Source organism: Megalobrama amblycephala, linkage group LG8 (assembly GCF_018812025.1).
Source record: "Megalobrama amblycephala isolate DHTTF-2021 linkage group LG8, ASM1881202v1, whole genome shotgun sequence".
In the NCBI taxonomy this organism is placed as follows: domain Eukaryota; kingdom Metazoa; phylum Chordata; class Actinopteri; order Cypriniformes; family Xenocyprididae; genus Megalobrama; species Megalobrama amblycephala.
Genome location: NC_063051.1, coordinates 9,320,945 through 9,380,047, shown reverse-complemented (window position 1 = coordinate 9,380,047; position 59,103 = coordinate 9,320,945). Strand labels below are relative to the sequence as shown.

Below are 59,103 nucleotides of genomic sequence, written 5' to 3'. Positions count from 1 at the left end.
TGCTAATTTAAAAGGACAACAGAATATATTTTATTTAATTCATTAATTCAGCATAATAATTTTTTTATTATGCTATAAAATGAAATAAAGTATAGCAAAAGTGACTTGTTAAAGCCATCAAGTATTTGTAGTATTTGTAAATTCCTTCTTTTTCTTTTTTTCTTATTTTTTTGTTAATGTAATTAATTCCTTATTTTAAAATATTTATTTTCAATTTATTTTGATCATATATTGTATAATGCTATTATATAATTATTATAAAAGCAAAAAATACACATATACCAACACTAACAATTTAAAAAAGCAATTCAAATTCATTCATTTTACAAGGTATTATATGTGATTCTTATGGCTTTATTCATTTTATTATCTTCTTTTCGTTTGTGTATTGCAATATTATTATTATTTTATTATTATTATTAAAAATAAGACCTCACAACCTCGTCGTCATGTACATAGGGATATAAATGCTGTGTCTAATTCAATACAAAAAGCCTTTTTATATTACAAATATAAATCCTTTGTTGTTCAAGGAATAAAGATCTAACTTGAGAATCAAAACAAAGGCAGCAGTGTTTCTCATGACATGGGCTATCACGTACCGTAACGCGTTGACGTCACGTCAGCACGTCAGAGCGTCAGGGAAGTGAAGTGAACACGTGGTTTAGAGCTTTCCACGTTTCTCCACAGAGTGACAATCGGTAAATATAAGATTACTGTTGCAATTGTCATGAATTTTACTGTAGAATCATTACATTTAGGATGTAATATGTATTGTTAACCTGCGTTGACATTTGAGGTCACAGAATTGGTAGCGTTTAATGCCTGGAGAAGTTTAAATAACTAATTTTAGCCGACTGCTAACTACCTCGACTAGCGCTGTTTTAATTAAAGTTACGTACAAAGTGTTTAACCTGCAGGTTTTGCTGAGAATTACCTTATTTAATATTGGTACCCCAGAGACCTATATGCTTAAAAAAAAGTACGATTTAAAAAAATCTATATCTATAAAAAAAAGCTTTATCCTCTGTTGAGCCTAAAATAGCCTTGTGCTGTTTAGAATTATGATAATTCATTATAATAATTTTCTGTTGATATATGAAATATGTTTATGTTTCTATTATAGATCAAAAACTCGTTGTAGAGAAATACAATGAATGAAAGAAATCCAAATAAACATCTGGCATGTGTAGAACTTCCCAATGTCAACTTACAATACAATCTCAGATGTGTGTGTGTCAACTAATTTATATATTACTGTATATGTTACAGATGTTTGTTTTATAATCATGTTTTTGGAGTTTTCAGTAATATTTAGGATGTGATAATAAGAAAATTAATAAGAATAATTATTATTATCTCAATATAAATGTTGTTTCTCATCAGTTTCAGACAGCTTTGATCAGTTCTATAGCAGAAGAATGGCAGTCCGTGCGTCATTTGAAAAGAATAATGAGATTGGATGCTTCGCCAAGCTCACAAACACATATTGCTTGGTAGCGATTGGCGGTTCAGAAAACTTTTACAGGTAAGTACTGATTATATCCACATGCCCAAACATCTGCCCTTACTATATACAGCTCTGGGGGAAAAAATTAAGAGACTACTGAAAAATTTGCTGTTTCTCTGGATTTACTATTTATATGTATGTGTTTTAGTAAAATGCACATTTTTGTTCTATTCTATAAACAACATTTCTTACAAATTTTAAATATAAATTTAGAGCATTTATTTGCAGAAAATGACAACTGGGGTGGGTGTGAGAGACTGTGGGTTGTAGGCCTCTCCAGGCCTCTGCCTAACCATTAGAGGACCAGGTGTTGGGCAAAGCTGAAAACTGGACTCATCAGATCAGAATCAGGCAGATCTGTCTTTGTGAAAGACGCGTGACTCAGCAGTACAATACGATTCCCACAGGACAATGCTCCATGCCATACAGCCAGACCAATCAAGGTGTTGATGGAGGACCACTAGATCAAGACCAGCCGAATCTCGAAGTGGCATAAAGTCACCCAACACCAATGTGAAAGACTTATAGGGAGCATGTCAAGACACATGAAAGCTGTGATTGGAAATAAGGGTTATTCCAGCAATTATTGATTTCTGAACTCTTTCTAAGTTAAAACATTAGTGTCTTGTTGTTTAAAAATAAATATAAACTTGTTTTCTTTACATTATTCGAGCTCTGAAAACATGGAATCTTTTTTATTGTTTTGACCAGTAGTAATTTTCTGCAAATAAATGCTCTAAATGACGTTTTTACTTGACATTTGGAAGAAATGTTGTTAGTAGTTTGTAGAATAAAACAAAAATGTTAATTTGACTTAAACACATACATATAAATGGTAAATTCAGAGAAACTGCTAATTTTGCGATGGTCTCTTAATTTTTTTTTTTTTTCGAAATGCTTTTTGTTTTTTCCCCACAGTGTCTTTGAAGGTGAACTGTCAGAAACAATACCAGTTGTTCATGCTTCTATAGCAGGATGTCGAATCATTGGCAGAATGTGTGTGGGTAAGAGCATTTATCTAATCCAGTTTATTTTATGTTTGTATACATTTGTGCAGGATTAACACTATTTACTTTATGTTGATTAAAGTACAAGAACGTTTCAGTAAATAATGTAACCTTTTGTGAATATCAAGCTAGGTCAGATTAGGTCTTGCTACCTTTTTCTGTCCTCATACTTGATGTATAATAGATGTTGCGTGTGTCTGTCTGGGGATCCAGGAAATCGTCATGGTCTCTTGGTGCCTAACAACACAACAGATCAAGAGTTACAGCACATCAGGAACAGCCTGCCAGAATCCGTGCGGATTCAGAGAGTAGAAGAGCGTCTTTCTGCGCTGGGCAACGTCGTCGCTTGTAACGACTATGTTGCTCTTGTTCATCCTGACCTTGACAGAGTAAGAACATCCCTAATGGAAGACTGTCTGAAATCAGCACTTTCTCCAAACTGTAAATGGTCTTAATGGGTCTAAATGATTTCTCAACACTTTATATTTCTCTAAAAAGCCTGTAAAATGTGCTCCGTGAAACAATCAGACAGTTTTGGTTTGCATGTTTTTTGTATTAAGTTTAGGGCATTATTGTCCCCAGGAAACGGAAGAGATTCTTGCAGACACTCTAAAGGTGGAAGTGTTCCGGCAGACGATTGCAGAGCAGGTGCTTGTGGGTAGTTACTGCACCTTCAGTAACCAGGGAGGCCTCGTCCACCCCAAAACCTCCATAGAAGATCAAGATGAACTCTCATCACTCCTGCAAGTGCCTTTAGTGGTGGGTGACTGTTCTGTCATATCTGAGAATCAGTTGAAGAGCAAAAATCATATTGTCTTGATGAAATTCTACTGCACAACTGTTATATATTATACTCAAAATATATATACAAAAATATGGGGTCGATAAGAATATTTAACAAAGATGCATTAAATTGATCAAAAGTTACAAAGTATTTATATTTCAAACAAAGGCTGTTCTTTTGAACTTTCCATTCACACAGAACCACGGTTTTCACAAAAATATGAAGCAGCACAATTGTTTTCAACATTAAAGGGGAACTATTATGCAAAATTTGCTGATGTGTGTCCGCAGTGTGAGAGAACAACCAGCCTATAATGGTAAAAGTCCACTCACTCATTTTCACTCATTTTATAGTTCCCATAATTCAAAAGCCGTCTCTTCAAATGAGCTGACTCAGATTCCCCCCTACGCTGACGTCATTGTAGGGAGAAGCCCCGCCCATAGCCAGAGATGATCTGCCCTATTGGCATAGACACAACCCTGAGTGAGATGCACAGAGTCTGTCATTTCTGTATCCTCGCTGTAGCAGCTGGAGGTGTACTATGTCTGTGCCAAAGAGGCGTTGCCAAAGAAGTGTTGTATTTTAGGATGTACAAATGCACATAAGAGTCTCCATAGACTCCTGCCATCTGAGTCACTGAGGAGATCATGGTTAAATTTCATTTTCCGAGGAAAGAAAATCAGTAAAGTCTATACATTTGCACTTACACTTATACCAATCATTTTGCACCGGAATGCTTTACAAACGAGGGTATTTTCACAGAGGTTGATTCTAAAATATATAAGGCTGAACACCACTACTGACAGTTTCTGACATTTTCAGTGTGTGAGATTGTCCTGTTTTGTTGATGTCGATATGCCGAAGCATGAGCTCTTGAAGCTCCGCCCTCTTCTTGAAATGATCTGTGGGGTATTTTGAGCTAAAACTTCATACACACTCTTGGGACATCAGAGACTTATTTTACTTGTAAAAAGGGGCATAAAAGGTCCCCTTTAAAGGTGCCCTTGATTATGTTTTTAAAAGATGTAATATAAGTCTAAGGTGTCCCCTGAATCTGTCTGTGAAGTTTCAGCTCAAAATACCCCATAGATTTTTTTAATTAATTTTTTTAACTGCCTATTTTGGGGCATCATTATAAACGCGCAGATTTTATGCTGCGGCCCCTTTAAATCCCGTGCTCTCCGCCCACAGAGCTCGCGCTTGCCTTAAACAGTGCCTTAACAAAGTTTACACAGCTAATATAACCCTCAAAATGGATCTTTACAAAGTGTTCGTCATGCATGCGTCGGATTATGTGAGTATTGTATACTGTTATATTGTTTACTTCTGATTTTGAATGAGTTTGATAGTGCTCCGTGGCTAACAGGTAATGCTACACTGTTGGAGAGATTTATAAAGAATGAAGTTGTGTTTATGCATTATACAGACTGCAAGTGTTTAAAAATGAAAACAGCGACGGCTCTTGTCTCCGTGAATACAGTAATAACCGATGGTAACTTTAACCACATTTAACAGTACATTAGCAACATGCTAACGAAACATTTAGAAAGACAGTTTACAAATATCACTAAAAATATCATGTTATCATGGATCATGTCAGTTATTATTGCTCCATCTGCCATTTTTCGCTATTGTTCTTGCTTGCTTACCTAGTCTGATGATTTGGTTGTGCACATCCAGACGTTAATACTGGCTGCCCTTGTCTAATGCCTTTTATAATGTTGGAAACGTGGGCTGGCATATGCAAATATTGGGGGCGTACATAATGATCCCGACTGTTACGTAACAGTCGGCGTTATGTTGAGATTCGCCTGTTCTTCAGAGGTCTTTTAAACAAATGAGATTTACATAAGAAGGAGGAAACAATGGTGTTTGAGACTCACTGTATGTCATTTCCATGTACTGAACTCTAGTTATTCAACTATGCCAAGATAAATTCAATTTTTCATTCGAGGGCACCTTTAATAATAATAAGTAATGTGTCTTGAGCAGCAAATCAACCTATTAGAATGATTTCTAAAGGATCATGTGACACTGAAGACTGGAGTTGTGATGCTGAAAATTCAAATTACGTTTTAAAATGTATTAAAATAGAAAAGTTAAAATTGTAATGTTTCACAATATTACTGTTTTTATTGTATTTTTGATCAAATAAATGTATCCTTGGTGAGCAAAAGAGACTTCTTTCAAAAACATTTTTAAAAATCTTACCGACCCCAAACTTTTGAACAGTAGTGTAATTAATGGTGTTTGCTAAGACAAGCATCAGTATTATTTCTTATACTTAGTGTTAGTATATCAGTGTTTGTCTATAAATGTATGTGAAATTACTTAATTTTTGTAGACTAATAGGGACACAATTATTCACTATATAATCAAACCCTAGTCTGAAGTGGCTGTTGTGTTTTGGTGGAAACCCACATGTATGTTTGCAAGAAATTTAGTTCCTTTACACTGATGCTGGCTAATTGATAAACGTGTTGTTTCCTGTCTGAAGGCTGGAACGATCAATCGTGGTAGTGAGGTGATCGCTGCTGGTATGGTGGTGAACGACTGGTGTGCTTTCTGTGGACTAGACACCACGAGCACTGAGCTGTCCGTCATCGAGAGCGTCTTCAGACTGAGCGAAACGCAGCCCAGCGCCATCGCAACTACTATGAGAGACTCGCTCATCGACAGGTATGTAATGACAACTTCACATGAGACATCTCAGTCCAGAGGGCAGTACATATAATATATTTAAGTAAAAAATATTTATAAACCGAGGTGATTTTAAGCTAAAGACTAATATCTCAAAGTTTGAGGCATTAGGTCAAGGCAGACTAAACCTTGTTATTTCTTCTTTTTTTCAGTCTCACTTAAAACTGAAATGGTTTGGAAGTCTTTGGATATTTGCAGGAAGATGCCTGAATGGACCTGGAAGTCAATATGAAATGGTTTGAAGGCTGATTATGTCTCCCTTCAGTGAGAAACGCACTCTTGCCTTCATGCCATGAGGAAACGTGTTGTCATTGTAATATTCATGTATGAACTGCCTGTCACACTCTTTTTGTAAAATACCAAGATAAAAAAAACCTTGTTGATCAGCTGCTTTTATCTAAGTCAATCACTTCACAGACCACTTCAAATAAAATAAGATCACGTTCTTTAAATGGTGAAAAATGTAGAATTTGGTTCCTTGCAGCATCAATAAAGCTGTGCATGATCAACACAGACTGATTTATTAAGCAAAAATCATTTAACTTACGTAGTAGGTCTTATTAGTGATTCTTATGTAGTAATGGTTATACAGTTTGATGAACAATAAAACAAATGGAATGCAGCCAATTATGAACTCAAAGTAAAACATGAACTACATTGTTTTATAATGTTTCCTGGGTGCACTTATAATGTTAGTATGATTTTTACATAAAAAAATCAATTTATAAATAAAAGGCATTTTTCCTTCACTGTTACAAAAACACAAACTGACACAAAGAAGCAAACCCCCCAACTAAGAGAAATACTGCTCAACCACAACAACTAAACCTGTTAATTCTCAAAAAGAACAGTAAACAAATGACAGAAATGAAGTCAGTGTTGTTAGAGATGAGAGATGTAATGTCTTTTCAGTTGATTTTATCTGAGGCGGTGGCTGAAGTCTGTTTCAGTTCTTGTGTTTCTCTTTCCTTCAGTGAATCTGCTTATCATCAGGGGCCTCGTGTATAAAACTTTCTGTAGATTTCATCCTAAAAGTGTGCGTATGTATGCATAAAAGCCAGATTTTCCATACGCACCAAAGTTTTCAGATTTATAAAACCATGCATACACCAGAACCTGTGCAAAATTATCTAAAAACCAGTCGGCAGAAGATTGTGCGTACATGAACCTCCACCCTGTCTCCTCCCCGAAATCACCATATATGGAGCTTACAATGCCTAGTTTTACTATGCATTACATCATCTGCATATCATTTCCATGCATATTCCCATCCACCTGACACTGTTTAACTGGACAAGACATTAGGAAAATATGACAATAAATGCCGTCACATTACATTGCCTTGTAATGCCTCTCGTTGTCTTATTTTAGAAAAAAAAATGTGTTTGTGTGTGTGTGTATATATATATATATATATATATATATATATATATATATATATATATAATACTGTTCTTTCAATGAAGAGTTTTTTTTCTTGAAGAGTTTTTTTTTCTTTTTCAAAATCAAATTTATGCAATTTTGCCTATAAAACTATAAAAAGCAATTTGCTAGCAACCGCTGTTTTTAAAGGTGCCCTAGAATTTAAAATAGAATTTACCATGGCATAGTTGAATAATTAGAGTTCTGTACATAAAAATGACATACAGTGAGTCTCAAACACCACTGTTTCCTCCTTATGTAAATTTGATTTGTGCAAAAGACCTCCGAAGAACAGACGAATCTCAACATAACACCAAGCCATGTTGTTATTTTCATTTTAATCACTTGCAGTCTGTATAATTCATAAACACAACTTTATTCTTTATAAATCTCTCCAACAGTGTGTAATGTTAGCTTTAGCCCCATTAGCCGCCATTCTGCCGATGGAAGATGAAATCATGGCGCTGATACTTGTAGTTCTTTGAAGTGTGTACTTTGGGTTGTGGTCTCAATATAGGGATAATTTCTCTCAGCATAGCAATGTGGTATTGTTAACTGAATGTATTAATAGCATAATAATAAAAGCTTTGCAACACGAATTGCTTTTTAATAGGGGTTTAAAGATAGACCAACTATGATTCCTGCTGCTGATGTGGAACCAATGACAACGCAGTTCAAAAGAGGCGCCATGTATGGGGTGCGTTTGTAATAAAATGTCAGAAAAACTGGTCGAATTCTGTTGGATTTAGCTACAAAAATATACATTTTGCAATATTTACCTAAATAAGCTTAATGCAATTAAATTACTTAAAATATATAAATAAATAAAATATCAAAGTTAAATCTAAGTGTTTTATGTAAATCTAAACCTATTCTAAATGTTATGTAAATATTAAATATAAATGTTTTATGTAAATGTTAAATCCAAATTCTACATATATATATATATATATATATATATATATATATATATATATATATATGTAAATCGTACATGTAGTAAGTATGTATATTATATATCTCAGTGGTGTGCGGTGGTGTTTTCAATTGAGGAGGCAAAGTCCTCATGTATTTTCCTTTTACACAATTTTAAGTTAACATTACATAAAAAGAGAGAACAAATACAATTCTATTTCGTTATTTTTACACTATGTAATGTTCTATTTATTAAAACCAAGTATAAATTTCAACAAGTTGGTGTTTTTATTCATTTTATTCATTCAGGGATTTCACACAGACATATCTAGGTACAGTTGGTACAGGGATACAGTTGAAACACCTTAAATAACTTGCGTATACGCAACAAGTCTGATCTGTGATATTTACATCGCACATGCGTATTAGCGCCCTCTTCGATCGTGGGAAATTTGAAGTACATGCGCTTCTCCAGTCAGAAGGTAATTTTTTTTCACTTCACCACGTCCATTCCACACTGAATAGCTTCTCATCCTTACACGACTGTTAAAGTTAACTTACATTTTCGTAAACCGTTGTGTGGCTTTGTGTCATGCAAGGTCATTGTAAAATCTAGAGAAATGTTCGAGGTGGTCAGCAGGGTACAGTTGAGACACAATGTACCAGTTTATTTGCACGATGTAAGATCACAAGTTAATAGATTCCATCTGTTTTATTATTGCTGTTTGCAATTTTTCCTCAACTTTTTACTCAACTTTTCAACTGTTAGCCTAATATTAAAATGATGAACTGAAATTACATATTTTTCATATGACATTTCCTTTAATTGTCTACTAAAATATAAATAATTATTAGCATCCATAAGTAGGTCATGTTTGCCAAAATTAGCTCATAAACACAAGAAGATTTTTTGTTCCAACTGTACCCGAACAGTACAGTTAAGACACTCATCCGGAATGCTGTAAAGCTGCCTAACCAATTCAATGCAAATGTAAAATACCTTTAAAAGTGAGAATTCAACAGTTTTTATTTCCATTTAGTATTTTATTTGATTATTTGTTTAGTTAAAAGTAGGCTAGTAATGGCAAACAGCGATAAAATCACTTATTTTTAGTCCCTAGTTTTGGTGTGGTAACGGAAAAAACAAAAAGTGTACCACCTGTACCTGGTTTGCCTATCTACTGCAAGAAGGAAAAGGAGTGCCAGAAGGGTAAAGGTTGTGAGGTGGGAGCTTTCGTTTTCTCGGGCTTACTTATTGATCATCTGAACCAACCCAGAACACTTCATCCGAAGAAAAAATGGTCTTCTGGAATTTTGGCATTTCTGTCTCATTGTTGACAGTTGGGATTTTGGTTATCTTAGGATTTATAGTAAACTTAGGTATATTTATAGTATACTTAGGATGTAAACGACCTCGCTATGCGAAGACGAGGCCGAGGCCGAGGTCCACTATCAAAGATGAGCAAGACAAAATAATTAGAAGAAGAAACGCGCATACGGTAAGACTGCACAAAGTGCGTCTTTATTGTTGAATAAAATACTCTTCTGTTATTTGTCCATGCATAGCCTACTAAGAGAGAAGTACCCCCCACCCCACCCCCAGTTTTTATAGCACCAAGTGTCGATTTTAAGTAATTTCGTTATGTGCTTGATGCAAAAACTTGAGAAAATGAGATCCAGGCAGTTGATGACGTTGAAGAAAAATTATTTATTCATTTCAATTAAATTTAGCCTCACACGCAACCTTTAATCGATAATGAAAATATTTAATAAAACCAAAAGGTAAAATAACAATCAGAAAATGAACATCTATGATAATAACATTCTGAAATCTGAGTATTGTATCTAGATCAGAATATACAGAAAGAAAGAACAATGATTAAGACATTTGCAGGTAGGAGAGAAGCAGAAGAGGAAGGGAGAGCAAAGGAAAGGAAAAAGACTGACTCATTTTAAAACAAGCTTATAGGGAAATTTACATCCCACTCAAACTGATGTTTTGTTCTAATAAGAAAAGGTTAAATGGTTTTACCCATTATATCATAGACTGGTCCAGTGTCAAAACAGATGGAAATAGATAAAGGGAATGTTTTTAACCTTAAGGGAATTTTGCAGATCAGCAGAAAATATTTAATGATTTTATAACTTTTCCCGATAGTTTTAGTTTAGTTTTTATTTATTTCAAGTTAATCATTTCACTGCTTTAACTTATTTAGCCTATTTCAATTTCAGCTCATTAGGGATGCTAACCACTACAACTACATGTACATGTACTACTCTGCTGGAGAGTCTCCGTTTCTCAGTATGCGCTCTTGTCTGTAGCCTACTTGTGTTCTGGTGGACTTGTGAACCGTAATTAGTAGCCTAGCCGACCAAGCACTGTTCCAATTCAAAGTTCACGGCCACATTCAAGCTCAAACAGGTGCGTGACGTTTTGCGGGTTTAACGACATGTTTCCTGGAAACGGTGTTCAACGGGTTTGCGGCTCTGCGTTTCCGCCATTTGGGGTGAAAGCGACTCGGCAGTCCACTAGTTTCTATAGCAATATCAGTTGCTTTGTTAAAAAAAAAAAAAAAAAAAAACTTAAATTAAAGCTGAAATCCAACCTGAATAAAATACTATCACTAGTGATCATCAAATCATTTAAAAAGTTTATTTTACAGACTTTGTATAAACTTTCCACTTTTTTCACAAAACCTTTTTGCTCTCCGAAAACCCAGTCAGTTTGGGTTAAAATTCTTTAAAAGATCTAGTAGGCTTATAAACACTGAATTAATACCAACATATGAAATTAAATTAAAGGGTTAGTTCACCCAAAAATGAAAATTATGTCATTAATGACTCACCCTCATGTCGTTCCAAACCTGTAAGACCTCCGTTCATCTTCGGAACACAGTTTAAGATATGAGCTTTCTGTCCCTCCATTGAAAATGTATGTATGGTATACTGTCCATGTCCAGAAAGGTAATAAAAACATTATCAAAGCAGTCCATGTGATATCAGTGGGTTAGTTAGAAGTTTTTGAAGCATCGAAAATACATTTTGGTCCAAAAATAACAAAAACTACAACTTTATTCAGCATTGTCTTCTCTTCCGGGTCTGTTGAATATATCCGCTTTCACTCCACAATGACGCCAAAGCCACTGGAAGGCAAGCCTGCAACCTTTAGCCAAAAAAGCGTAACGGCTAAAGCTAACGCTCCGCCCCCCGCGGTACGCAGGGAACGATACCAGAGGCTGTTTTTTTGAATGGAAGTCAATGGACGAGAGGCTTCACTGTGCTGATTAAACAGCTTTTGTGGGGAAATAGCTAAACATTTTATTAATCCACAGCCTGTTTGCCAATCTTCAGAATGTTTTACACTAAACAATACTTTCGTTCGGAACTGTATGTAGAATTTAGCTTGATAAAAATGTATTTTTTTAAGAGAAGGCAGACTAGGGAATGTTGCGATTGACATCACTGCCATTACACGGTAGGCTGAGAGGTGCCGCTTTCTCCAATGGTAAGAGATACAGACCCTTTTATCTCCCCATTAAGTACAATCTCTGGTGATGCTGCTTCTTCTTCTTTCCTGTTTTACGGCGGCTGACATCCAGCTTATTGGTGCATTACCGCCCCCTTCTGCTCCGGACAGTGACACGATTAGGACATCCGCAACATGCACACCTACGCACCATTTAAAAAAATATAGCAATACCAAAATACAATGTAGAAAAGCTTGAATACATCGTGCGTCTCCCTCAGACTGTAAACGAAGCTCGGGCGCACTACATAACACGTCATCAGCGTCACTGTCCGGAGCAGAAGGGGGCGGTAATGCACCAATAAGCTGCATGCCAACCGCCATAAAACAGGAAAGAAGAAGAAGAAGCAGCGTCACTGTGGAGTGAAAGCGGATATATACAACAGACCCGGAAGAGAAGACAATGCTGAATAAAGTCATAGTTTTTGTTATTTTTGGACCAAAATGTATTTTCGATGCTTCAAAAACTTCTAACTAACCCACTGATGTCACATGGACTACTTTGATGATGTTTTTATTACCTTTCTGGACATGGACAGTATACCGTACATACATTTTCAATGGAGGGACAGAAAGCTCTCGGACTAAATCTAAAATATCTTAAACCGTGTTCCCAAGATGAACGGAGGTCTTACGGGTGTGGAACGACATGAGGGTGAGTCATTAATGACATAATTTTTTGGGTGAACTAACCCTTTAAGGACATGCATCAGAAAAATTGGGAAAGTTAGAGAATAAATAAATGAATGAATATAACAGCTTGATTTTGCAGTGTTGTCTAATGTCCATTAAAGAAAAGTGTCCAAAAGTGGGAATTATGCAATAACGGACACAACAATGCATCATGTATTATAAGATCATTATGTTTGTTGTGTGATCCATTAAAACGTACAATATTTTAATTCAGACCTAGTGGAGTGATACTATTAGTAGGCCTACTGTTACTCCACTAGATCTGAAATATATTGTTCGCTGCAAACGTGATGATCTTAAATATATTAATTATTAATTTACTGTTAATAAATGTGTAAAGCTGCTTGTTATTAATGGGGGAAAATACATTAAAATAAAAAGTATGTAAATAAATTAAATTGTATTCATTAAGCCTATTTTAATGGAGATATTTTATTCAGGAGAAATCAAATTCTACACTGCATATAGTATGTTATTTAAGAAATAAATTATGAAAACAGAGGGGGAAAAAAAACATTTGTGATTGACTGAGGTGGTTGTATGTACTGGTTTTTCATCTTTATACCCACATCCTTTGTTGAAATTTGTTGTACAGCCACTTTAAAGCTCTAAGCTTAGAGAGTCTTTGCACCTAGAAGTCTGTTATTGTTTTTTCTTTATAATTTCAGGTCAAGTCACAAGCTATGGTGAAGTCTGAATGGCTAAAGACGGTAATACCCAAGGTAATTCAGCAAGCATTTTCGTTTTACATCTGTTTATAGAGATCAAGCCTGTAATGTCATGTATTCCTGATCCATGCCTGTCCACCACACCCATCCGAATGAATGTGAAATTAAATTACATTTCTGTTCTTTTTCATTACGGTTTTTTTAATCACATGTAATTTAAAACGTGATTTGTGTGATTTAATTATTTCATAGCTATTAATATTAAAATAAACATACTGTAGTATAATCCTGATAAAATAAACAAGTTATAATCTTCCCTTCCCTATTGTGATGTATATCCAGGAAAAGCGGCTTCTAAATGACAAAACAAATGATGGGACTTGATTTTGTCCATGGGGAATTGATTGGATGGTAGTGGTTTGCAATTGGTGGATCTCATGTGAGTGACAGGTTGCCCCGCCCTCGCATCAGTAAACGTCATCAGAGAAGAGAAGAAATATTGCTGCAAGCGTATGGAGCTAGAAATATGACAAAAAGATCTGAATTTGAGTTGTGTAAATTTGAATTATTGACCAGTGTCATTTAACAGAATTGAATATTAAAGGGATAGTTCACCCAAAAATGAAATTTTGATGTTTATCTGCTTACCCCTAGCGCATCCAAGATGTAGGTGACTTTTTTTCTTCAGTAAAACACAAATGAGGATTTTTAACTCAAAACGCTGCTGTCTGTCAGCTAAATAATGGGAGTAGATTGGGACTTCGGCTAAAAGAGTAAAAAAAGCTTGCTTAGACAAATCCAAATTAAACCCTGCGGCTCGTGACGACACGTTGATGTCCTAAGACACGAAACGATCGGTTTGTGTGAGAAACCGAACAGTATTTATATCATTTTTTACCTCTAATACACCACCATGTCCAACTCCGTTCAGCATCGGTTAGTGATGTCTGATCGCGCTCTGACAACGGAAGTGATGTCTCACACTCATTAAAGTATATGCGCGAGACATCACTGCCGTTGTCAGAGCGCGATCAGACATCACTAACCGATGCTGAACGGAGATGCTTAAAGCAGAACTAAGTAACTTTTTACCTTCTAAAATAGTTTTCTAAGTCCTTACGATGGTTAATTGACTTGTAGTGGTGTGTTTGAGGCGTGCACTAACCCCCTCTGGCACGTCTACGCCAGAAAACAGCACTTGCAAGTTGAGCTGCGCCGACCCGACACAATCTCGCCTCATGTTCACGTTCACGCGAGAGTGACAAAATGCTTTACGGTAATTCAATATACACATAGGGACATCACACAGTATGTATATATTATGACTTTATAAGACAGTTTAGAAAATTACCCACCTCTATCAAGATTTCTTGTACTGTATTTGCAAAACTACTGCTCTGGTGAGCGTTGTAGTCGTTGTAGTCCAGAGCTGCGCTTGGAGTTTTTACGACAGTGTGATTCACTGAAGGAACCTGTAGGGGGAGCTTCGCAAATCTTACTGAGTTCTGCTTTAAAGTCACTTTAAAGCTCATAGCCATAGAAATTCTTTGCACTTAGAAGTCTGTTATTGTTTTTTCTTTATATTTTCAGGTCAATTTACAAGATATGGAGAAGGCTGAATGGCTAAATGAGGTAATTTAGCAAGCATTTTCGGTAAACATATGTTTATTGAGATCAAGCCTGCAATGTCATGTATTCCTGATCCAAATTACATTAAATTTCTTTTTCATTGCAGAAAAATTCAGGAGGATTTTTTTTATTATTATTATGCAATTTAAAAAGTGATTTAATTATTTCATAGCTATTAATATTAAAAAAAAAAAAACATAGTATAATCCTGATAAAATAAACCTATGTCAGAATAGGTTTGCGGATATAAAGTCGGCATGAAACAGAAGTTATAATCTTTCCTTCCCTATTGTGATATATATCCAAGAGAAACGGCTTGTCAAAATAAATGTAGGATGGGACTTGATTTTGTCCATGGGGAATTGATTGGATGGTAGTGGTTTGGTATTGGTGGATCTCATGTGAGTGACAGGTTGCCCCGCCCTCGCATCTGTAAACGCATCATCAGAGAAGAGATGTCGCTGCAAGAGGGAGGGGGATTTATTTTGATTGAAGATTATGAGGCTATATGAATGAAAAAAAGATAATGATGTGCATGGATAAATCACTTAGGCCTATAATAACTGCTACAATGTGGCGGCTCGTCAGGGGAGGCACAGTATACCCAAAATTTTGAGAAGAAAATGGGAGAAAGGATGATTTAATGTTAATAAAATTCTGTTATTCGTTTTGTTTCATGTCCCAGAATGTTTAATTTTTTGTTTGTAATTTCATGGCTATAACACCATAACATGATACTGAAACCGACAGCGACACTTATCAATTTGTGTAATTCATTCAAGTGTTTTGGGTTTATAACGGGTCTGGTTTTCATCTTATTGATGAACAGGAATTGTAGTTTGCAAGTAAAGCTGCAAAATACCTCCATCAACGTCAGCTGCCTTCGTAGTTCGCAATAATCCTCTGATACGTGCAAGTGAAAATCGTTGTGCGGCATAAATGATAAATATAGCTGAAACATTCTAAGACTAAACTCAACACTATATGATTTTAAATGCTGACTATAAACACAGACTCACAGTCGGGTTCAAGGTATTCATGTTTTATGTCATAGATTAAAACGTGAAAATATTTAGAGGCTTTGTTAACCACAGACTTTATTTCAGGCGATTTAGCAAAAACCCATAGACTTTAGTGCGATGGAACCAGAAGTCCTAAAATGCTAACTCGGTTACGGGTTTTGCCTACAAAAACACGTCATCCCTGAGGTACTCTATATAAGGAGGGATGGATGTTTGCTTCAAGTGATAGGCTAGGTGAGAGAAATTATATTTGTATTATCTTGCTGTATATGTCATTTTCTTGAGATTTTCTGTCTAAAATTTAAAACAGTTAAGATAATAATAGGCTAATGATAATAATAATCGGCAGGGGATCCCCATACCACTAATGTTAGAATTTAGTGTGCCTCCTCTATTTTAAAACCCACAAGCTTTTTCCATAAAAAATAAGAATTGTCAATTTTTATTAATGGTGACTTAATGTAAACTAAAAAAAAACAAAAAACAAAAAAATTTGCCTGATAAAATGTGATGTGCTCTTTCTCTTCTTGTCTATTTTTCAAGGCTATCCAGCAGGCCTGGCCAACTATTTCTCAGTATGTGAAGAAGCAGCTCCTTAATAAAACCATTGCTCCATACATCAACATCACCAAGATAAACTTTGATGGCCAGGTCATACATGGAAACACACATGCAAACACACACACACACACACACTGCTCCATTACACAATGAATAATATTCCAATAACATTTCTGCACAACTTATTCCACTGTAGAGGAATTTACAGTTAAAGAACCAAAGACCAGATACACTACTCACAAGTTAGGGATATTCGACTTTCGGGTGAAATTTATGGAAAATGTAAAAAGTTCATGCTACAGTAAAATAATATCATGAAAGTAGGGCATTTAAGTAGAAGCATGCAATGGTAATTTCTTAATCTCAAACAAAAAAGCTAAGCTGAAGCTGAAACAAAAGCTAACAACAGTGGTGGGAATACCACAACAAAAAAATGCTAATGTCTCAATAAAATAACATGTGTCACTCAAAAGATATATTGAAGCGGCAGTGGATTTCAGAATCCACCCCCTTCACCACTACAGTAAGAGATTAAAAGAAGTTCCTCTGCCACTGAAACATATCTGAACAAGCATTCTGTTAGACTGAACTCTTGAGAACATCTGATCTCTCATGGCAAACATTCTGTTTAATGCAGTTTTGACTTTATTGACTTTATATTTAATTTAAAAAACAAAAGGCTGTTAAAATCTTCTTTAACATAGTTATAGACTTCTGTTTAAAAATAGTTATTGACTTATTACTGCAGGGGATTTATGAGCTGATGAAAAGCTAATAAATAATGAAATCATAAAAATGTCAATTAAAATATATAAATATATATTTTACACTAAATAGATTAAATATTTGATTTATTTACCTGCATGTCATGTGACCAACAACATGCAAATGTGTTGTTAAATTATTTTAATATTACCTAAAGTCTTTGGGGGTATTGACAAAAATTACTATTATGGTGCAATGGAATAAGATGCATAAAGAAAAAACTGATTTACCCTATATTACAGTCTTGCCTGCACATTTTTATCTTCTACAACAGAAAGTTTCTTTATTTTACAGCCGGTGAAGTTGCATGGAGTGAAGACTCATAAAGGAAATGAAAAAGGTCAAATTCTGTTTTACGTTGACATCAGGTGATGCATATATCTTTTCACTAATTTAAGATTATAGATACATTTGAGATTCTCTGCAAATATGAGGCCTATAATGAGTGAATTTTCTCTCTGGGAGTGATTTAAAAGTCTTGTGCAATTGAAAAATTCTGTGTCTGTATTTCACAAGCTGACAAAACAAGACTGTCAAACTGCAGCCAACTCAGGGGCCGTTTACACGACATATGCGTTTTGGCTGTTCATTTACACAACCATGGCATTCTGGGGGCAAGAAAACAAACTTAAAATGGGTTTCAATGTGCAAGTTTTTGAAAACGATACCATTATCATCTCTGTGTTAACTACAGAAACACAAATATGTGCATGCATTTTATGTGTTCAGTCTATAGGCGTGTATTTTTTTTTACAAAATGATGTTGCCAACTACTGGCCTGGCAGCAGAATACAGCTTAGCGTTTTTAGTTGTTTTCGCAGATCTGTGTGAACGGGGATCGTTTTGACAACATTGTCGTCTGTATTCAAAAAGCACAATGGAAACACTTTTTTTCGTGCACTGTTGTTACGTACAGTGGGTACGGAAAGTATTCAGACCCCCTTAAATTTTTCACTCTTTGTTATATTGCAGCCATTTGCTAAAATCATTTAAGTTCTTTTTTTTCCTCATTAATGTACACACAGCACCCCATATTGACAGAAAAACACAGAATTGTTGACATTTTTGTAGATTTATTAAAAAAGAAAAACTGAAATATCACATGGTCCTAAGTATTCAGACCCTTTGCTCAGTATTTAGTAGAAGCACCCTTTTGATCTAATACAGCCATGAGTCTTTTTGGGAAAGATGCTACAAGTTTGTCACACCTGGATTTGGGGATCCTCTGCCATTCCTCCTTGCAGATCCTCTCCAGTTCTGTCAGGTTGGATGGTAAACGTTGGTGGACAGCCATTTTTAGGTCTCTCCAGAGATGCTCAATTGGGTTTAAGTCAGGGCTCTGGCTGGGCCATTCAAGAACAGTCACGGAGTTGTTGTGAAGCCACTCCTTCGTTATTTTAGCTGTGTGCTTAGGGTCATTATCTTGTTGGAAGGTAAACCTTCGCCCCAGTCTGAGGTCCTGAGCACTCTGGAGAAGGTTTTCGTCCAGGATATCCATGTACTTGACCGCATTCATCTTTCCCTCGATTGCAACCAGTCGTCCTGTCCCTGCAGCTGAAAAACACCCCCACAGCATGATGCTGCCACCACCATGCTTCACTGTTGGGACTGTGTTGGACAGGTGATGAGCAGTGCCTGGTTTTCTCCACACATACCGCTTAGAATTAAGGCCAAAAAGTTCTATCTTGGTCTAATCAGACCAGAGAATCTTATTTCTCACCATCTTGGAGTCCTTCAGGTGTTTTTTAGCAAACTCCATGCGGGCTTTCATGTGTCTTGCACTGAGGAGAGGCTTCAGTCGGGCCACTCTGCCATAAAGCCCCGACTGGTGGAGGGCTGCAGTGATGGTTGACTTTCTACAACTTTCTCCCATCTCCCGACTGCATCTCTGGAGCTCAGCCACAGTGATCTCTGGGTTCCTCTTTACGTCTCTCACCAAGGCTCTTCTCCCCCGATAGCTCAGTTTGGCCGGACGGCCAGCTCTAGGAAGGGTTCTGGTTGTCCCAAACGTCTTCCATTTAAGGATTATGGAGGCCACTGTGCTATTAGGAACCTTAAGTGCAGCAGAATTTTTTTGTAACCTTGGCCAGATCTGTGCCTTGCCACAATTCTGTCTCTGAGCTCTTCAGGCACTTCCTTTGACCTCATGATTCTCATTTGCTCTGACATGCACTGTGAGCTGTAAGGTCTTATATAGACAGGTGTGTGGCTTTCCTAATCGAGCCCAATCAGTATAATTAAACACAGCTGGACTCAAATGAAGGTGTAGAACCATCTCAAGGATGATCAGAAGAAATGGACAGCACCTGAGTTAAATATATGAGTGTCACAGCAAAGGGTCTGAATACTTAGGACCATGTGATATTTCAGTTTTTCTTTTTTAATAAATCTGCAAAAATGTCAACAATTCTGTGTTTTTCTGTCAATATGGGGTGCTGTGTGTACATTAATGAGGAAAAAAATTAACTTCTGAATTTATTCTGAGAATAAAGTGAGTGTATATCCTATTTAAAGACTTTTTATTTAGTTTAGCTACATCAAGTTTTAGTAAAATATTTAGTTGTTTGGAACAAATTCAGCAGATTCGTTACATTTATTTGTAAAAACAATGCAATGTTTCCTTTCCATCATCTTTTTTCCAGTTACGATGGGGATGTGGAGATAAACGTGGCATATTTATTTGGTGTGAAGAGAATACAGGTGAGATTATGTGTTGTGACTGTACATTTGATACACAGTCCTACTGTAGAAATAAAACCTTGAAGGTTTATTCCATTTGCAATCTTTTTCAGCTTCGTGGAATCATAGGTGTGATTTTGGGGCCACTGATTGATGACGTCCCAATCGTGGGTGCTGTGACCATGTTCTTCGTTGAAAGACCCGTGAGTGTCTCTAAACACGTACTTCACTACACTATTAAAAAATAAAGGTTTTAAAAGAGGTTTTTACAGCAATGCAACAGAAGAACCATTTTGGTTCCCCAAAGAACCTTTCAGTAAACTTTTCTTTTTTGTAAGAGAACTATTTTTGTCTTAGTGTGAAGGACGTTTCAATAAACTAAAGAACCTTTTTCCACTATAAAAGAAGTTCTATTGAACTTTAAAATGATTAGTATTAATCTTTTTGCAAGTGTGTACTGATCCTTACTGTTGTTATTCTTTCATTGCTTGAACTAGAAGGTTAGTTTTGATAGAATCATGCAATCTTCTCCTTTTCCCTCTTTGTTGTTAGAAACTGACCATTACCTGGATCCGTTTGGCCCGCGTGCTGAACATGGGGATCCGGTGAGTTGCAGTGATTATGCATACACAATAACATTTTATCCAGTTCAGTAAAATCTCTGTACTGATTGACATCCGTTTTTGGTGTGTTTCTATTTTTTGAATCTGTTTCACGCTTTCTGTCCCTATCTCTTTTTCTCAGATATTTGGACACTGAGGCCATGAACAATATTGAATCGTACCTGGTATGGCCCAAATATCAAACTTTTCCTCAAGCGGCAGACCTGTTGCGTAGCCCCACAGACTAGGGTAAAACACACATACAGACCTTATACACATTTGAAACAACATATTATGATGAAGGCAAATACTAGGGCTGTCAATTTAACACTATAATTTAATTAGATATGGCAAAAAAATAACACGTTAAAATTATTGACACATTTAACGCACCTGCCACAGACCTACTAGTTCTTAAAATACATTACATCTTACATTTCACACAGATGATGGAGCCTATAGAACGCAGTTAGAATGACCCTAAAATGAAAGAAATCAGGGCAAAAATGCCCCTGCATGAGCTTTTGTCTCATATTTGTATCATGATACAGTTAAAGGGGAGTATAATGCTATTTCACAGGACTGCACGAAATCAACAATATCACCAAAGAAGTGTGTTTTCTGGTTGCGAGGGAAAGATAACCTTGCTTCCCAAAGAACCCAGCATTAAGTGGAGCTGAGAGTTTTGTGCTCACGCAATACATTGATGCGCTCTCGGCATTTGTTATTAAAATAAAATTAGAAAGTGATAGTTGCAATCACTATTTTTATTGGTTGAAATAAATGGAGAGTATCTCGTGTTTTTCCGTGGCTGCTCGAGCCCTCAGGATCGGCGCTTATTGTTTTATAAACAAGGCCCAGTTCTACACTGGATTTACAGATCGTTTGAAACTGAGAGATGGAGCGGTCACAGCGGTAATGATCCCGGTCATGAGTTGGAACCGCATATGGTGAGTAAAACTGCTTCAAATGTCTGTTTTGTTGCCAATAGGCGCCTATGTGCTTATAATGTAAACAACACGAACGTAGTGAATTCATAAATTAATTATTCATCATTCATACGCTATATTCATTATAGTGATTCAAAAGTTATCCAGGGATAATGCGATGGTGTATACAGTTGTTTAGCTGACCAATAAGCTTGTAGACGGTCTCTACACAAAAGCTGCGCGTACTCATGACTCAATCTCTGCTCACAGGACACGCCTCCAGGCGCTCGGCTGTTTTCAGGAAATACTTGGTACAGCGTATGTATCTTTTATAAATATGATTAAAACTAAAGACATTTTTGGAAATATGAAGGATTCACTACTACTCTATAGGTACTCAAGATTAACACGAGATTGGCAGAAACTGTGTGTGATACACCCCCTTTAAGCAATATCACACAATTAACGAGCGCAATATCGCACAAGTGATGTTTTTGTCTTGAATGGCATGAGTGTAAATGTGATATTAATTTTATACAAGTTAATATCGTGTTATATTTTAGATACAATATTGTCTTCTTTTGTGCAATTTTGCCAATGAAAATATTACCTGACACTGTACACTGTCCTAATTTTACAGAAAATAACTGATTTTTTTCAGGTTGTTTTTTAAGTTTTTGTAGTCAAAACTGCAAAATTCTCTAAATTAACAACTCGGCTGTTATTTTATGTATTACGACATTAAGACAAATTACACTGCAAAAAGTACTATTCTTAGAATTTTTGTCTTGTTTCCAGTTCAAATATCTAAAAATTCTTAGATCAAGAAGCATTTCTTTCAAGAAGCAAAAAACCATTAATTTAAATTTCCTGATGCTTCCAGGGTTTTTTGTTTTGTTTTTGTTTTTAAATTATCTTGCTTTATCAGTGAAGTGAAACTTGAGAAGTTAGTTTAGTTGATAATATATAGTGAAAGAGACTTAAACATGTAAGGTCACATGTAGTCATTTTTAAAGAGTTATATCTTAAAATATGTCAGTGCCATTGTTTTGTCTCAAGATGCACACCAATAATGTTTTTTTTTTTTTCTAGTGTACATTTATAAAAGATACTTAAATAACAGAACTAAGACCTAATCCTGGCTTAGTCTAAACCCTGTCTGTGAAACCGGGCCTTAGTATCTAAGGCAAAGCAAGGCAATTTTATTTGTGAATGCACATTTCATACACAATGGTAATTCAAAGTGCTTTACATAAAGAAGAACCAAACATATAATAATAAAAATGGAATGCATAAGAAATAAAAATAACAGTAAATACAGAGAATTCCGCTATCTGGATGGAAGAGTTAGGAAGTTTCAGGGAGTTTTTTTGTTGTCCGTCAGGACCGCTGTCTAGCGCTACCTGTTAAGGCACTTCGAACTGATACACAAAGTTTCAATCTCCCTTTTTGCCAAGACACCTCAAACTGCGCCACACAGCCCCAATCCCCCTTTCGGAGATATCTTAACTATGCAACGCAGTTCAAATTTCCCCTTTGGAAAGTGCCCCAACCAATTTTATAAATATTTAAGGGAAAATATTTATAAAATGAGCTGATCTTAAGCTAAAGATTAATATCTCAAAGTTCGATCTTGTTTCAAGGCAGACTAAACCTTGTTATTTCTTCTTTTCCAGTCTCACATAAAACTTAAAAGATTTGGAAGTCTTCGGATATTTGCAGGAAGATGCCTGAATGGACCTGGAAGTCAATATGAAATGGTTTGAAGGCTGATTATGTCTCCCTTCAGTGAGAAACGCACTCTTGCCTTCATGCCATGAGGAAACGTGTTGTCATTGTAATATTCATGTATGAACTGCCTGTCACACTCTTTTTGTAAAATACCAAGATAAAAAAAAAAACCTTGTTGGTCAGCTGCTTTTATCTAAATCAATCACTTCACAGACCACTTCAAATAAAATAAGATCACGTTCTTTAAATGGTGACAAATGTAGAATTTGGTTCATTGCAGCATCAATAAAGCTGTGCATGCTCAACACAGACTGGTTTATTAAAAAAAAAAATCATGTAACTTCCACAGTAGGTCTTATTAGTGATTCTTATGTATTAATGCTTACACAGTTTGATGAACAATAAAAAGCTTTTGACAAAATACTGATGCTATAACTTTTATTGAGAGCTGTGAATGTGAGATTATACAGAAATGTGGCAGTATGGATAGTGCAGTTCAGCTGAACATGGTTGTCTTTACCACGGTTTGATTCTTTGGTATTTACTGATTTGTATATATAAATCTTAACACATTAAAGCTTGTTTAATGTAGAATACAAAATTGTGGTAATAAAAGTAACATGAACACAGTAAAACAAAACAAATGGAATGCAGCCAATAATGAACTCAAAACAAATAAGTTTAAGAAATATACACTACTGTTCAAATGATTGGAGCTGGTAAAATGTTTCTTACTCTCACCAAACTGCATTCATTTGATCATGATTTGAATATATTTTAAAATGCTGAATAAAAGTATTTAAAAAAAAACAAAAAAAAAACTTGTCTCCAAACTTTTGAAAGGTAGTGTTCGTAGATGAAACTTTTTAAATGTGAAACAAATCATGGAAAGCCCATAAGACATTTGCTTTTGGTCTATTTACAATCGGTATATGTTCATGATGTTAACATTTTGTGTTCCATGACTTTTGCAGGCCTGGAAATTAATTTAAATTCCCTGATTCTTCCAGGTTTTTTTTTTTTTTTTATAACCGTGGGAACCCCATGTATAGACCGGCTGTTTTTGGCAACATACAAAAAAAAAAAAATGAAAATAAGAATCATTAAAAATGAGCAAAAAATAACTAAGCCTAAAATCTAACAAAATGTAACAAGCAACCTTCAATAACATATTTTGGCTAAAAAAAAAATGTTTATGGCTATTGGGCATCACAATGGACTACAGAAGCCTCTCAAGCCACATCGATGTGTAAACAGCAGCTATTTGCAACACTACAGTGGTGAAGATCTGCAATGGGAACACCATAAAAGTAATCTTCAATAGTTTTAGTTGGTGACGTGTAGACTTTCTTACAGGCTGTCTGAATAAAACCACTTTATAGTTTTGATGCACAAAGTTCTGTCAATTATATTCTATCATTAATGTGTACATTTAAACAATACCCACTATCGTATTCACTTTCAATAAAAGAAAAACAAAAATATTACATTTGAAACCCATTCCTTTTCCTTCTAAAATTAAACAAATGCAATGTCCTGCAACCTGCACAGGAAGACGAGACCCTTTTCTGACACCTGCTCAACATTCATCTCTGTATATACGTACGGTCAACATTCAATTATCTGATACTGACTTGTACAGATATGACTGATAATACTCTAACCTTGATTTGTCAATGCAACACTGATATGTTCAAACCACAAGGATCATTCATATTCTTCATATGAGCTAGTCACTCAGAAATCATCTCATGATAGATAGATGGAGGAAATGTGTAGTTGGTGAAGTTATTTAAAAAAAAAAAAAAAAAAAAAGAGGACAGGGAAGCATTGGCAGCGATACACAGCAGTGGTGTTGACCTGATGAACTTAGGAGGAGGTTTAAGGTTGCTGTGAAATGCTCAGGTCAAGAGCAGTGTGTTCAGTTAGTTCTGCTCTTCTTTCAGATCAAACCTGACAGAGGAAGAAGACAATAGAATGTTTATTTTTGGATTAACTGTTTCTTTATTGAAGAAGTTAATCAAAGATATCATAACTAAAATCATACATGTACACAATATAATTCAATGAGGAATTGTTGCTTATTGAAAATATTAGCATGTTTGTGTATTAACTGTCCCAAAACTCACCATTCTGTGACTCCAGAGAGTAAGTCCACTTGTCCCAGGTCTATCTGCACCTACAACAATAAATCAACAACACATTAAACACTACAATATTTATTTGAACAAATTAAATACATTAAATACATTTTAATACATTAAATAAATATCATTAATATTATGAAATCAATCATGAAAAGCATATATATATATATATATATATATATATATATATATATATATATTTAATTTGATATTATTATTTTTCAATGATATCAAAATAATATACATTTTATTTATTTAATATATTTTTAAATAAATTTATATAAATTAAAATAAATTATATGAAATAAAATTATTTATTAGTGGAACCAAGTCATTGGACATGAATGAATAAATCAACAATGCATTAAACACTGAAATATTTATTTGATAAAATTAAATATTATTACATTAAATAAATATTACTTTTTAAAATACATTTATATAAATTAAATAAATTATATGAAATTAAATTCTGCAGTCATAGGACACATTGAAAAACTAATTTTTTGTCTTGTTTTCCAGTGAAAATATCTAAAAATATCTAAAAAACAAAGTTTAAATTTTGTTAGATTTAAAAAAAAAAAAAAAAGTACTAGAAAAGATCTATTTTCTGAAAGTCTTCTTACCTTGTCTGGCTATCACCAGACCAAGCTCAATTTAAAATTGAACATTGGTCTGGGGACTCTAAAATACTGTATGTATTTTCTACTGCACAAGAGGCGTGATCAACGAGCATTATTCACGCAATTGGATAGTCCTTCAACCAATCAGATCAACGATCCGGGTGACGTACTTTGCAGAGCGACGCGAAAACTCCAGACAGGTTTAGTTTGTATTGGTTTGTAGCATTGATCAGCGGTTTGCAGAAGCAGCAATGGCATCGAGCGATTTTTGCAGGTTGTGCAAAAAAAAAAAAAAAAAAAAACATGAAAATGAGTGGTATTTACACCCACTTGAGTGATTTGTTTGCTAAACTAAAGAAGTCATTCAGCATTGTCGAGAGGTTTAAAGGAATTGGATTGACGGCCGTGCTTGCCGTCGCTTCTCTATCGTCATCGTGTTATACCCGCCAATAGCAAGCAAGGTGGATAAGCCAGTCTGTGATTGGTTCCCGCAAATGTGTAACAGACGCAGTATAAATGAATGTACGGGTTTCCAGACTGAGTTGCCGGGCGAAATCAAATCGCGGGCAGATCAGGCTGGGTTTACACAGTCTACTTCTTACCCAATTTTGTGCAAATTTATTTTGTTGTTAGAATGTTTAGATATATTAAATGGACAATAAGACAAAAATATTGAGTATGAAAATGATCTGTTTGCAGTATATTCCTGTACAGCTGAAGTGAACCAGTGCAGACTGACCTGGCCGATCACATCTTTGTCTCGATGCATGAAGGACGAGGATGCGTTTTTCACACAAACGCTGAGCTCTCGTCTCTGAGCGTCCTCTGCACTCATATCAAACTCAAACCTACGGACATTCAAACATTCCAGATTATGACACACACTGGGTCAAGGACTTATAAAACCCACTTTAAACCACTTCCCATCTAAGATATAAAATGCAAACACATTTGAGAACATTAAATCAAAAGACTTACACAACACAATGTTTAAAAATTAATCAGACACACCATCCTTATAGTATTCTAATGTATGGAACTAAAGAGTTATCTTATTCATACACCACAGTATTTAAATGGTACTCCAAAGCAAAACTAATCTATTACCATGATACACACACAGTGTGCAGAACTGATTAGAATTCACTTAAATGCCATTCTTTCTTACTTATGAACAACACACACACACACACGCGCGTCTCCAAACCTTTCATTGAACTCTGGGTTCAGGTTTTTCTTCTTCACACTCGTCTTTCTTTTCGTGGCCTTGCTTTTATCCGGCAGCAGAATGAGGGAGACGTAGGTGTCTACACTGTCCTTAGATGATGTAACCAGACCCCTGAAAACACACAAACACAAAGCGTCCTCACTTCACTGCAAACTTTACACTTACGCAGACAACTTACAAACTTGAAAAAACATTTCTTGGTTGCTCAAACAGGTTAATAATCATGCCAGCATTATACACTATACAATAGAAGCACGAATACAACCCACAAGTGACCAGACCTGCATGCGTGGATGACCACTGTGAGCTGTTTCTGGAAGGAAAGCGAGAGTTTGATCTGTCCAGTGGTGGCCGTCAGCTTATTACTCAAAACGGGACCTGAACCCATGGCTACTAAGGCTGCCATTTTTGAATCCAAGATCTGGATAGAACAGAACATGTGGGTTATAGTTAGAGAACTTAAGAGTATTATTTCAAAACATCTTGTGCTCAAAGCCACTGAAGATAATGTTGTCTAACCTTCAGCTGTGCCCTGAGTAGAATCTGGCTCTGTGGTAAAGCTCCATCCAGATCGAGCCATTGGTCCATCAGTAGATCTGGTTTTGAAAGCAGCTCTCTGATTGGTAGAACCAATGAGCCAATGGGTTGATCCCAGGCACTTGAGAACTGCACAGAATGACAATAAATCAAAAGTGAGTTATGGTGTGAAACAAAAAGCAAACACCTTTTGTAATTAAAATCACTATTTACTTCGTAATGCAACACAAATGCTTGTTGCTATCTCATTGCTGCCACAAGGGGCGCTAGAGCGGAATTAACAAAAAATGTCTTCTAAAATCAGATTTCTTTTTCATGTCAACTACTGTCTTGCTGAGCAAGTTAGTTATTGTATAGTTTATAACTGACCTGTCACTCGCATGAGATCCACCAATAGTAAACCACAACCATCCAATTCCTCATGGACAAAAATCAAGTCCCGCCTTACTTTTTTTTTCTCATTTGAAAAGACGTTTCACTTGAATATACATCACAATAGGGAAGAAAAGACAATCACAACTTCCATTTCATGCCGACTTTAACAAGACAGACACTAAGGTCCTGCACTGTGCATACAATAATGACAATTTTAAATACATATGATCTTATTTTGCAGTTGCTGAATGTTGTTTAGTGCATGATTTTATTGGATGTAATCTTCACAAAATAGTTTTTAACTCTTTCCCAGCCATTGACGGAATTAATGATGACGCTTCCCTGCCATCGACTGACATTTTCGGTCAGTCTTTTTTTTCATTGTTTTCACTGTTATACGATAGGGGGCGCTATTACACATCTTCTGAAAGAATACAGAATCTCCAGATCAAAACACAGGCGAAAAAGAAGCAGAAACAAATGATAAAAGCATTGATTATGCACATGTAAAATAAAGCGATCATCAAACATTAAGCAGAATATATATCAAAACTGCCTAATGTTACCAAATGACATGTTGATCCAGAAAGAGGTTTATGACTGTGAAGTTTTAGGAGTGTTGATGGACGTGACCTACTCTAGGGTCTATGTTTTGATCATCATTCTGAATCTGATCCGGATGTAGTCTTTAACAAAAAACATGATTTTCTAAGCTTTTTGTTCAAAATGTTTTTTTTTTTTTTTTTTTGTTTTTTTTAAACTTACCCACAAAATTAGAGTTTTGTTAAAGAAGGCATGAAGCTTTTATTTGTTTAAAAAGCATAGGCTCTGTTCTTTCTGTTTTCATATTGCATGTTCAGATATTCATATCACAAAATAGTCTGGGGGTCATGAAAATTTTTGTGAAAATGATCAAAAATGCTGGTAACTTAAAAACAAATGCTGGCAGGGAAAGGGTTAAATGCATTTCTGACTATAATACCCTCACCTTAATGATAAGTATGTCCTTTTTGGGATCATGAACCAGAAAGTCAAAAGCTTCATTCCAGTGAGGAGAGGTTGAACGATCACACACCTTTATAGAACAGAAATAGGAATTTAAATATATTAAAATATATTTGAATATTACAAAATATATGCCATAGAACTTTTACAGTACTCTGCATGATTGTTATTAATGGTAAAAAATCTCCTGCCTTGGTTTTATAAGATGTTCCTCCAAGTACAAGTTCAGCAGCAGCTTTGGGTTCCTTTCCGCTTTTCTTCAACTAGACACAAATATAACCATTATTAATTACAAAGATTAATTAACAGGTTCTGATTATTATTAACAGAACAGTTACTCTTCCAGTCAAAAAATGTCATAATTCCATTCCATTAAAAATAGTTTTATAAAGATTGCAATAATAAAAACAATTTCTAGTCAATTAAATGCCTAATAGGCTAGAATAAATATACTGACAGAAATGCTCAAAATTAATAAAATATGTAAACATAAAAGAAATATATATGTGATTTATTTATGTGAATGACTCACAGGCAGGTCATGTGCTCTGTCTAAAAGAATAAACAACAACGCTGCTGACGGCACAGATTTGTTGTGGTAGGATCGAGTGCTTTGCATCTGCATTACCTGAATAAAAAAACACTCTTTTAGTATAAAGTCTTTTTTTGTATAAACAAAGAATCAACAGACTCCATGTGTCTTCATTTAAAACTGACTTGTTCCAATCTATCCCGCTGTGTTGCGGTGGGCAGCCATTCCAGAACCAAATGGACTCGACCGTGTTTTATATCATTCAAAGTAAACCACTGGAAAAGAAAAGGCAGCAGGGAAAGATTAACGCTCTTATTGTGTTGTGATCTTACAAATCAGAGCCAAATGTGTTGATTGATACTCACTTCATCATTGTACTGGGTCCTGATGATGGCTCCAAGTTTGAGCTTGAACCTGAGCGCACATGAAGACAAGAGTAAAATGTTATGTTGATTATAGTATGTGAAACATACAGTACAGTCCAAAAGTTTGGAACCACTAAGATTTTTAATGTTTTTAAAAGAAGTTTCGTCTGCTCACCAAGGCTACATTTATTTAATTAAAAATACAGTAAAAAACAGTAATATTGTCAAATATTATTACAATTTAAAATAACTGTGTACTATTTAAATATATTTGACAAAGTAATTTATTCCTGTGATGCAAAGCTGAATTTTCAGCATCGTTACTCCAGTCTTCAGTGTCACATGATCCTTCAGAAATCATTCTAATATGCTGATTTGCTGCTCAATAAACATTTATGATTATTTTCAATGTTGAAAACAGTTGTGTACTTTTTTTTTCAGGATTCCTTGATGAATAGAAAGTTCAAAAGAACAGCATTTATCTGAAATACAAAGCTTCTGTAGCATTATACACTACCGTTCAAAAGTTTGGGGTCAGTAAGAATTTTTATTTTTATTTTTTTGAAAAGAAATTAAAGAAATGAATACTTTTATTCAGCAAGGATGCATTAAATCGTTCAAAAATGGCAGTAAAGACATTTATAATGTTACAAAAGATTAGATTTCAGATAAACACTGTTCTTTTGAACTTTCTATTCATCAAATAATCCTTAAAAAAATATTGTACACAAATATTTTGTACAATTGTACACATTAAATGTTTCTTGAGCAGCAGATCAGCATATTAGAATGATTTCTGAAGGATCATGTGACACTGAAGACTGGAGTAATGATGCTGAAAATTCAGCTTTGCATCACAGGAATAAATTACTTTGTGAAATATATTCAAATAGAAAACAGTTATTTTAAATTGTAATAATATTTCACAATGTTACTGTTTTTTACTGTATTTTTAATTAAATAAATGTAGCCTTGGTGAGCAGACGAAACTTCTTTTAAAAACATTAAAAATCTTAGTGGTTCCAAACTTTTGGACTGTATTGTATATATATATATATATATACATAAACAGTAATGAGCAATGGAAGGAAAATATGCCTAGTTGTCCAAAAAAAGATTAGTATAGTACCTTCCAAGGAAATCATCAGAGTCAACATCCTTGTCATAGACCTCAAACTTCAACTCTAGATTTTGATCCGGACTCAGAATCATCTAGTAAATAAATAAAAAAAATTAAGCCCTTTCAATGTTTCTTTTTTTTTAAATTTTACAGATAATTTAAAATATTTAGAAATATTTCAAATATGAGCATAACTAGAGAAAACAATATAGTTACTACAGAAACATCCAAAACCTTTCTGTCATATATTGAATTTTTTTTTCCAAACTACATTTTCTCTTGTCCCCACCTCATACATCTCATTCCAGGTGGGGTTGAGGTTCTCCTTGATCACATGACTCTTAAAGGTTGTGTCTCCGATATGGATCTTGACATACGGGTCGCTCTTCCCCTTCACCATCCCACCCATCATGTTGTCCTTTGCAACCAGATCTTGAGCCTCCAAAAGATGGATACGCAGCACCCCCTATGGGACAGATGTTAAACAATAACAACATTAGAAGAATGCTAATGCGATCCTGCCATGTGAGACATGTTCCAGCATACTTAAACCTAGTACTAAAATCAGAGGGCATGTTGATCCAGGAACCTAAAAGGTCAAGAAAATATCAGACTCACCTTGGTGCCAAAGCTGGGGTCATGGCTAGTCTTTTGGGGTCGTACATCTGTTGAACTAGATACTTTTGACTCTTCTGCAGGAACACTGGGAGAAACCTTCTTGTGAGACCTGTTTAACATGAACAAACACACACAGACATATATAAATCAATCTTTATATGGTCATAATCCATTATTATTATGATTAATAACATATAACTGTTAATTCAAGCTAAATCAGGATTATCAAAACCATGCAAAAACTCACTGTTCTACTGGTTTATCCACGTGTTGTTGCTCTTCAAGGGCTGATCCAAATGTTTTGACTGGTTCCATATATCCACCCACATTAGTAGTGGAATCAGGAAGTTTGCTGAGATCCTGTGAATGAAAAGCAACAAATGAGCAAATCATTTAAAAGTTAGCTTTTTTTCCAAAACCTAAGAAATGTAAAATTAATAAATAATAAATAAAAATATTTAAAAAAATAATTGAATGTCAACAAAAAAAATAGATATAAAATTTTATTTTGTATATATATATATATATATATATATATATATATATATATATATATATATATATATATATATATATATATATACAGTACAGTCCAAAAGTTTGGAACCACTAAGATTTTTAATGTTTTTAAAAGAAGTTTCGTCTGCTCACCAAGGCTACATTTATTTAATTAAAAATACAGTAAAAAACAGTAATATTGTGAAATATTATTACAATTTAAAATAACTGTTTTCTATTTGAATATATTTCACAAAGTAATTTATTCCTGTGATGGCAAAGCTGAATTTTCAGCATCATTACTCCAGTCTTCAGTGTCACATGATCCTTCAGAAATCATTCCAATATGCTGATCTGCTGCTCAAGAAACATTTAATGTGTACAATTGTACAAAATATTTGTGTACAATATTTTTTTCCAGGATTATTTGATGAATAGAAAGTTCAAAAGAACAGTGTTTATCTGAAATCTAATCGTTTGTAACATTATAAATGTCTTTACTGCCACTTTTGATTGATTTAATGCATCCTTGCTGAATAAAAGTATTCATTTCTTTAATTTCTTTTCAAAAAAATAAAAAGAAACATTCTTACTGACCCCAAACTTTTGAACGGTAGTGTATAATGCTACAGAAGCTTTGTATTTCAGATAAATGCTGTTCTTTTGAACTTTCTATTCATCAAGGAATCCTGAAAAAAAAAAGTACACAACTGTTTTCAACATTGAAAATAATCATAAATGTTTCTTGAGCAGCAAATTAGCATATTAGAATGATTTCTGAAGGATCATGTGACACTGAAGACTGGAGTAACGATGCTGAAAATTCAGCTTTGCATCACAGGAATAAATTACTTTGTCAAATATATTTAAATAGTACACAGTTATTTTAAATTGTAATAATATTTGACAATATTACTGTTTTTTACTGTATTTTTAATTAAATAAATGTAGCCTTGGAGAGCAGACGAAACTTCTTTTAAAAACATTAAAAATCTTAGTGGTTCCAAACTTTTGGACTGTACTGTATATATATATATATATATATATATTATAATAAAATCTTCAAGCGAGTTATTTACATACAAACTAACCTCAGTGTCAAGCTGTGTTTTCGGAGCTGATGGTGTGTGATGGTCATCCATGACATGGGCGGCTGTTTGTTTTTGATGTTCTTCAGGCATTGATACAGGTAATGGTACAGTACAGGCTGCTAGTTCACTGATCCTGTTGGTCATGAGCACAAACAATCTAATTTAGCTCTCAAAACAAAATGGTGTGACATATGAAATCATTAACATCACAAAAAACATCAAACCCTTTTGTTGGCGGCGTCTTCTTCTCAGACTCCTTACTGACTGCAGCTTGTGAATGTTCAGCTTTCAATGTTGGTGCTTTTTCTTCATGCTGTTTACCCACTGAATGGTCTTCTTCAACAACAGGCTTTTTACATTGAAGGGCACTTATATCCACCCTTGAGTCCAAAATCTGATCATAAAGTAGAGCAATTTAGCAATTTATAAATATGTTAATTATGAGATCCATGTTCAATAAAAGAATCTTTCATTGAATTTAGTTTCTTGAAAAAGTAAAAAGAATAATTGTTTCACCTTAAGTTGTGCCCTCAACAGAATTTGACTCTCAGGACCTGCTCCATCCAAACTCAACCACTGGTCCATCAGTAGATCTGGTTTTGAAAGCAGCTCTCTGATTGGTAGAACCACAGAGCCTAAGGGCTGCTCAAAGGCACTTGAAAGCTACGGCGGTAAAATAAGAGAAAAATATGAACAAAGATAATAAAATCCATTATCAATGTTTAAATTTAAATTTAAAATATATAAATTCTTTAAATTCTATAATAAATGTGTATATATATATATATATATATATATATATATATATATATATATATATATATATCAAAAACTGTAGTTGTAGCTGGAAGAGTTAAGTTCATTTTGTTGTCGACACGCTGTTTTCTGTGCTATGAAAGCAAATCCACTTTGCATGCACTTCCAAAGGATGAGGACTCTAAAAACCGACGCCTTTGTTACTGTTTATCACTGTGAGGAAGATCTGAAATTCAGATTTGTTTCTGACATGCGCTATAAGCAGTAGACCAATCACAACAGACTGTGCTGTCTGACCAATCAGAGCAGAGGAGGCTCTCGGAAAGGAGGGATTTGAGACTGAATACTTTATCGAACTGTTTCAGACACTGAGAAAAGAGGTGCAGCTGCAGTACGCATTATGAGAAAATTAAAGTGTTTTTTGACCTTGGATGCATTTAAACCTATTGTCGACCTCCAAAACAAAATTAGGAACCTGATCTACTTTACCTTTATAATAAGAATCTCCTCTCTTGGTTTGTGAACCAGGAAGTGAAAAGCTTCACTCCACTGAGGAGACGTGGAGCGGTCACACACCTTTAAAGAGACCAGCAGAAATTGCTTATATTAAGGCTCAGAAATGGACACACAACTAAATCTTTACAAAAGGCACAAATTCCCACCTTGGTTTTATGAGAAATGTCACCGAAAACCAGCTCTGCAGCAGCTTTAGGTTCCTTTCCACTCTTCTTCAGCTGCACACAGGAACACAAATGAAAATGCTTTGATCGCAGTATTTGATCCAACACAGCTTAGCTGTATTTGTGTAAATGCTTGTAAGTGCACGTGTGTAAGACGTACCGGCAGGTCATGAGCTCTCTCCAAGAGGACGTAGAACAGAGCTGCTGACGGCACGGATTTGTTCAGGTATGAATGTTCTGACTGTAACTGCAGAGCCTGGACATGAAGAAAACAAGAAAATAATTCAAAACGTTGAGATTGAGACAGACATTCTAATGCCAAATTCATTTATTTGAAAATATATTCACATTAAATACATTAAATATTAGATAAATACATTAAAAATATATTTTTAATTTTAAAATCAATACCATTAAATATACGTAATTATCAAATATAATTTCCAAAATGAGTCATTAAATGAATTATTCATCATATTTACTGAAAGGTAAGATGATCTTGACACTGTATACATCACTTGACAAGTAAAATGAAAAAGCAAACTCAAAAAACAGCAAATTAAATTATAGAAAAATACTTTCACATTAATTATACTTAATAATACTACATAATAAACAAATATATATTTAAAAATAATATTTTTTTAATCTGATTTTACAAAATTAGTTACTAAATGTTTTAATCATCAATTTTACTGAAAGGTTAGAGTCTCGCTTAATATTTCAGGAAATACTTAATGTAAATCAATTAAATAAATCAATAAAGCCTACAAAAAGGTCTAGAAGAGATGGATTTCACATGGATCTAACTACAATTGATACTCAAAAAATAATATAATAATATAATATAATATAATATAATATAATATAATATAATAAAAGATTTAATAAAGACCTTTTGCAGTCGGTCAGGTTGTGTTACTGTGGGCAGCCACTCGAGAATCATATGAACACGGCCATGTTTGACGTCACTCAGAGAAAACCACTGACACAGAGAAAGAAAACACAATGGAATTAGCAAAAATAAGAAATGATTTATCATTACACAAATACATTATATATTCAAAAATCAAAAAGCAATAATACTATTAAAAAGCTAATATATTACAACACTTTCTCACTCTACCAGTAAACTTACTAACAATCCTCCGTAAATGACAATTTAAGACGATATGTCTAAACTGTTCAAAATCAAATCACTAAAAGAGAAAGATATTAGTGATGATACACTCACTTTGTCAGTCAGCTGGGACTGAATGATCTCCTGTAAGCTGATCTTCAGCCTGAGGACACATACGGGATCAGTAAAACAACATGGACAGGCATCATGTCAACATGCCAATGTGTGTTTGACTTTGATCCACACACCAGTGTTATTTCACTATTATTTACATACTATTATAGTATTTATCACTGTAAAGCTACTTTGAAACAATCTGTGTTGTATAAAGCGCTATACAAATAAAGGTGACTATGTTCATAAATATCTTAAATTAGCTTTTATGTTTATATATTTCCAGCTTTCTTTTCAGTTTTAATTTTAGTTTAAGGTTTAGTAATTTTGTCATGTGCTTTTGCACTTTTATAGCTTAAAAAAAATTCTATTTAGCATTATTTTTATTTCATTTTTAATAATTTTAGCACTTTTTGTTTCATTTAGTTGCCAAGGAAATATTTTTAATTTTTAAGTTCACGTTTTAGATCCAATATTTATATTATATTTATTACATTTATTTATTTTATATGATTTTATTTTAGCCAACGCAAAGGATTTTTAATAGTTTTATTTAACAATAACAACACTGCCACATACCTCCCCAAAAAGTCGTCTTTGTCCATGTCTTTGTCGAAAACCTCCACAAGGACATCAGAGGTCGAGCTGGAGGTCAGAACCAGCTGGGAAAAGCATTGATCACATGATGTTATATTCAAAACCATTTTAACATCCACTAAAACAACATTTGAGGACCTAAACCCACCTCATACATCTCATTCCAGGTGGGGTTGAGGTTCTCCTTGATCACTTGACTCTTAAAGGTTGAGTCACCGATATGGATCTTGACATACGGGTCGCTCTTCCCCTTCACCATCCCACCCATCATGTTGTCCTTAGCAACCAGATCTTGAGCCTCCAGCAGGTGAAGGCGGAGCACACCCTAAAATTAAATATAAACATAAAATGATCTCACCGTGTTGGTGTGTTTGCATTTATAAGACATATCAACAGCCTAATATTTCTCACCTCTGTACCAAAGCTGGGGTCAGGGCTGGTGTGTAGGGGTCGAAGGTCATCTGAACTGGACACTTCCGTGACCTCTGGGACTTCCTCCTCTTCTGGGACTGACACAGAGGAAGTCCTGCTGACAGGAGATGGTGGGACCTCTTCAATACTAGACCTAAAACCCCACAAACAAACACAGACACGCACGTCAACGTCAAAGTACGTTTATTGTCTTTGGTCTCCGATGTGGTCAAAGAAGATACATAACATGTAACAATATGAATATGAAACATCGTTCCTTTTAAACAAAGTATCAATAAACACACATACTTAACAGTGGAGAATAATCAATAAATAAATACACACTTAAATACAGTTTTCTACATAACAGAATTATTACTTTAACCGGCAGTGGATTTATAGAGATCTTTTTAAGAGAAATTACATCATTTAAATTAAATAAAAGAACTTCAGTTTAAGGCACTGTTTATTAAATATCATCTAGATTCTTGGGCATAATGTTTGAGGGCTCTGTATGGCATGTGAAATTCTTCTCCTCTCACTTTTGCACCAATTCCTCCTCCTGTTTTCTTCTAATGCTGGACACTACAGGATGTTGGGGCTCCTCATGCTGGTCTTCAGAGCTCTCCGTCTCTTTAGGGCAAAGAATCTACAACATAAGGTAACATCATATCAGGCCAGCAGCCTTCTAAAAAGAGCATCCTTAGAAATAATGATGCCCAACATGTTGACGGAATTGGTTACATGTTTGTGACGGGAGGAATTAGGGGACGGTTTCAAATGGTCGCCGTTATTTTGCCAAGTAAGACATTTTTTGTTGCTCCTGGAATAACATTCGTAAATGAAAACACAGGGTTCATGCAGGTTTCAGTAAGTCAAATTTAAGACCTTTTTAAGACATTTTAAGACCATAAAGATTGAAATTTAAGACCTACTTCCCATTTTCCACACGTAGCCGAACTTTAACAAACTCTGAGGAGACGCAGACGTATCTCGCGGGCAGGTAAGTTATTATCCCATTTATCACGGGATTTGTAGTTTTATCAACGCGTATACCAACACCAATATACCCCAGAAAGAACTACGACTCGCTACTTTTTTGCTACTTTGTAATAACTTTCAGCAGGTAGCGTTTCTGGAAATGGGTTGAAAAATTTTTAGACCTGACTAAATGAAATTTAAGACCTCAGATGAAAATCTGGCCGTTTTTAAGACTTTTTAAGGCCTTAAATTTAAAGTTCAGAATTTTAGACTTTTTAAGACTTTTTAAGACCCCGCGGGAACCCTGAAACATAGTCCTAACCCTATTCCTACCCCTAAAATTAACCCTACCCATAAGTTATCCCTAAAATCAGAGGGAAATGATAGGTGAATAACACTGATGTAGAACCACCTAACTCTGGTTGTGAGCCTAAACTTGACATAAACTGTAAACTTGTCCCTCAAATCTGATTGGTTGATTGGAATGTTGTTCCAGGATCAATAAAGATGTTGATGTTGTACTTGGTGAAATCAGGTTTGAAACCATGTTTTTGAGACTGTCTTTGGTAAACTGCAGTTTTAAAGAGAAAATACTCAGCAGTGGTGTTGACTTATGAATTTGCACATGATTTGTCTTAAAGCTTATTAAAAACACCACATAGACATATAAACAACATTAAAAACTTGATTTTCACCGCAGGGGGTCTTAAAAATATATCCAAAGAGAAACAAGTTATTTTAAATTGTAATAATATTTCACAATATTACTAGTTTACTGTATTTTGATCAGTTAAATGCAGCCTTGATGAGCATTAGAGAGTTCTTTCAGAAAAAAAGGTACAGCAAATGAAGAGGGAATATGAATGCGTGTGTGTTTTACCTTCAGTTGAGCTCTGAGCAGAATCTGACTCTGAGGTGACGCTCCATCCAGATTTAGCCACTGGTCGAGCAGCAGATCTGGTTCAGAGAGAAGCTCTTTGATGGGAATCACCACAGATCCCAGAGAGAAATCCCAATTGTGGGACAACTAGTGAGAAAAAGTGAGGTTAAAAGGTTAAGGTCAGGTGTGCTGTAAGTCAAACACGGCATAAAAATGTGCTGTTTGCGAGTTCTAACCTTCACAACAAGGTTTTCATTCAAAGGGTCTCGAACCAGGAAGTGAAATGCCTCGTCCCATTGGGGAGAGCTGGTGCGCTCACAGACCTACATCACACAGAGTCAAGTAAAGGAAAAAGGAAATGGATTTTAGCCACACGTCACTGATCAAACAATTCGACAGAATCTGTATAAAGCAGTTTCTCACTGTGGTTCTGTGAGAAGTTCCTCTCAAAATCAGCTCTGCTCCAACTTTAGGTTCCTTTCCACTCTTCTTCAACTAAACACACAGAGAAAGAATAAGACTTGAGAGATCCATTTGTAAAGCACTGTGGGTAAATGTTTCAGACATGTTTCATTAAAGTATCAACTTTGTCTTGAGTTGATTTTCCTCCTAAAATTCCTCAGAAATGAATCTTCAGCATCATTACTCCAGTCTTCAGTGTCACATGACCCTTCAGAAATCATTTTAATATGCTGATTTGCTGCTCAAGAAACATTTTTTATTATTATCACTGTTGAAAACAGTTGCGTTGCTTCATATTTTATAGAAACCATTATACTTTTTTTAAGGATTCTTTGATGTATAGAAAGTTCAAAAGAACAGCATTTGAATTTAAATCAATTGTAAGTGTCTTAAAAACATTATAAGTGTCTTTACTGTCACTTTTGATCAAATAAATGCTGAATAAAAGTTTTTTACGCAAAAAATAGCAGCTATAAGATCATTTGAAAAATGTTTGAGTTGATGTTGACTTCTGATTGCACACTTTGTTTCCTGGCAAATCTGAGCACAGTTTGAGACATTGCTGAGATCTCTTCTGAAACATGCAAGATCGCTGGGGTCTTTTTCTCAGGATTTCAGTCTTTCCATTACTCTCATTACTGTCTGAGAGAACAAATGAGATATTTCAGAGATGTTTTTTTTGTCATACTCACAGGAAGCTCATGTGCGCGCTCCACATACACAAACAGAAGAGCGGCAGTCGGCACTGTCTTATTCACGTATGAGTTCTTTGACTGGTACATCAACACCTGACAAATAAATCAACCAGTTAGTTACATCAATGTATTTTCAACACTGACAGAGATTGGTGGAGGATGAGAGACGGTTCTGCCCACCTGCTGTAGTTTCTCTGGTTGTGTTACAGTGGGAAGCCATTCCAGAGCGAGATGAACACGGCCACGCTTAACATCGCTCAGAGAAAACCACTGCCACACAAACACAGTCACAAGAGGATATGAGTACTTTATATATATATATAAATCTTATTTTCATACGTATTACTACTGATGCACAAATACTCAACCTCATTAATGTATTGAGAGCTGATTATGTCACTCAGATTCATCTTCAGCCTAAAAGAAAAACAATATATGCATTAATAATGCTAAAACTAAACAATGCTTAAGTGTTCTTCTGGATTATATTGACAGCAGCCTTCTTACCTGCCCATAAAGTCATCTTTCATGTCCATGTCCTTATCAAAAATTTCCAATGTCAAATCCTGACCAGGAAGCTGTGTCAAAACCACCTTAAAAATAATAACAGGAAATGCCAAGTTAAAACACTGCCAAACAATCTTTTGCAGCTTAAAGAAAGAAAAAGTCTGCTGATAAATGTTTTGAAGACTAGCATATTTTATAATTTGCAGTACATATTGTGTACTGCCTACTATTTAAAAAATAGCATATGAAACAGTATGCAACAATAAACTTGTCAAAAATTGTAGTTGTATGACCACATTAAGTTTTTAATCCAATTAAATGTAAATATGATAAATATCATGCATATTTAATTTATTAAGTGGTGTCCAGCAATCATTTTGGGAATACATATGATTATATCACCTTAATAATTAATTTTTTTAATGAAAATATTTTTAGCAGTCCAATAAAAATTGATTCAAGAAGGACAATTTTTGTTTGGAATCATTTTTTTGTTTGTTTTAAAAAAAGAGGAAAAGTAATATTCAGAAAGGATGCATTAAATTGGTCAAAAGTAATAACATTTATAATGTTAAAAATATAAAAAAATAGAATTTATATATTTATATTCATCAACGAATCCTAGTATAGTAGTATAGTATATAGTATATAATATGTGTAGTATATGTAGTATATAATAGTATAGTATAGTATAGTACAGTACAGTATAGTGTGGTGTAATATAGTAAAGTATAGTATAGTATAGTGTGATGTAATATAGTATAGTATAGTATAGTATAGTATAGTGCAGTACAGTATAGTATAGTATAGTATAGTATAGTATAGTGTGGTGTAATATAGCATAGTATAGTACAGTACAGTATAGTGTGGTGTAATATAGTAAAGTATAGTATAGTATAGTATAGTATAGTATAGTATAGTATAGTATAGTATAGTATAGTATAGTATAGTATAGTGTGGTGTAATATAGTATAGTATAGTATAGTACAGTATAGTTTAGTATAGTATATTGCAGTATAGTACAGTATAGTGTGTTGTAATATAGTATAGTATAGTATAGTATAGTGTGTTGTAATATAGTATAGTATAGTACAGTATAGTACAGTACAGTACAGTACAGTATAGTATAGTATAGTATAGTATAGTATAGTATAGTATAGTATAATAGAATGTCATTCTGGACATAGTGTCATGGATTGATTAACAAATGCATTTGAAAGTATTCCCACCTCATACATCTCATTCCAGGTGGGGTTGAGGTTCTCCTTGATCACTTGACTTTTAAAGGTTTCACCTCCAATTTGTATCTTGACATACGGGTCACTCTTCCCCTTCACCATCCCACCCATCATGTTGTCCTTCGCAACAAGATTTTGAGCCTCAACAAGGTGGATCCGCAGCACCCCCTGCAGGAACAAAGAGCAGATTGTTTTACATTGATTTCGGGGGTGGGTATGATCGATCAGACCATCTAAGAATGTACTTATGTGGCATCAATCGTACTTGTGTGGCAAATAACATTAAATATTAATAGCATAGCAACATTAATTGATGAGATCTGCACACCTCAGTAGCGAAGCTGGAATGGGGCGTCGTCTTCTGTGGACGTGAGGCAGAGCTCTTCGAAAGAGGGTCACTGGAGAGGAGGGAGGAAGTAACAGCGGCTTCATCCATCCACAGAACCTGCAGGAAATGACATCAACATAAGCAATGTTTGCAACCAAAGTTTGACTTGTGCGCAAAATTGGAATATCGCAAAAAAACATTTGTGCCATTTCCATCCCGCATGTTCAAGAGAACAAAATAGTCACTTCCTGGGAAATAAGCACAAAATATCTGTAATAAAAATGGAAGGGGCTTTTTTTCACACATCATAAATTACTTGTGCCTCCGATCACGCGCAGACAAAAACGCTGTCATGTTATCTTGTTCAGTTCAAAAGTTTCAGGGCCAATAAGATTTTTTTTCAAGAGAATTATACTTTTATTCAGCAAGGATGCATTCAATTGATCAAAAGTGATATTTATAATATTACAAAAGATATCTATATCAAATAAATCCTGTTGAAAACATGTATCACAGTGTCCACAAAAATATGAACTGTTTTCAACATTGATAATAATAAGATTCTTAATTCTTAAGTTTCTTAAGCATGTTAGAATGATTTCTGAAGGATCATGTGACACTGAAGACTGGAGGAAAATTCAGCTTTGCCATCAGTGGAATAAGTTACATTTTAAAACATTACATTTTAAATTGTAATCATATTTCACATTATTATTGTTTTTACTGTATTTTTGATCAAATAAATGCAGCTTTGGTGAACATAAGAGACTTTATAACTTTCATAATAGACTTTTTTAACATTATAAAGTGTTTTGTGAATGGTAGAGTTTATGCATATGTGTACTAAAGCTTGTGTATTGTGTGTCAGATGAATTTACCCTGAGAACTGTGTTGATGTGGATGCGGCTGTCTGAGCCGGAATTCTCAAGATTAAACCACTGATCCAAAGTCAGATCTGGACAAGAGAGAAGTTGGGAAACAGGAATGGACAGACTTCCCAAAACCTGAACACGGTCATTATCCTTCACCTGAAAAAGAGAGTCAATGGAAAAATGGCTTAAGTAGCATGAATGTCAACCAGCAAAATTCACATTTGGGGAAAAAAAAATAAAAAATCCTGGAAGTATTTACATCTGAACCCCGTTTACACCTGTGTTTAGTGCTTGTAAAGGTTCAAAGCAGGTGTAAATAGGGCGGACTGTGGTAGCATACCTGTACACTAATGTCTTGTTTGCTTGGATCTCTGATGAAGAAAGTGAACGCGTCCTCCCACTGGGGGTTCACCGTGTTCCAGCAAATCTAAGACGAGGGGAAATAAGTGAGTGAGAAGAGCGGGTCACATGGGAAAGTTTGGTTGGCACAGATGGTAAGTGTGCGTCTTACCCGGCTGTCACGAGTAACATCCTGCACTGAGATTTGAGCAATCGGATTGGGATCCTTATTGCCTTTTTTCATCTAAAAATAGAAGAAACGGGTAAAAACACACTTAAAAACAAACATATAATAGAAATTCATGACAGTTCATTTATCATTTTGTCATTCATATGATTAGCTTACCAGTTTAAACTCATAATAAACAGAACTATTTCAAATAAATTAGGTTAGTAAGCGATTCTGAGACACACTACTGTTTAAAGGATTTTTAAAAGAAGTGTCTTATGCACTAAGGCTGTATTTATCTGATCAAAAATACAGTAAAAACAGTAATACTGTGAAATATTATTACAATTTAAAAACAGTTTTCTATTAAAGTATTTTAAATGTGATCAAAGCTAAATTTTCAGCATCATTACTCCTGTCTTCAGTGTCACATGATCCTTCAGAAATCATTCTAATATGCTGATTTGATGCTTAAGACACATTTCTTATTATTACTAATATTGAAAATAGTTGTGCTGCTTAATATGAAAGCACATTTTTGCCACAGAATAAAAAACACAAAAGGTAACTGCCACTTTTAATCGGACAACTCTGACATTTTTTCCTCAGAATTGTGAATTTATATGACACAATTCTGAGATAAAAAGTTGCATTTTTTATTTCATGGCGAAAACAAGCTTTCATAGCTTGATATTTTTTCATAGCTTTGATATTTCAGGATTCTTTAAAGAATAGAAAGTTCACATGACAATGCCATCATGTAGTATGTCAAGATTGCATTCGTACTACATGTATGCATACTTGATAGAATGCACTTTATTGACAGCCAAGAAGACAGGTGCGGTACATTATTTCAGATGTAGCCTTTTACTTTTATCACAGAGCAAAGCACTACTTACACTAACAGCGTTGCCGTAAACACATTTTGGTAACACTTTACTTGAAGGGGTGTGCATAAGACTGACATGACACCTTCATAATCTTGACATGCCACATGTCATGAATATGAAGGAGGTTTTATGCATGTTTATGACAACTGTCATTAAGTGTCATTCGCTCAATTATGTCATTTTTAATGCAAAGATGACATTGTTTGAGATGTCTTTGTTACGACAACTTGACATAAACCAACACATCATAACCTGTCAGTGTCTTTGTCATGACAACGTGACATTAGCAAAACATCATAACCTGTCATAAACATGACATAGCAGATTAATTATCAAACTTAAAAAACTACTTAGCTTTATGGGTTAACATTACATTACATTATTTTGGTAACACTTCAGTATAGGGAACACATATATAAACGATTAACTATGACTTTTCCCTCAATAAACTCTTAATTTACTGCTTATTATAGTTAATTGTTAGGTTTAGGTATTGGGTAGGATTAAGAATGTAAAATATGGTCATGCAGAATAAGGCATTAATATGTGCTTTATAAGTACTAATAAATAGTCAATATTTTAGCCATATGAATGCTAATAGTAATAAGCAACTAGTTAAAAGACCCTAAAATAAAGTGTTACCATTATTTTATAACAGTGTCATTTTTTTACGAAATTTGAAATTGTCTATTATCTGACCTTCTGTTGGAGGAAACTTAAAAAAACAAAAAACAAAAACAAAAAAAACATGAAATGAAAAATAGTCATGACGTTGTTATAAAATTATTTGTCAGAGTATTGTCACTTAATGACATTTTAATGACAAGTTCAATTTGTACCACTGTACTTGAGCTCAAGATACATATTTATGACACTATTATAATGGCCTCATGTCAAAACCAACCACATGACAGTTTAATGCAATGTTAACCCATAAAGCTAAATGATGTCAAGTTGTCATGACAAAGACACTGACAGGTTACGATGTATTGGTTTATGTCAAGTTGTCATAACTCGGACATCTCAAACAATGTCATCTTTGCATTAAAAATGACATAATTGAGCGAATGACACTTAACGACAGTTGTCATAAACATTCATAAAACCTCCTTCATATTCATGACACGTGTCATGTCAAGATTATGAAGGTGTCATGTCAGTCTTATGCACACCCCTTCAAGTAAAGTGTTACCCACATTTTTTGCTTGAGAACTGAGGAAGGAGTCTAAATTATTATCTGTAGTCAGCAGTAGAGCCTAACTCACAATGAAGCTTTAAAATCCTCCAGACCGTAGCGCAGTAAGCTTGAGCACTCTGGGATATTCACTTGATGCAAGTGTGTACTTGTTTCAAGAGTTTTAAGTATCATTGTGTGCCTCTGAGTGAACTCTTTTGGCAGTGCACTTCTAGTAAAATATTCTGGATGCGGGAAACGGTGCGAGTGCTTTCACAGAGTGCTCTCTCAAGACCTTGAGCTGGATAAGATATATCTAATGTTACATTTAATAGTTTCTCTAGACATGGCTGTAGTCCTTCTTTTACTCTGTTTCAAAGTGGGCGGCAGCCAGTCTGCTGCCAAACACAAAAGGGAAATGGCAGGTTGTGGGTAACCAGAAGCATTTACACGCACACGTTTGTATTTTCTATCATGGTGGGACTTTCCATTGACTTCTACTGTTTTTATACTGAGCTAATGTTTTATATCCCCTAACCCTAAATGTAACCCTCACAGAAACCTTTTTGCATTTTAAGATTGTAACTGAGACATTATTTAGTATGTTTATTAAGCCTTTTTCATTATAGGGATTGTTGGCTTGTCCTTGCAAGGATGCATTAAATCGTTCAAAAGTGACAGTGAAAACATTTACATTTTTACCAAGGGTTTCTGTTTCAAATAAATGCTGTTCTTTTGTACTTTCTATTCAGCATAGAAAAATATATCACTGTTTCCACAAAAAAATTAGTGTGTTCATCATTGATGATCTTTAGAAATGTGTCTTGAGCAGCAAATCAGCATATTAGAATGATTTCTGAAGGATCATGTGACACTGAAGACTGGAGTAATGATGCTGAAAATTCAGCTTTGATCACAGGAATAAATTACAATTTAAAATATATTCGAATATAAAACAATTACTTTAAATTGCAATAATATTCCACAATATTCCTATTTTACTGTGTATTTGACTGAATAAATGCAGCCCTGGTGAGCAGAACTACTGTGTGTGTGTGTGTGTGTGTGTGTGTGTGTGTGTGTGTGTGTGTGTGTGTGTGTGTGTGTGTGTGTGTGTGTGTGTGTGTGTGGTCTGGAAAATGTGGTTTATGAAGACACAAATGTGTATAATGTCATGGGTATTACAATGTAAACATTGTTTACGAGGACACAGGAAGTGAAAATGGCTTAAAAAACATACTAAACGTACAGTATTTGTACAGTATAAAAACCATTACACCTATGGAGAGTCCCTGTAAACCACATACACCAACGCGCGCATGTGTGTGTGTGCGTTAGAACAAAAAGTGCAGCAGGAAGAGGATGTGAGAGTATTACTCACAGGAAGTGCCTCAGCCTTGTCCAAATACACTGCCATGATGGCTGCTGAGGGCGGCTTTGCTGTTTTACTCACCACACTTTCATTTCTCTTCAGAACCTGAGAGAAAGAGAGAGAGGAAAAAAAATGAGGGCAAAGTAGGGTGGAGCAAACCAAATGTAAGAACTCCTGTTTGCAGTTGCTTTGTTTGTCAAGTGTGCAAAGTAAGCTTTCTATCTCGTTTAAAGACTCCTGGGATTGGTTGAAAGGTGGAGTAGACGAACACACTGTTTGCATGTGTGGAGAACATAGCACACCCATTCTTTCCAAGAAAACCCCCTGTGTTTTGTGTATGTACAGTGTTGCAAGACCTCTTCCAGTCTTTCTGTGTCGGCTTCTAGTGTCAGCCACTCCAGTCTGAGATGAACCCGTCCTGTAGGGGTGTCCTTCAAAGTGAACCACTAAGAAGGGGACAATAAAACAGTAAATTATCATCAATGTGAAACGCTACAACAAATCTAAGAGACTGACATAATGAAATGCATGATAAAAGACACCAATGTTCATTAAATAAGCAAGTCATTATTGCAAAATAAACCCTTTCAGAGTGATGCAAGACGGGTGCGGGTCACAGTGTCAGGGGTTTATTTTGCATTTTGTAGCTCAAAGCAGATCTATACAGGTGGAGCTGGGGAAGGTGGAGGGTTTTTTGATAGCGCACTGCAAACTGCTACAGCAAATGTTGACCAAATGTTTGACAGTTGAGCAGCGAGCTCATTGGCTGCTGATGAAAAGAAACCAATCAGCTGTGCCCTGTGGAGAATGATGTGATTACGAGCAGATTGAGTTAAGGACATATCAGCCTGCGCCATCTAGAGTTTCATGACAGAACTTTGTATTTATTTCAGTTAGTTACTAGGGCAAAATTTCTTATATTTCTTAAGTTTTTCAACTAATATTTCTATTTTATTTCAGCTTTATATCAAAACCTGAAAAGTTTTAGTTATTGATAACACTATGAGGGAAATGAAACTAAGAAGAAATCAGAAAAATAAAGTTTTGCATCATTAAGATATTTTACTGCAGAATGCCATGATGGACCAATCAAAATCAAGCATTCAGCCATGTGATATATTTAGAAATAATAATAATTGCAATATACAAAACATAAGCTATGGTTTTAGTGGTTTGTAGCAAAGTGTTTCTTTCATCAATATAGATTCCATGTCGTGTGGTGAAAGTCATGCAAACACTTGCAAACCAAATCAAAACCACACACACACACACACACACACTCACACCAGGCACACACACACGCACACACACACACACACACACACATAAGAAAACAGTGTGCTGGAATATTAACTAATAAAGGTTCTCACCTCATCAACTATTTTAGACTTCTTCACAATCCCCAAGTCTAATTTTGTCCTGAACACAAGTGAAATAAAGAGAATCAACACGAGGATGAGAATAGAGATCAGCAAACAGTAAAAAACACAAATCATGAGTTTATGGTAATGGTAGCTTATGAAAAAAGTTTTAAAGAGTTCAATGTACTATAGAAAGTTGGAAACACTGTCAGAAATCAAAACTTCCTTAATGTAAATTGTTTTTAGTGCAAGAAACTTTCACTAACATTATAATTGAACACAAAATATTAAAGGCCCCCTGTAGTCAATAATATCATCCCTTAAAACTCAGCTTTGATCACCAAAATGACACATTTAAACGTTTTTTTTTTTCCTGTGGAAAAAAAATTCTCCATGCCTTAAAATAGCTTGAATGTAATTCTACACCCTTGCCTAATTTAGCATACGTGGGTCAATGAATATGCAAATTAGCCCCGCCTCCACTCGCTCAAGGCAGCTCAGAGATCCGCTCGGTCAACATACTGAGGTAAACGCTGCACAATGGTAGCTATCGCTCTTTACAACATCGGACACATAACGGTAATTAATATGATTAGCCTTTTGCTTGACTATGTTATCAAACAGCTAATAATGTGTTGCTAATGTTACACACACCAAGTTTTGCTATCTCAGAGTCAGAGAGCTGCCTTCTAACAATTTTCAAGGAGAAAATACTGTTGACTGATGAATTTGCACATGGTTTGTCTTAAAGCATATTAAAAACACCACATAGACGTATAAACAACATTAAAAACTTGATTTTCACCGCAGGAGTCATTAAAGATATGACTGCTTTGGAGGAATAAATGACAGATAATAATAATGATAGGAGATGAAAAGCAGTGATATGGTACCTGCCCAGGAAATCATCATGATCAGGATCTTTATCAAACACTTCCACCTCTAGCTCCTGACCAGGCACCTCATGAACGATGACCTGACAGACAGACACACACGCATGCATGAAACACCAAAGACACACCTACATTAACAGCATGGGTACTCAACGACAAAATGTGGTGTAAATGGTTCGACATTTGAACTGAAGGACAAAAACACACACACACAGATACATTCAATATCAAACGGCTTATACAGTACGCCTCTTAAAACTTGAAAGAGTTACTTCTTTTGTTGACATTATAATGTGGTGTCATTTTCAACATGTTCTCCAAACAATATGCCTATATAGGTCATTTGTCACTTCCCTGAAATACGACCCATAGGAGCGTTTGCTAAAGTTGCGCCCCTATCGACAACAGGACACTTTCATTTTAATGCATTGTTCCCTTTTATCTGTGTCATATTTCGGGTTTTGCGTAGCTCAATTGACAGAGCATTGCAATATGCAATCATGTGATCATGCCATTGTGGGTTCGATCCCAGGGAACACATGCTCATAAAGTGTATATGCATTATAAATCACTATATTATGCCAGCTAGAGGGTGCATGACTTTAAAACGTAAATATAGGTCATAATAAGGTGCTTGAAAAACAACCTATAGGTTCGTTTATTTTTGGAGGACAGTCTGGTCATTTTAACACCCACCTCATACATTTCACCCCATTTGGGATTGAGTGTGTTGTCCAGATGCCGGGATTTGAAGGTTTGCGGCCCGACTCTGAGCAGGGCGTACGGGTCAGACATGCCCGCTATAACACCCTTCACATAGTTATCCTTCGAAGCCAGACCGTCGGCCTCCACCAGGTGAATACGCACAACTCCCTTCAAGAAATAAAGAAAGATCATTATTGCATTACTCTCAAATGAAAATAACTAATTACATGGTACCATTATGTTTTATGAAAATAACTAAATTGAAAAAGCAGCACAGAAGACACATAGTGGTATTTATACACTATCTTTCAAAAGATTGGAATCTGTGAGATTTAGATTTAATTTCTTTTTGAAAAAAATTAATACTCTTATTCACCAAAGACAAATTAAATTGATAAAAATGGGCAGTAGATACGTTTATAATGTCACAAAAGTTTCTATTTCAAATAAATGCTGTTCTTTCTATTCATCAATTCAGCATATTAGAATGATTTCTGAAGGATCATGTGACACTGAAGACTGGAGTAATGATGCTGAAAATTCAGCTTTGCATCACAGGAATAAATTACATTTAAAGAATTAAAATAAAATATAATTAAAATATTTTTAAATAGAAAACAGTTATTTTAAATTGTAATAATATTTCACTATAAAAAATTTTTCTTTTTTTAAAAGTGCGTATATATCTATAACTTTTTACTCTCCACAACATCACCAGAAAAATGTAATTAATAATAATAATTACTATTATATTACACAACATTAACCTATTGCTTAAACTTATCACTGTGCCTGTATACACTACTATAGCTATGTATGTTTATATGTCTTTATAATTATATATTTTTGTCTTGTATCTGTGTGTATGTCTTTGGTCTCATACTTTGTATAAGCTGCTATGTCAGGTTGTTAATCTGTGTTTTGTTCAATTGAAAACAAAATGTAACTGAGCCCAAACTTTTGAACTGTAGAGTAAATTTCAATTGCAAAAACCAAAGTATCATGTATTTGAGTGTTTTCATCATTGTATATTGAATCCAATGTGTATAAGGTCTGTGTGTGTGTTACCCTGGGCAGGGGACTCCTCAACTGTGCCACATGCAGGTCTGCCACAAGAGGAACAGTGAGACGATTGGGCAACACCAGGAATGAGGCAATCGCGTCCATGATCATAGAGTCTGACATCACACTGAGAAAAACAAACAGGGACAGAAAGTGTGAAATGGATTTCAAAAACGGATGTCGATCAGGATAGCGAGTGTACTGAACGGGATAAAATGTTATTGTGTATGTGTAATGCCTGAAACTCACTTGAGCCCTGGAATGTCCAGCAGGTTGGTCAAACCGGTCCAGTTAATGGTCAGTTTCTAACAGCAAAGAGGGAAAAGGAGAAGATTGCATGATTCTATCAAAACTAATATTCCAATTTAAGCATTAATACAGGACACTTTAAAGTTCAATGGAGGGTTTCAACTTCCTCACTTAATGGATGTTACCAAGAACTAATAATGTATTTGAGCTGAAGAACCTGAAGGTCTGGTTTCACAGACAGGGCTTAGATTAAGCCAGGATTAGTTTAGTTAGGACATGTAAGTGGCTTTTAAAAACGTGCCTTAGAAAAAACATTACAGGTGTGTATCTTGAAACAAAACAATGTCACTGACATATTTTAAGATATGTCAGTGTAAATTACTTTCAGTTAAAACAGCTCAAACATGCATTTTAGTTTTGGACTAGCTTAAGCCTTGTCTGTGAAACCGGGGGATAGTGTAACGTAAAGAATGTTTTAAAGGTGCCCTAGAATTAAAAATTGAATTTACCTTGGCATAGTTGAATAACAAGAGTTCGGTACATGGAAATGACATACAGTGAGTCTCAAACACCATTGTTTCCTCCTTATTATGTAAATCTCATTTGTTTAAAAGACCTCTGAAAAACAGACGAATCTCAACATAACACCGACTGTTACGTAACAGTCGGGATCATTAATATGTACGCCCCCAATATTTGCATATGCCAGCCCATGTTCAAGGCATTAGACAAGGGCAGGCAGTATTAACGTCTGGATCTGTGCACAGCTGAATCATCAGACTAGGTAAGCAAGCAAGAACAATAGCGAAAAATGGCAGATGGAGCAATAATAACTGACATGATCCATGATTACAAGATATTTTTAGTGATATTTGTAAATTGTCTTTCTAAATGTTTCGTTAGCATGTTGCTAATGTACTGTTAAATGTGGTTAAAGTTACCATCGTTTATTACTGTATTCACGGAGACAAGAGCCGTCGCTATTTTCATTTTTAAACACTTGCAGTCTGTATAATTCATAAACACAACTTCATTCTTTATAAATCTCTCAAACAGTGTTTAATGTTAGCTTTAGCCACGGAGCGCTATCAAACTCATTCAGAATCAAATGTAAACATCCAAATAAATACTATACTCACATGATCCGACGCATGTATGCAGTATGCATGACGAACATCTTGTAAAGATCCATTTAAGGGTTGTATTAGCTGTGTGAACTTTGTTTATGCACTGTATTATAGTCGAGAGCTCGGGGGGCAGGGAGCGCGAGGATTTAAATGGGCCGCAGCCTGAATCGGTGCATAGTTAATGATGCCCAAAATAGGCAGTTAAAAAAATTAATGAAAAAAAAATCTATGGGGTATTTTGAGCTGAAACTTCACAGACACATTCAGGGGACACCTTAGACTTATATTACACCTTGTAAAAACTGGTTCTAGGGCACCTTTAAGCTTCAATGAATCATCTAGTCAACTCAAGAACCATATACAATCCAAAATGTTTAGTGTTGTTGTGGTTGTTTAATAGAACTATAGAAGAACCCTTATTTTTCATAAACTCTTAAAAATAAAGTTACTTTATTGGCATATATGGTTCCATTTAGACCATTTAACATACATGGAAGCTTTCCGGTCCACAAAAGGTTCTTTATAGTGGAAAAAGGTTCTTCAGATTATTGAAATGTTCTTTACACTTCTTTTAGTCAGTCAAGTCACCTTTATTTATATAGCACTTTTTACAATGCAGATTGTGTCAAAGCAGCTTTACAGTGTATAGCAGCTCTAGAAGAAAATGGCGTCATTGTCCAGCTTAAGTAAGTTCAGTACTGATTCATTCCGCTGTAAAAATCATTAGTTATTCATTTAGTTCATTTATCTATACAGCAGAACAGTGATGTCATCGTCCAGCTCAGTTGAGTTTGCATACAATGGTGTCAATACAGGCAGCTCAAAAACACTGTTGAATATCAAGTGTTTTAAGAACTGCTTACTGAAAGGTTTTTTGGGGAACCAAAAAAGGTTCTTCTGTGGCATTGCTGTAAAAACCTCTTTTAAAACCTTTTTTGTTTTAAGAGTGTAGTGAAGTACATGTTTAGAGACACTCACGGGTCTTTGAATGAAGAACATGGTCACAGCACCCACGATTGGGACGTCACCGATCAGTGGCTCCAAAATCACACGCATCATTCCATGAAGCTGAAAGAATGCAAATGGAATAAACTCTCAAGATTTCATTTCTACAGTAGGACTGTGTTTCAAATGTACAGTCACAACAATAATCTCACCTGTATTCCCTTCACACCAGCCTTGCAGAAATACCTCTTCACCTCCACGTTTATCTCAACATCCCCCACGTAACTGGAAAAAGATGGAGGAGAGGGAACATTAGGTTGTTTTTAATTCTTTACATTGGATATGCAGTCATTTTTTTTTCTGAATAAACTCACTATTAACAAATATGAGGGAAGGTTTACACAACAACCAGTCTTGTTTTGTCAGCTTGTGAAATACAGACACAGAATCGATTGCACAAGACTTTTAAATCACTCCCTGAGACACAACAGACATTTCACTCATTATAGAGCCTCATATTTGCAGAGAATCTCAAATGTATTTCAATCTCAAACCAGTGAAAAGATGTATGCGTCACCTGATGTAAACGTCAAGCAGAATTTGACCTTTATCATTTTCTGTATGAGCCTTCACTCCAACCACCTTCATCGGCTGTAAAATAAAGAAAAGTTCTGTTGTAGAAGATAAAAATGTGTTGTGTCTTTGCTCAGGTAAAAATCAGTTGTTTCTTTATGCATATTAATGTAATATAGTAGTTTGTATCAGATTATAGATAGATTTTAGGATAATATTAAAATAATTTAACATCGCATTTGCTTGTTCATGGTTCTTTGATGTCGACTAATAATCAATAATTGTTTTGATTTATTTAAATGTTATATTTTTATGATTTAATTAATTATTAGCTTTTCATACGTTCATAAACACCCTGCAGTAATAATTCAATTACTACTTTTAAACATCAGAAGTCTATAACTATGTTAATTAGCAAGATTTTCACAGCCTTATAATGTTTTTTAAATCACATTAACATCAAATTTCACTCTTGCCTTAACAAGAATGCCTTGAGACATCAAATGTGTTTATTCTGACAGAACGCTTGTTCAGACATGTTTCAGAGGCAGTAAGGCCTCTTTTAATCTCCATTAAAAGAGGCCTTACTGCCTCTGAAACATGTCCGAACAAGCGTTCTGTCAGTGGAATGAGATATGCAGAAACGTTACTGGAATATTATTCATTGTGTAGCGGTGTGTGTGTGTTTCCATGTATGACCTTGCCACCAAAGTCTATCTTGGTGAAGCTGAGCGTCTGTAGATGAGTGCTGGAGCCGCGGATGGATGGAGCAATGGTTTCCGTAAGCAGCTTCTCCAAATACTGACCAATAAATGGCCAGGCCTGCTGGATAACCTTGAAGAATAGTCAGGAAAAGAAAGAGCATGTTATATTTTATCAGCCAATTTTTTTTTTTTTTTTATCGTAAAGTCACCATGAAATCAAAATTGGCATTTCTTATTTCTGGAATATTGTAGTATTTATTATAGATTATTTATCCGTGCACATAATTATCTTTTTTCATTCATGTGCCAAATAACTTCTCCACCCTCTTGCACATCTCTTCTCTGATGATGTGTTTACAGATGCGAGGGCGGGGCAACCTGTCACTCACATGCATGAGATCCACCAATAGCAAACCACAACCATCCAATCAATTCCCCATGGACCAAATCAAGCCCCGCCCTACATTTGCTCTTGTTCGAGAAGCCGTCTCTCTTGATATATGTCACAATAGGGAAGAAAAGATCATTGCAACTGATTATACTAATATGATTATAATATTAATAGCTATGAAATAAATAAATCACTCAAATCACTTTTTAAATTGCATGTGATTAAATTAAAAAGATTAAAAATTAATTTTAAACCCTCCTTAGATGAACAAATTTAATTTAATTTAATTTTGAGACTTTCAAGCTCTATGACCAGCATTCTTTCCTACAGAGTTAAATCAATAAAATTCCTACTAGTCCAGTACTTTGATATGTACATATACTCTACGGTCTTTAAAAATACCATAGTTATATGTACAAAAAACATAATAATGTTAACACCACAGTATTTTGTAATGGATATATGGGTGTGTAAAAATAATGCATAAAATATTGCATGTAATATATATGTCTGTGAGTTTGGGGGACTAGAGTTCCTTCTGTTCTCTGCTCTCCTTGCAGCTGTTTACACCGTGCCACTTGTGTTTACATAGTTGCTATAGTGACCTGTTGTTGTTTGCGGATGTTAAGAGCTGATAAAAGAAGCTAAAGCACAAGACACCAGGGCATTTTTCAGATCGTTTCATTACATGTGCAAACCACAGATTTTAGAAATAACATTGTGACTCATGCACAGACCACATGGTACGACGAGGGTAGAGTCTGAGCTGGGTTAACTGCCAGCGTAAAATGTCTGACTCGTGAATCACTGATAAAGAACGTCAGGCCTAAATATTTGCGCTCTAATGATACACTGCAGCACTATTATAATCAAACTACTACTGAAACGAAAAGGATAAAAGTTGTCAGGAAGGGATATATCTCTATCTGCTCCTTATATTTTTCTCTTTCTCAGTGAGTGAATCTGAATATATATATATATATATATATATATATATATATATATATATATATATATATATATATATATGTGCATTAGACACAAGAGATGCAAAAAGACATTAAAAATTTAATTTCCAGAGAAAAGCATGTATTGCAACTGATCTAATAATTCAAAGGCAATGACCATATGTTGGTTGAATTAGTGTTTGATTGAGAATGGATGTGTAATAATAGCATACAGAGCTTTTGTTCAGCAGGCGTGTGGGTGGTCACAGGCAGCTGTCGTGACATGAGGGAGGAGTCACTGATTCGGAAGGGTGTGGTGGAGAGGCATGGATCAGGAATACATGAGATTACAGGCTTAATCTCAATAAACATATGTAAACCAAAAATGCTTGCTGAATTACCTTGTTTAGCCATTCAACCTTCTCCACGTCTGGGAAGTTGACCTGAAATAACAAAGAAAAAACAATAACAGACTTCTAAGTGCAAAGACTTTCTATGCCTATGTGCTTTAAAGTGGCTGTACAACAAATTTCAACAGAGGATGTGGGTATAAAGATGAAAAACCAGTACATACAACCACCTCAGTCTATCACGAAAGTTTTTTTTTTCACCATTTTCAATATTTCTTTCTTAAATAACGATGCATACTATATGCAGTGTAGAGTTTGATTTCTCTTTGAAAAAAAGTCCATTAAAACAGGATAAATAAATACATTTTAATTTATGTAAATGCATTTTATTTTAATGTCTTTCCCCCTATTAATATCATGCAGCTTATTTTACCACATGATGGCCATGAGACATGACCAAATATAGTATAAACTCTTTTATGGAAGCATACTATGCACTTGCGGAGGAGATGACAAAGCAACAGTGTATTCAGAATGATTTGGACGATGGGAATTTTACCAAGTATGCAGTACACCACCGGTACAGCGCCACCAACAGGTCGAAAAATGAACTCTTAATCTGCAGACCACTCTTTAGCATTAGGGATTCGTTTTCGCGAATCGATTCGTTCGAACGCTTTGTTTCAGTGATCTGCTTCAAAAATGACTCACTACGAAGAGAAGTAATCGCGAGGCATTTTTGTTTTTTGTTTTCTCGGTAAAAGAAGTTGTCTGTAAAAAAATACTACTGTTTTTCCTATGCAGTCGATTAGTACTTGTTTATGGTTCTTACATGTTTCCCTCCTCCGTTTTACTTCTATGCTTCTCCTTTGCAGCGAACTGATTTCATAAGCCGTGCGACTCTGATTCATTTAAAAGAGCAGCGATTCGGACATAGCCACTCTTTTTAGTTGTTTGTAGCGATGCAAATGTGTTTTACATGAAATCACTGAATATTAGTATGAATAGAAGACTTATTCGGTCGTCATGCATTAATAACATTTGAGTATTTTTATTCAACAATAAAGACGCACTTTTGTGCATTCTTACCCATGAAGGCAGGTCTCTTTTATTTCTAAATGATTTGGAGGATGTGTATTCTTGCTCGTCGTTGAGTAACTGTATAGCGGACCTCAGCCTCGCCTCCTTCGCCTCCCGAGTATGTTTCCATCCTGCGTAAACCATCATCCCAAACACCAACAAACTAGTGCTCACGCGGTAGTAACCAGCCAGGTAAACAGGCAACAAGGCAGTGAGACATTTGCCAAAAGTCCATAAGATTGCCTTGGCATCAAATAATTTAGTTGTAGGGACGTCCATTTCTTCGGATGAACTGTCCTGGGCTGGTTCAGTCATCTTTTCCGAGTCCGAGCCCGAGTCATTTTTCGGCCCTGAATCAAGATGCGACATTGTGGTCTGTTGGATGGTAGGTAAATGCTTCCAGCGATTACAAAACGATTGCACGGAGCGATTTGCAATTCAAATTCAACATATGCTGTTGATTCAAAGTCACACGTTGCCTCGGCGCATGGACTATACAGTGAAAGCTGCAGAGGAATCGGATGCGCCTGATCACTGCGGATCAATAAGTCACTTAGACCGAGAAAAACGAAATCGCCCACCTCACCGCTTCTACCCTTCTGGCATGACCGTCTTTTTCCTTCTTGCAATATGTCTGTCTGAAATCCCTGAAGTGTGGCCTGCACCGTTATTTAGGCAGATCCACGCCCACAGAAAACGACGCAGTTCAATAAAAAGGGGCGAAAACTTTGCTGGAAGCTGCAGTAGTCAGTTTGCTCTTTTAAAGCTTCTAGCTTTTCATGTCTTGAGCCAATTCTGACTAGGCAAAATTTAATTTAAAACACAATTCTGACTAGTTCCCACTAATACTAGATGAATGATAATGGTCAGTTATGTCGAAACTAATGTAAGATATTATTTTCCATTAGTAATAATTTGCATATAAGATAGGCTAATGAATTTTTTACTAGATATAATTCAGGGTTATTTATAGCCATGATGCAATTGTTGTTCAAAAATAATTTAAATGAATAATTGAACAAATATCGGAAAGCAATCAAACTCGAGTTCGACTAGTCGCTTAATTGTGACTATCCAAAACTAAAATATCTGGAATGCATATTTGACTAGAGATATTTACTTTAAAGATTCTACAATGCAATTTTGCCTTGTCATAATTCTAGGTGAAATTATCCATAATATTTACTCACCTGTAAACAATCCTGATAGAATCAAGCAAAAAAATATAGCTGCGAGCAACAATTATCGGGGTTCAAGCTCTTTAAGCAAATGTGTAAAAAGGTATTATGTTTTAATTAGCATGCCTGTAAACATCTCGATCGTACATGGAAAGACCATTTACAACAAATACAAGCAATTTACCATAGGAAAAATATAGTTTTTAAACAGTTATTGAGGTTGAGCCAAAAACCTATGACTTGCTCGCCAAAGTTGGATTTTGAAATAATCTCCAATTTTTAACGAACGACTGGATGGATTGAGACGGTCCTAGATGCAAAGATGCTCAGAATGAGGAGTTCTACCATGTGGTATGAATGTTGTGGGCACGATCCTATATACGATCCTTTACCGAGCAGCAACCTCCCTCCCGTTTCTCTTGATGCCAATACAGAAGTGACTTAAACTGCAATTCATCAACTGGCCACTAGGGACAGGCTCCAAAAGAGAGCAGAATCTCATTGAGCCCCATGTTAAAATGTCCAACTTTACAGCAGTTTTCAACTTTTTCATGATGACTGTGAGGGGGGTGAATTATTTTATAACTCATACGTATAAATTATATTAAGCCTTAAAGTTCTGCATAATTATTGCCTTGGTCACTTGAGTGACAGGTGGACTGCCGCTGCTG

General features: G+C 35.2%; 3 protein-coding genes across 9 annotated transcripts; 2 read left to right on the top strand and 1 right to left on the bottom strand.

Moving 5' to 3' along the window:
* The first annotated feature begins 553 nt into the window (after nt 1-553).
* On the top strand, nt 554-6,510 carry eif6 (eukaryotic translation initiation factor 6). Its single transcript, XM_048199116.1, has 7 exons — nt 554-701; nt 1,387-1,528; nt 2,429-2,514; nt 2,731-2,906; nt 3,100-3,276; nt 5,799-5,980; nt 6,154-6,510. Exons 2-7 carry the CDS (start codon nt 1,422-1,424, stop codon nt 6,161-6,163), a joined length of 738 nt encoding a protein of 245 aa, XP_048055073.1. The 5' UTR covers nt 554-701; nt 1,387-1,421; the 3' UTR covers nt 6,164-6,510.
* A 2,221-nt stretch (nt 6,511-8,731) lies between these two features.
* LOC125273598 (extended synaptotagmin-1-like) lies at nt 8,732-23,448 on the top strand. Of its 7 annotated transcripts, none has more exons than XM_048199109.1 (10): nt 8,737-8,820; nt 13,226-13,279; nt 14,816-14,857; nt 16,420-16,527; nt 17,497-17,570; nt 19,845-19,902; nt 19,995-20,084; nt 20,434-20,486; nt 20,626-20,732; nt 23,089-23,448. In XM_048199109.1, exons 1-9 carry the CDS (start codon nt 8,800-8,802, stop codon nt 20,729-20,731), a joined length of 606 nt encoding a protein of 201 aa, XP_048055066.1. In that variant the 5' UTR covers nt 8,737-8,799; the 3' UTR covers nt 20,732; nt 23,089-23,448. The 7 variants fall into 7 exon arrangements, with proteins under 7 accessions (XP_048055069.1, XP_048055066.1, XP_048055064.1 ...); XM_048199107.1 differs by lacking the exon at nt 8,737-8,820 and adding an exon at nt 9,472-9,837; XM_048199111.1 differs by lacking the exon at nt 8,737-8,820 and adding an exon at nt 10,404-10,760.
* Nucleotides 23,449-23,567: 119 nt separating this feature from the next.
* esyt1b (extended synaptotagmin-like protein 1b) lies at nt 23,568-57,954 on the bottom strand. Its single transcript, XM_048199105.1, has 52 exons — nt 57,264-57,954; nt 56,226-56,267; nt 54,482-54,616; nt 53,787-53,860; nt 53,422-53,494; nt 53,243-53,332; nt 51,138-51,193; nt 50,895-51,015; nt 49,818-49,994; nt 49,122-49,204; nt 48,238-48,286; nt 47,224-47,313; nt 46,877-46,972; nt 43,435-43,506; nt 43,264-43,350; nt 42,930-43,079; nt 42,052-42,168; nt 41,715-41,891; nt 40,486-40,571; nt 40,347-40,395; nt 40,159-40,248; nt 39,976-40,071; nt 39,245-39,316; nt 39,058-39,144; nt 38,822-38,968; nt 37,503-37,609; nt 36,961-37,114; nt 36,698-36,874; nt 36,532-36,614; nt 35,953-36,001; nt 35,614-35,703; nt 34,879-34,974; nt 34,701-34,772; nt 34,528-34,614; nt 33,799-33,945; nt 33,507-33,676; nt 33,283-33,415; nt 31,941-32,053; nt 31,694-31,802; nt 31,365-31,541; nt 31,085-31,167; nt 29,956-30,004; nt 29,776-29,865; nt 29,591-29,686; nt 29,250-29,321; nt 29,042-29,128; nt 27,661-27,807; nt 27,423-27,562; nt 27,121-27,252; nt 26,653-26,761; nt 25,273-25,322; nt 23,568-25,096 (listed from the first exon to the last, which is right to left on the bottom strand). Exons 1-52 carry the CDS (start codon nt 57,621-57,623, stop codon nt 25,069-25,071), a joined length of 5,523 nt encoding a protein of 1,840 aa, XP_048055062.1. The 5' UTR covers nt 57,624-57,954; the 3' UTR covers nt 23,568-25,068.
* Between the last annotated feature and the right edge of the window lie 1,149 nt (nt 57,955-59,103).

Excerpts from the sequence above, each read along its gene's own strand:
- eif6 (XM_048199116.1), top strand. The coding sequence starts at position 1,422 with ATGGCAGTCCGTGCGTCATTTGAAAAGAATAATGAGATTGGATGCTTC. Across the intron at positions 2,515-2,730 it reads CATTGGCAGAATGTGTGTGG|GAAATCGTCATGGTCTCTTG; the intron begins GTAAGAGCATTT and ends CTGGGGATCCAG. Across the intron at positions 3,277-5,798 it reads TCCTGCAAGTGCCTTTAGTG|GCTGGAACGATCAATCGTGG; the intron begins GTGGGTGACTGT and ends TCCTGTCTGAAG.
- LOC125273598 (XM_048199107.1), top strand. The coding sequence starts at position 9,637 with ATGGTCTTCTGGAATTTTGGCATTTCTGTCTCATTGTTGACAGTTGGG. Across the intron at positions 9,838-13,225 it reads GAAGAAGAAACGCGCATACG|GTCAAGTCACAAGCTATGGT; the intron begins GTAAGACTGCAC and ends TTATAATTTCAG. Across the intron at positions 16,528-17,496 it reads AGATAAACTTTGATGGCCAG|CCGGTGAAGTTGCATGGAGT; the intron begins GTCATACATGGA and ends TTTATTTTACAG.
- esyt1b (XM_048199105.1), bottom strand. The coding sequence starts at position 57,623 with ATGTCGCATCTTGATTCAGGGCCGAAAAATGACTCGGGCTCGGACTCG. Across the intron at positions 39,317-39,975 it reads AGCGCGCACATGAGCTTCCT|TTGAAGAAGAGTGGAAAGGA; the intron begins GTGAGTATGACA and ends CTGTGTGTTTAG. Across the intron at positions 39,145-39,244 it reads GAACTTCTCACAGAACCACA|GTCTGTGAGCGCACCAGCTC; the intron begins GTGAGAAACTGC and ends TGTGTGATGTAG.